Source organism: Columba livia, chromosome 1, assembly GCF_036013475.1.
Source record: "Columba livia isolate bColLiv1 breed racing homer chromosome 1, bColLiv1.pat.W.v2, whole genome shotgun sequence".
NCBI lineage: Eukaryota > Metazoa > Chordata > Aves > Columbiformes > Columbidae > Columba > Columba livia.
Window position 1 is genome coordinate 173891254 of NC_088602.1, and position 68919 is coordinate 173960172.

At 47.6% G+C, this 68919-nt stretch overlaps 4 protein-coding genes and 1 long non-coding RNA gene across 12 annotated transcripts in view; 4 read left to right on the forward strand and 1 right to left on the reverse strand.

The window, feature by feature from the left end:
- Window positions 1-398: 398 nt before the first annotated feature.
- On the forward strand, window positions 399-8737 carry EIF3D (eukaryotic translation initiation factor 3 subunit D). 2 transcript variants are annotated; one of them, XM_065047972.1, is made up of 15 exons: window positions 399-542; window positions 904-1038; window positions 1715-1760; window positions 2146-2282; window positions 2385-2470; window positions 2952-3024; window positions 3154-3269; window positions 3488-3620; window positions 4258-4405; window positions 4658-4788; window positions 5242-5327; window positions 5554-5683; window positions 6166-6308; window positions 7312-7592; window positions 8566-8737. In XM_065047972.1, exons 2-15 carry the CDS (start codon window positions 916-918, stop codon window positions 8577-8579), a joined length of 1647 nt encoding a protein of 548 aa, XP_064904044.1. In that variant the 5' UTR covers window positions 399-542; window positions 904-915; the 3' UTR covers window positions 8580-8737. The 2 variants fall into 2 exon arrangements, with proteins under 2 accessions (XP_064904044.1, XP_064904049.1); XM_065047977.1 differs by having other exon boundaries at window positions 3157-3269.
- Window positions 8738-8909: 172 nt separating this feature from the next.
- On the forward strand, window positions 8910-18036 carry FOXRED2 (FAD dependent oxidoreductase domain containing 2). 2 transcript variants are annotated; one of them, XM_065047965.1, is made up of 9 exons: window positions 8910-9097; window positions 9637-10182; window positions 11739-11990; window positions 12501-12770; window positions 13488-13654; window positions 14297-14462; window positions 14961-15202; window positions 16075-16245; window positions 16965-18036. In XM_065047965.1, the coding sequence occupies exons 2-9, from the start codon at window positions 9659-9661 to the stop codon at window positions 17228-17230; spliced, it is 2058 nt and encodes a 685-aa protein (XP_064904037.1). In that variant the 5' UTR covers window positions 8910-9097; window positions 9637-9658; the 3' UTR covers window positions 17231-18036. The 2 variants fall into 2 exon arrangements, with proteins under 2 accessions (XP_064904037.1, XP_005511324.2); XM_005511267.3 differs by lacking the exon at window positions 8910-9097 and having other exon boundaries at window positions 9237-10182.
- A 1328-nt stretch (window positions 18037-19364) lies between these two features.
- On the forward strand, window positions 19365-27602 carry TXN2 (thioredoxin 2). 3 transcript variants are annotated; one of them, XM_065048273.1, is made up of 5 exons: window positions 19365-19518; window positions 20084-20319; window positions 21833-21956; window positions 22369-22471; window positions 26855-27602. In XM_065048273.1, the coding sequence occupies exons 2-5, from the start codon at window positions 20084-20086 to the stop codon at window positions 26905-26907; spliced, it is 516 nt and encodes a 171-aa protein (XP_064904345.1). In that variant the 5' UTR covers window positions 19365-19518; the 3' UTR covers window positions 26908-27602. The 3 variants fall into 3 exon arrangements, with proteins under 3 accessions (XP_064904345.1, XP_021155094.1, XP_064904344.1); XM_021299419.2 differs by lacking the exon at window positions 22369-22471 and having other exon boundaries at window positions 19389-19518; XM_065048272.1 differs by lacking the exon at window positions 22369-22471 and having other exon boundaries at window positions 19513-19591.
- On the reverse strand, window positions 22622-39782 carry LOC135578083 (uncharacterized). Its single transcript, XR_010469444.1, has 2 exons — window positions 39563-39782; window positions 22622-23304 (listed from the first exon to the last, which is right to left on the reverse strand). It is a non-coding gene; the product is annotated as an uncharacterized LOC135578083 (long non-coding RNA).
- Window positions 39783-49791: 10009 nt separating this feature from the next.
- Window positions 49792-68919, forward strand: part of MYH9 (myosin heavy chain 9) — a 71694-nt gene continuing 52566 nt past the window's right edge. The window contains exons 1-2 of one of the 4 annotated variants that reach the window (XM_065047952.1): window positions 49792-49806; window positions 66392-66744. In XM_065047952.1, coding sequence (XP_064904024.1) covers window positions 66412-66744 — 333 coding nt within the window. In that variant the 5' untranslated portion in view covers window positions 49792-49806; window positions 66392-66411. Of the gene's footprint in view, window positions 49807-50460; window positions 50652-51004; window positions 51072-60669; window positions 60686-66391; window positions 66745-68919 lie in introns of those variants that run through there. The other 3 variants (XM_065047943.1, XM_065047948.1, XM_065047950.1) reach the window with 3 other exon arrangements.

Sequence of the window (68919 nt, forward strand, 5' to 3'; positions counted from 1 at the left end):
TGGTACTTCTGCTCTGTTACGTGTTTCTAGGAGCTCTAACCACCATTACTGCCGGAGAAGACGTTTCTGTGACCCCGCCATGGTCTGTTCAAACCGCCAGGCTCCGCTGGGCTCTCAGCACACACAGGAAACCATGTTTTCTCCCCCTTTATGACAATCGGGCACGGATCCAATGGCTTCATCACACATCACCCCGGCTTTTCTACTGCAAAGCCAAGCCCGGGCTTTTTAATCCATAAGGCAAATTTACCACCGCTAACACCACCCTCTTCCCACTCCTACGCGTTTTCGTTAACTAAGCGGTCACTAGTTAGGAGGGAGCGAGACCTCTGTGACGTGTTCCTGGAAGGGGCACTTTACGGCAGCCGCACTCCGCTCTTTTTTTTTTTTTTTTAAACTTTTACGACAGTGGCGCTGCCGTCGCGCGGCGCTGACGCAGAAGGGGCGCGCCGGGGTTGAGCGCGGCCTGTTTCCTCGCCCGCCGCCGCCGCCGCATCCGCCGCCGTATCCGCCGCCATCGGGGCCGTGACGGGGCCGCGCAGGTGAGCGGGGCGCCAGGGCCGGCCCTGGGTCCTACCGGTACCCGCCCGCTGGCATCGGGACCCCCGGCTCCGCCCCGGCGCTGCCACCGGTTCCGGTGGGGGCCGGGCCCCCGCCCCTCCCCCTGCACGCACACACGGTGGCCGGGACGCCCCGTCCCACCGCGGCCGCTCCCCTCGGTGCGGGCCCGGTTGGCGGACGTGGCCTCTCCGCCCTCCGCTCACGGTGGCTCCGCGGCCCGGCCTGTACCCGCGGTCAAGGCCGCGCTTCCCGGTGCCCACCGCAGTCACGGCGTGCCCGGGGCTCGCCGGGCGGCGGCTGAGGGTGTGTTGGTTTGTTGGTTTTGTTTTTCCTTCGTTCTAGAATTTAAAAAAAATGGCGAAGTTCGTGACACCTGTGATCCAGGACAACCCCTCTGGCTGGGGCCCCTGTGCCGTGCCCGAGCAGTTCCGGGACATGCCCTACCAGCCCTTCAGCAAAGGAGACCGTCTGGGAAAGGTACCTGGGGCTGCCACAGCGCCTCGGGATGCCGCTGAACGGGGCCTGGGCACCTTCTGGCGTCGCACCTGTGCCTGCTGCCGCCGCGTTTCGCTTCTTACTGCCGTGGTTGCTTTTCTGACCCCCGCTCTGCAGTACATCCTTACATTTTGCACAGCTGAGGAGACCTTATTGTGGCCTTTCAGCACTTAAAATGGGCCTATAAGAAAGATGGGGACAGACTTTTTAGCAGGGCCTGTTAGGACAGGACAAGGGGTCATGGTTTTAAAACAAAGGAGGGGAGATTCAGGCTGGACGCAAGGAGGAAATTTTTTACAATGGGGTTAGTGAAACACTGTCCCAGGTTGCCCAGACAGGTGGTAGATGCCCCATCCCTGGAGACATTCAAGGCCAGGCTGGACGGGGCTCTGAGCAACCTGATCTAGTTGAAGATGTCCCTGCTCATCACAGAGGGTTGGACTAGATGGGCTTTGAAGGTCCCTTCCAACCCAAACTGTTCTCTGATTCTGTGAACAATTTTCAGGCTGGCAAGTGGATGCAGAAGTTGAAAGATTAGTTCTGGAGCATACAGCCCTTTTTGCTTCTGCTGCTTGAAGTCCTGCATATATAAAGTCAGAGGTGGGGGGAAACGTCATGTTAATACTCGCTTCCTTTGACTGTTTATGCTTGTCCTTAGGTGGCTGATTGGACAGGAGCCACGTATCAGGATAAAAGATACACAAGTACGTGTTTGGTGGCTGCTCGTTTCCTATGAAGTTTTCTTCAGGCGTCATTCCTGCTTTCATGTCTCACACCCGCTCTGGTGGTTACCTGCACACCTCAGCAAGGGACGCTGCTTAAATTAAGAAGCATGCCTCACCCTGGGGAGAGCTCCGTGGGGCTCTCCCTGTCCTTAGGGCTTACTCCAGATATTTGTACTGGCTCACGACTGGGGCTTCTCAGGAAGGCTTGGAGCGGGACAGAACCATGCTGGTATAAGTGCAGGAGTCCTAATTCATGCATGAGGCTTGGGTGAAGGCAGTTGGAATTTGGGGAGAAAAAGGAGCAAAATGCCAGGCTTTTTTTTGGCTAGAAGCTTGGTGTCAAGATGAGTTGTTTTATTTCCAGACAAGTACTCATCGCAGTTCGGTGGTGGAAGCCAATATGCATATTTCCATGAGGAGGATGAGACCAGCTTCCAGCTGGTGGATACAGCACGAACACAGAAAACAGCGTACCAGAGGAATCGTATGCGATTTGCACAGGTAATGTGCGTTTTCAGAAACGGGCTCAGAGGAGAGCTTTGACGGCACAGAACTATTTTGCGACTGACATCCTTTGAATTTTCCTTTCCTTTGTTCCTGCAGAGGAACCTTCGCAGAGACAAGGACCGTCGGAACATGCTGCAGTTCAGCATGCAGACGCTGCCAAAGAGCGCCAAGCAGAAGGAGAGGTGAGGCCTCAGATACAAGCACATTGTACTTGGGTAGGAGTGTGAAAACGTATTGCTGATAAATTTGTGAAGTTACTGTAACAAAGCTCGCAAGAGCTAACAGCAGAAAAGAATTTCAAGTCCAAAGTTTTGCGGATGTCATTGGTAGTTATAAGCATGGACTTCAAAAAGCTACTGAAGAATTTAGAAGGATTTTTTAATCATGTTTAGAAAGTTAACATATTTTAAAGCAGAGCATACCGTTTCTGAAAACTGCATTGTGGTCTTTGGAGGTGAAAATATTTAAAGAGGTTCTCAGAGTAAAGAACAGAACTTTTAGTGCCTCATGCATCTGGGTCAACAGGCAGCTCAGCAAACGTTTAGTGGCTTGGTGTCTGAAGGCACTGCTCTTCTGGTGGTAATTGGGAAAGCACAGGAATGGTTGTGGCATGTCGGAATCTAGAACTTCCTTTCATGGCTTTTCTGATATTTGTCATTTTAGGGATCGTTTGCGCCTGCAAAAGAAGTTCCAGAAGCAGTTTGGAGTGAGGCAGAAATGGGACCAAAAATCACAGGTAGACTGGCAAGCTTTCTGCCCCGTGTATTGGTTTGGTTTCTCTGGCTGCACTCCCAGGGCAGCTTCTCTTGCACAAATCCTGATGTCTCTGTTTCTGTCTCTTTCCCTCCTACCTCTGGCCGCACAGCAGAAGCCTCGTGACTCCTCTGTTGAAGTTCGCAGTGATTGGGAGGTGAAAGAAGAGATGGATTTCCCTCGGCTGATGAAGATGCGCTACCTGGAGGTGTCAGAGCCGCAGGACATGTGAGTTTCTAAAGCAGCCGTGTTCTTGCTGCCTGAACTGACCGGAATTCTGGAAAGCAGGAGGGCAAAGGGTCTCCTGACCTGGTCCCAGTATTCACATTGGGATGCCCAAAGCAGGAGGGGGCAGTGGAACACCCAACAGGCCCCTCAGGCCTGTGTGGTTTGTGGGTGGTGTTATCTGCAGGGGGGTAATCCAGATGGTCCTCTTACCTCTGCAGAGAGTGCTGTGGAGCTCTGGAATACTATGACAAAGCGTTCGACCGCATTACAACAAGGAATGAGAAGCTGCTGAGGAGCATTAAGCGCATCTTCCATACCGTCACTACTACTGATGACCCTGTTATCCGAAAGGTGTGTTTACTGGTTTGTGAAACCCGGTAGTGTGTTTCTCAGCGTGTGCTCTTGTTAGAGACCTGCTGTCTTGTTCACACCAAAGTTGAAAGGTAGACGAAAAAAATCCAGATTCTTAAGCTTGCAAAGAACAGAAACAACAACAACAAAAACATTGGCTGGTATCATCATTTTTCTTAGGTCCAAGGCAGAGCTAGCTGCAAAACTAGGAATACTGGGGCCAAGGAAAAGCTGTAATTCTAGAAAGGCAAGCAGACCAGTACTTGAGCTATGTTGGGAAAGAAATTTCCATGTCAGAGAACTGGTTCTTGAGGTTTCTGCTTTCAGAGATGAGAAAGGCTTGACATTTCTCTCTCTGATCTGATCAGCAATAAAGACTCCCATCTTTTCCCAACAGAATTCTTATTTTGTAGTGGGTTTCTTATTTTTTCCTTGTTTGGGTTAGGCTGGACCTGGATTGCTGGGTAGCATCTTGTGCTTTGTCTAGCAGTTGATGATGTACCTAGCAGTCCAGCTTCGTCAGTGTGGGAGAAGAAATTCATGATGGAGTTTGGTAGCACTTCTGATCCTGGTTGGAGAAGGGAAGGGGTGTTGGTTCTTGTTTCTGAAACACAGTTCTCTTCTCCTGTACCCATAGCTGGCTAAGACCCAAGGGAATGTGTTTGCCACAGATGCCATCCTAGCCACACTGATGAGCTGCACTCGCTCTGTCTATTCCTGGGACATCATTGTCCAGAGAGTTGGATCCAAGCTTTTCTTTGACAAGAGGGACAATTCAGATTTTGGTAAGGAAAAGGCCTAAAATAAGTTTCTGTTACGGTACCTAAAGGGTCTGATTTTCTTTATGCCTTTTTTGAGTTAATTCTATGGCTCGGTGTCCAGACTGAGATGCCTGGAACAACATGATTACCACAGTACACTTGGTAGCTGTGGGGGTACCTTCGGTATTGATCTGCTCTAGTGTGGGGTGAGAGACTCACTGAAACTGATGTGGTTACTCCCCAAGTGCAACCACTTGTGTCTGGTTTTCTTTCCAGACCTCCTGACCGTGAGTGAAACAGCCAATGAACCACCACAGGAAGAGGGCAACTCCTTGAATTCTCCACGCAACCTTGCCATGGAAGCTACCTACATCAATCATAACTTCTCCCAGCAGTGCCTGAGGATGGTAAGGTTGAGTAGTGGGGTCTGTGTTTCCAAGAGCCTCAAGAAGAGACTTCATTAGGGATGGTTTAATAGAGCACAGAAGTGTTTTAACTGACAGAAGTACTTCACACTCAAGTTCTTACAGTTTTGAAAGAGATGGGTTTGCTTCTGGTGAGCAGTGTGACTTTGTTGTAGAAAGATTTTTGCCTTTTTTCCACAAAGCGGAAATCCCACTCCTACTGGTGAAGCAGGCAGGCTTCTGAGTATGCTTAGTGAAGCTGGAGTGCCACTAGAAGTAATGCTTTCAGCAGAGTGACTAATGTGAAGATGAATCTTCTCATCAGCTGTCTTAATATTCCAGTTTTTCTATATAAGGGAAATTAGCTACTGTTTCTTTGAGATAATATTTATCCAGTAGGGAAGAGATCTGTCTTTCTCTTTCTTTCCTAACATGCCCTTCTGTTTTCTTCTGTAGGGAAAGGAGAAATACAAGTTTCCCAACCCAAACCCATTTGTGGAGGATGACATGGATAAAAACGAAGTAGCCTCTGTTGCATATAGGTATGTCGATCTCTCTGATGCCTGGGTTTGGCAAGGGGGCAGGATGTCAGCACAATACGAGGCAAAACAAGTCAGGAGTGTTACTGGTAGAAGCTTTACCATGAAAGGGATTCCTGGATGTCCTTGTAGTGAAGAGGTAGAGGGGGAAAGGATTTTGCTGAGTCGTTGGTGTGGATCTGAAAGAGAACAAGGGTCAGAAATAACCTGCTGGATTCTTTTTTGTCAGGTACCGAAGGTGGAAGCTGGGAGACGATATAGATCTCATTGTCCGCTGTGAGCATGATGGCGTGATGACAGGAGCTAATGGCGAAGTGTCTTTCATCAACATCAAAACACTGAACGAGTGGGATTCCAGGGTGAGGAAGAACGAGATCCCAAAGCTAGCTCTTACTGCTTCACTGCTGCCTGACATGCCAGGTACAGCAGGCAAGATGAGACAAACATCTGATCTGTTCCCCGCGTGGTTACATCCCACTGAAGGCACGTAACTTTAGTGGACAAGCAGTGCTGGTGGGATTCTCTGCCAGATGCGAGGTAGCTGGTTTGAACCCTCTTGTCCCTAGGTGTCTGGCACAGTAGCCAGTCTGTTTCCCTGCTTCCCTCATGAGTGCTTCCCTCACAAACTTCCCTTCCTGACCAGTGCCACAAATGTTGGCCGATCCCTGCTGGTTGCTTTTCCCCTTTTCCAGTGCAAGGACTTTCCCTGTAGGTTGCTCTTCACGTTTCCTAGGTCAGTTATCCTAAGACAGAAGAAAGTTCCCTATGTATTGTCAAGGTGGCTGAAGAGCTGACTTCTGCTGGCTTGTTAGGGTGACCCTGGTTTTGATTCTCCTCTTAGTACTGCAATGGAGTGGACTGGCGCCAGAAGCTTGACTCTCAGAGAGGAGCTGTGATTGCCACAGAGCTAAAAAACAACAGCTACAAATTAGCCCGCTGGACATGTTGTGCGCTGCTGGCTGGATCAGAATATCTTAAACTCGGGTAAGATGGGGTTTTCACACCAGACATGTTTCAGGTGTGTTTCGCATGATTTAGCCCAGTTTGTGTCAAAGTGAACCATGTGTAGAATAAAAAAAACATAAAATCACCCCACATTTTGAGTGGCAAAGAGGAGAAGGCTTGTGATGAGCCCACCAGTCTTGATGTAAGGTGCTTCCCCTCAGCATCTGGATGATGTTCCCTCCAGTGTGACACCTCACAGGCAGGGGGCCCCAGCAGCTCTCAGCCTGTTTGCCAGCAAGGGAAATAAATGCAGTGACTGTGCTACCTGTCAGGGATTTGATTGAGATCCTCAGTTCTCCATTGATGAGAAATGGTGTGGAGGTGGTAGTATCACCACAGCCCATTCCAAACTGTCAGCTTAAAATCAGTTGCGTCTTTGCCCCACTGTGGATGACCCAGGTGAGCTGCCTTGTGCACTGGCTGCTGCCAGGTGTCCCATTTCCCAGGCAACCTGGGTTTCCTGTGGTTTCCTTGCACAGCACCAGCACAGAGCTGGCAGATCCCTTAGTTAAGACTCCCATTGGTAGCTCTCACAGCAGATGACATGGCTGATTATATATAATAAAAAAAACATATAATTCTATGTATATTTCTGTGCAAAATATTTATCTTTTTTTCTGTGGATGGTGAACAAGGGGCATTTGCTAACTCGGTTCTGCAATCCTAGGATCCATCCTCAGATACAGGACTGATGCATTTGCATCTGTTTAAGTCTGAACTCCCTGCTGATTGTGCTGTTGGCTAATCTGTGGGACTAATTCTTCTCCGTCTTTTGTACGACCCCATCTGCTTCCGGGTAGTGGTGTGTTACTGATTGACAGCTCATAGCCAGGAGATCCTGTTAGCGTTCAGTGTTAGAGTATTAGGATTTTTTCACCCAGAAAACAATACCAGAGTGATTGCAGTACTTTTCTTGGTGTCATTCTTCTGCTGGTTGGGCTTAATGTCCTGATACCCTTCTGGCTTCTTCCTGCCCCCCTAGGTACGTGTCCCGTTACCACGTGAAGGACTCTTCCCGCCACGTGATCCTGGGCACGCAGCAGTTCAAGCCGAATGAGTTCGCCAGTCAGATCAACCTGAGCATCGAGAATGCCTGGGGCATCCTGCGCTGTGTCATCGACATCTGCATGAAACTGGAGGAGGGGAAGTACCTCATCCTGAAGGACCCCAATAAGCAGGTGATCCGGATCTACAGCTTGCCTGACGGCACCTTCAGCTCTGATGAGGATGAGGAGGATGAGGAGGAAGAAGAGGAGGAAGAAGGTTTGTAGTGTACTCAATTTATGCTTTTAAGTGATCTGCTGGTCTGGACCTATGGTAGAAACCAGAGTGAAAGGGTGAGATCTGAGTAGCTCGGTGACGGGAGGAGTGAGGCTGGAGAATATGTGGTCCCAGGGATGGGCCTCGGCGGTGGAAAAGGTGTGTGTGAGTGACAGTGGGAGTGCTCAATTGCTACCGGAGAGTGAGAAATGGACATGTTGTGCCTCCGTATGGATACTGGGCAAGGACTGGTTTTAGCAGGGGTGAGGAAGGCAACACAGGTGCAGAGCACTGACTGGGAAAGTGGAGCTTGCCAAGGAGACTCATTCAGCAGACCCCGAATTTGGGGGGGTGGGTGCTGGTTTCAGTGAGTACTAGGATATTTTTTTACTACAGTTGTAGAAATCGGAGTGACTACAAACTGACACATTTAAAACGCGTGGTGACTGATGGAGGTGACTCAGTGGAGACTTTCAGAAAGTGAACGCTGGAGTTGTGCAGTCACTGGTGGGTCAGTCTGGGTGTTTTGGGGGATCCGTGGTGCCGCAGAGGGCGGCTGCTCCCCCGCCTAGAACAGTCTGTGATCCCCGGTGTGTGATCTGTGTGTGGCTCTGTTGACAGTGGGGAAGCATTTGACCTGGAACTCTTGTGATAGGACAGATTTCTTCCAGCTTTTTTCTTTTTAGGCTGTGAACTAAACCTGACTGCTCTAAGTTTTACTATGGGAACTGTAGGTCACTGTAATTTGCTCAAGCATGTGAAGTGTGTAATTCCAAATGACGTGTGTGTGTCTGGGCTGCGGGACGGGGGTGCAGGGGAGGTGGAGACAGGCACACGGAGGTGGGATGAATCACCCCAAGTCTCAGACTTGTTGTTCTTTGTGGCATTTGCTGGAGAGAGAGGGTTTGTTTGGGGGGTTGGGTGGTTTTCTCACCCCAGCTGCACTCATTTCATTGCTGTTTCTCTTCTCTTTCAGAGGAAGAGAGCTGAGCCCTGGTCAAGTCTGCAGGGGCTGCGGTGTCCGGGCCCCCCAGCGTGTCCCTGCCGGTGCTGGGTTGGGCGGTGGCTGCGCCGTGTGGCCCCGGCCCTTCTGTTCCGAAAGTGCATTAGGAGGGAGGAGGAAGCGGAATAAAGTTCCTGTTCAGTGACGCTGTGTTCTGCGTGCCTGGGTCCGGGGACCCGCCCTCGGCGGCGGGGGGAGGGGCGGCGGGGCGGCATCCGGGGCGGGGCCGCGGGCCCCGGCGGTGGGACGAGAGAAGCGGCGGCTGCCCATTGAAGCGCCTGGCCCCGCCCCTAGGGCACGTGGTCCGCGCGCGGCGGCGCCATGCTGCGGGCGGCGGGAAGTGGCTGTGGCGTCACGTGACGCGTGGTGGCGGCTCCGCGCGGGGCGTGCACCGCCCCCTCGCCGCGCGGCCGCGCTGTTGGCCCCGCCCCTCTCCCCGCCGGCGGGTGCGTGGGGCGCCAGGCGCGGCGCAGGAGGAGTGGAGCGGCGCGAGCTCATGGTGCAGGTGCGGCCGCTGGCGGGACGGGCCCGGCCGGGCGGCGGCGGCCCCGCGCGCCCAGTGCATCGTGCGTCACGTGCGGCGCCTCGCGGGTGTCCGCCACGCCCCGCACGCTGTTGAGCGGGGGAGGGAGGGCGCGGGGGCCGAGGCAGGTCCCTATTGGCGAGGGAGCGAGGGCAGCGTGGGGCACCCCATCTCCTATTGGCTGATGGGCTTACGCCTCTCTTTCCCATTGGCCCTTGGGGCGCGGAGGTGCTGTGAGGGCTTGTGGCCATTAGCCCACAGGTGCTGCCCCGCCTTCCCACCTGCTGGCCCCACGCTGTGTGCCCATTGGCTGGAAGACCTGGGACCCCTTTTTCTATTGGCTGGTGGGGAGCGGGGCCCCGCCCCAACACCCCCACCCCAACACCCCCCAGCATCATGGCTGCCGGGCCTGCGCAGGGTGTGAGCAGGGCTGAACCTGGCCGGGGGGCTCTTGTGACCGGGCCTCTGCCTGTCAGGGCTGCTCGCCCCAGCCGATGTGTCCCTGGTCCTCTCCTCTGCAGGGGTGGCCGCCCTGGCCCCACCATGGCCCCAGCGGTCTGTGGGACGCTCCTGGGGCTGGCCCTGTGCGCCAGCAGCCTGTGCGTGGCCAGCGGCACCGCTTCCCTCTACCACGACTACTGCATCATCGGGGCCGGGCCCGCGGGCCTGCAGGCAGCCTATTTCCTGCAGGAGGCCGGCCGGGACTACATTGTCTTCGAGCGGAGCCACGCACCTGGCACCTTCTTCGCCCTCTACCCTCGGCACCGCAAGCTCATCAGCATCAACAAGTGGCACACGGGCAAATCCAACAGCGAGTTCAACCTCCGCCACGACTGGAACTCGCTCCTCAGCCAGGACCGCCGGCTGCTTTTCCGACGCTACTCCCGCGACTTCTTCCCTGACGCTGATGCGATGGTGCGTTACCTGGAGGACTTTGCTTCCCTGCTAAAATTGCGGGTTCAGTACAACACGGCCATTGTCCATGTGACGCTGGAGAGGGATGAGCAGGCCTGGAACGGACACTATTTCCTCCTGACTGACCATGACAGACAGAACTACAAGTGCAGGTAAAGGGCAAACCCAAGGCCAGTCACACTGCTCTCCATAGGTGTCTTCAAAGCCACAAAATCGCATGATAAATTAGGTGGGAAGTGATGCACAAAGGATATTTTGCCCAAAACCTCTGCCCAAAGCAGGGCCAGCGACGTCAGGTTGCCCAGGGCCTTGCCCTGTTGAGGCATGAGCATCTCTAAGGATGGAGATTTTGTAGCCTTTTTGAGCCTTAACCACTGTCAAGTGAGGTTGGAACATTTTGCAGGGATTGAGGGGGTGGGTGGGTGGAATAGCCGCTCCTGGGAAGGCATTGTCTTTTGTGAGCAAGGCTGTGCTTCAGACAGCTGAGGAGCCGGCAGGGCAGACACAGCCTGGCTGTGATTGTTGTCATCGCAGGTTCCATCCTTGTTAAGTAAGCTTGAGATCGCTTTTGTCACTAGATTATTGCTCGCTGTGAAAAGAATAACTGAGCTATATATCTCATAGCCACTGCTGCCTTTATGACAAACTTGAGTCAGTGTGGCTACACCTCACTTCAATTAACCCACATGTGCTTAGCAGGATGCCCCAGGCAACTGGAGCCCTGGGATAGCAGAGCGCTGGCAAGGGGCAACCAGAGGAGAGTGGGGCTGTTGCAGTCCAGGGAGCTGACTGTGAGAAATAACCCTCGAGGCTGCTGGTCCCTGAATTCCTCTTTCATTGTCATACTCAGTGTGTGTATCTTACACCGCCACTGAGCTGTATTCCTAAAAAGCATCTACAAGTCACTCATGTGAACATACGGAGCGTGTTTCTCACCTCTCCTGAGAAGCTCAGCTCTACAACAGCAGGTCGTACTGACTGCCACGTGGAGGTGTACTGGCTGGCGAGCTGGGAGGGCACAGAAGGCAATCCCAGACACCCACACACCTCAAGCAAGTGGCTCTCAGGAGCTGCGTGAGCAAGGCTGGGATGGCAGAGAGTGCCGCCAGCCTCAGATGCCTGGTGTTTCTGTCTAAGTCACAAAAATTTCCCTAAGGTTCAAGTAAAAGTTCTTTAGGAGACATATAAAAAGATTACTGTACTTAATTTTAGTCTTAACAGTGTTATTGCTAACATGTTTTTATGCCTAGGAGTTACATTTTTAAAATATTGAAACATTTTTCTGTGCCTCTTAAAAATAACTTTTGTTCTGCTGTATTAAAAGATGACACAAATTTTAAATCAAAGTAATTTTTAATGCAGTATGTAATCAACCTGTAAAACACATATATCATCAATGAGGACATACGAGTAGTACTTGGACGTTCATGAACAACAGAGGGAGGTGTATAAGTACAGCATCGCACCTGCACTGACTTTTGCTGTATATAATGATGTTACTGGTCAACTTCATTGGTCTGAGGATTGGGAAGAGGGGAGCAGGTCCTTAGGTGAGGCTGCGGAGAGGTTTCTCTCTAAGCTATGATCTGTGCAGCTGATACAGTCTGGCTGGAGGGGGCATCTTCCACAGTGGGAGGAGTGATGAGATGGAGCAATGGCCCCATTCCTGTAATTCCTACATCCCCTAGTGCTATCCCTGTCTTTGCAGCTCTTTGTTGGTCGCCACTGGGACGTGGGTCCCCAACGTGGTCAACTTTCCTGGCTCAGAATACGTTGAAGGTTATGAGACTGTGTCCACCAATCCGGAGGATTTTGCTGGCCAAACCGTGTTGATCTTGGGCCGAGGCAACTCGGCTTTTGAGACAGCGGAAAACATTCTGGGCGTCACAAATTTCATTCACATGGTGAGCCGGTCCCGCGTGCGCCTCTCCTGGGCCACCCACTACGTTGGGGATCTGAGGTAGGAAACTGCTCCTTTTCCTCTTTCTAATGCAGCCAAAGTACAAACACAGGGAGCTGCTTGCCCAGGCAACGAGCTGGGCTGTCGCAGGAGGTCTGTGGTCCTGGGGTCGCAGAGGAAACATGGGGCCTTCTGTCTATGGGTCCTTGGTTTAACCTCCAGGTTGCAGTTGCTGAACATGGGAGCTTCATGAGAACTCTTCAGGGTCCATGTGAAATAAGAAAATGTCTCCTTGGAAACCATCATTAAAAAAGTGTCAGCTCCCAAGTTGTTCCCTTGCTTGCAGTCACGGAGGACAGTTGAGAAGCTGACTACATTCTGCAAGAGCAGCAAGGCTGTGTTACCTGTGCTGTTCCTGTCAGCCCTGAGGCTCTGGGGATAACCTTTACACTGAAGGGGTGTGTGGGGTGCCCGGTAAAGGTGTCCCATTTTCAGCAGCTGAGGCAGAACCGTGGATCCCACCTCTTCTCCCTTCTTTTAGCCCTTCTTACATTCTCTTTTTTTTCACAGAGCAATTAACAATGGCCTACTGGACACCTACCAGCTGAAATCTCTGGATGGACTTCTGGAGGGCGACCTGGAAGATCTAGCTATCGTCAAGGACAAGAAAGGGAAGCTGCACATCACGCTCCGGTTCTACCTGGAGAACAGGAACGCCAGCGCAGGCATTGACTCCATCACCCTCCCGCAGGATGAACTGGATAATTTTGCCACCCGTGCACCTTACGACCGTGTCATACGCTGCCTGGGCTGGAAGTTTGACTTCTCTATCTACAACAGGTGAGGGAGAACCAGGATCTATAGTGAAGCCGGTATTTAGAGCAAGAGACAATGAATGGCCTGACTAGGGAAGAAATGGAAGGGCAGGTTCTCTCCTGGCTGCATTGCCTGGACCTCCACATGCTCTGAGCTACCTGGTGCTGCACAGTCCTTTGTTTACCCTGCAGTGATGGTTGCCATGTCCCAATGGGGATGTGTGTGCCGCTGTCCTGTGACTGACAGGCTCTAGGGCTAAGCAAAGGGCAGTGTTAGAACCTGGGTGGCACAGAAAAGCTTGTGCCTTTAGAACTTAACATCCTAACCTACTGGATCACATGGAGAAGGCTAGCAATGTTTTGGATTCCTGAAATGAGAACAGCACAGGTGCAGATAGCTACAGAAAGTTTTTGTCTACTTTTTCTCCCTGAGGATGCAACCATACTCCACTTTGGTTTGTCTCCTAGTATATCCTCCAGTTGAGAATGCTAACTTCACTTTCTTCCAACATTCACTGTCAGTGGCTCAGGCTGGAATTTGATCTTGTCCAGAGCTACCTTGAGATGAGGACCCTTGTCCTCTGGAAGATCCTCATTGTAGTTGTAAATCCCACAGAAGGCAGTGGGGGCATGAAGCAGCATCTTTCAGTGGCTGCAGTATAATGTGTGCCTTATTGGAAAGCCTTTTTATTTTTCCACCCCTGCCCTTCCTGACAGCCTCCTCTTCTCTTTTGCACAACAGATCCCTTAGAATGATGCCGGGAAAAGGGAATAAAATCAAGTATCCTCAGATCAAACCCAACTATGAATCCAGAGGCACTCGGGGGCTCTTTGTTCTCGGCACTGCTAGTCACTCTGTTGATTTCAGGAAATCTGCTGGGGGCTTCATCCATGGATTCCGGTATACAAGTGAGTACTGGGGTGTATGGAAAGGGCAGAAGTAGGAATTGTTCCTCCCTTTGAAGGAATGATTCGTAGCTTACTGCTGGAAAGAGAGCACCCTTAGTCTTCCGCTGGCAGTAAGAATGACAAAATGCAGCCAAGCTGCAGCTGCATCATCTGAGAAGTGACTTGGGGTTATATCTGAAGTTCTTAGTTGTCTGTCTTTGTTTTGTCTTGTGTGTCTCTTGCTCGTTGTCTCTTATTTGTGTAACACAATAGATTTCTGCCTGCCAGATACTCTGCCTCGTGACGGTCTGTGGGTGAGAGGTCTGTGCTGTGGAGTTAAAACCCAGCAGCTCTGGGCAGTAGAGAGAATTTCCTTCTTTATGTGTGTGTGCCTGTCATTATCATTAAAGCTCGGAAGTAATGAAATATCCCTGAAGACCCCCGCCCCATCACCAGCCACTTAGCATCGCATCAGCTTTCCGAGGGCATCTCCACTGCAGTTACCAGCGGTTGGGGTGGGAGATCCTGAGCATGGATAAGCTGTGAAGGTTATTTATTGTGTCCTGCTGGTATCTGTGTGTGCTGCAGCAGAGTGATCAGATATCTTAAAAGCATGAGCTTGGATTTTTGAATAAGCTGTCTTTGTTTTTCTCCATGTCTTAGCTCGTGCAGTCCACCGCCTATTGGAAAACCGTCACCATGGTGTCCCCTGGCCATCCACAGTCTACCCTATTACACAGCTGACCAATTCCATCATTAAGCGGGTGAACGAGGCCTCAGGCCTCTACCAGATGTTCACTGTCCTGGCTGACATCATACTGCTGAGAGAGTGAGTAATTATTCCCAGCACTGCACTCCATCATTTCATTCCTTTTTCTTTAGCATTGCTTCCTGTGGTGCTGCCACACAAATTGCTCCGTTGCTGCCTGAGGACATTACCATCGCATAGGCAGCCACCTCAAAACCCATACCACTGCTGCGGTTTGTGCCACTGTGCCCAATTCTGCCAATTCCTTCTCTCTGAAAGGGCTGATATGGTCCAGACCTTCCCACTAAGCTCAGAGGTGTGGTACCCTTTCTCTGTCTGCAGGGAAAAGCTTTCCTTGAGCCATGCTAATGTAGAGAGGAATCCCATAGCCTGGGAAAATAATGGAGTCTTGTAACAGTATCTGCAGCCTTCGTAAGCTCTGTGTCAAGTCCAGCCTGGATCTGTAATGACTACAAATAATTACAATGTGATGGGCCTTTGGCGTTAGCCTCAATCAGCTGGGGGTATGTTGGCTTTTCTCTGGTGGAGAAGTCTGATGGTTGTGGTTGCAATTCTTAGGAATGCCACAGCATTTGAGTACCTGGAAGAATACCCAGTTGGAATCCTGGCTGAGCTGGAAATGCAGACGGGGAGAAAGGCTCCCAGTGGGCTGTTTGTCATTGTCATGGAGTATGGGAGGAATTTCTCTGGGGCTGACAAGGATGTCTTCTACTACAACCGAGCCGTGGGAGAGGCACAGCATGCCTGGCAGTCCAACTTTTTGCACCCTGTTATTTACTATTACAAACACCTCCCAACAGGTAAGCTTTGCTGCTTCTCCCAGATAATTATCTGATATGAGCAAAACAGAGAGGGTTGAAGATACTCAGAGCCAAAGCAGGAGGGAGGTTGTACCTGAAGGCGTTGCACACCCTTCTCCACTCCTTCACGTCTGTCTGGGGCATCTCCCACCACTGTGTGAGCTGAAGGAAATGCTGGGAGCTGGCAAGAATTTTCCATCTTTCAGACTGACACGGGTTAGGGGGGTTGTACCAGAGACCTTACATTTGAGAATAGGAACAAACAGAGAATAGGAACTCCCCCATTCCCCAAAAGAGGAACGTTGCTTCCCTTTGGCTAGCACCCTACATGTATTTTGCAGAGTCCCAGTAGATGAGGCTGGACTGATCAGTGTTACTACCAGAAGTGAACTGCTCTTTGCAGCCGGCCTGGGTCTGAGAGGCCAAGCAGCAACAGAGGCAGCCAAAGGCAACAGTTTGAAGATGAGTGTTATATCCAGCAAACAAACATGCTCAGAGTATATTTCCTTGGGAAATGAGAGTGCTGAATCTTCATCTCCAGAAGCACAGGGTCAGAGTCCAGCCTGCCTTGCAGAGAAAGAAGCGTGCTGGGTCACAGCATTAAAGCTTGAACACAGCTCAGCATGTCTGGCCGCCCCTGCCCAGGGGAACAGGAGTGAAATGACAGGGAGTACTACGGGCAGGGACAAGGGGCAGCTCTGCAGTGGCAGGGCTGTTGAGGACAGAGCTAGCAGAGGGGATTGCAAATGAAAGTAAGGTAGGGATTAAAAAGGTCAGAACAGAAGCTGGAACAGCTGTCATAGCTGCTTTCCACTCCCCAAGCTCTTTTTAATGCCATTTTGATTCTGATTCCCTTAATGTTCTCTTGGCAGAGCATGAGATGAGACTTCAGCCCCCAGACTGGCCTCTCCCCCGCCCAGATGCCATCCATCACATCGTGGAGGACTTTCTGACAGACTGGACGGCCCCGAATGCTCACATCCTGCCACTGAGGCGGTTTTTGGAGAACTGCCTCAGCACTGACCTCCGCAACTTCTTTGCAGGTAATTTGAGCATAGGGCTGAGGTGGCAGGAGGAGAAGGGATGTGAGGAACACGTGACAGGAACAATCTCTTCTGGTAATAGCTGAGATCTCCCTGTGGCGAGTTGATCTCACCATCAGTCACACCTCTTTGATGCGCTCCCCGGGCAGCAAAATGTGCCGGTGCTGTGTGTGTGTTCCTGAATAACCTTTGCTCTTGCTCACCACCAGAAAGAGACTGCCCCAGGCACACACAGCTTTAGGAAAAGATGTATTTAGAGAAAGGTTTGGTTCAGTCCCTTTTCTACCTGCAGCTTTCCTTCTCCGTTATCTGAATGTTCCTTTGTGCCATCGAGTATCAGATCTCTTTTCATGTACTGATGATGGGATTGCTTTCCCATGGGAAATGGGAGTGCTGGGATGCGAGAGCTGCTCTCCCTCCCTGGTCTGGGAATCTCCTGCAGGAAGCCCACATGCTGCACAGAGGGAAGCAATCCTGTGGTACAAAGAAGATGCTAGAGAGCTGCAAGCTGAAATCCATCTCCTTGTCCTATCCCACCTCACATCTCCTGAGCTCTGCAGAGCTGAGCTGATTGCTCTGCTGCCATGCAGGGCAAGGTGCTGAATGGGAAACTCCAGTCATCTTCTCTCATCCTCCTTGCGTTTTGTTCTGAATAATTTCTCAAGAGTTTACAGGAGTTATTCTCTGCCAAATCTGATTTTTGATCCTTTCCCCTGCAGAGTCCTGTTTCCTGTTTGCCTTCACCCATCAGAAGCTGCCTCCCTCCTGTCAGCAGGGGTATGCCAGAATGCAAGGGCTCCTGGGGGGCGAGAGGCTCCGGCGCCATGCAGTAGAAGCTGGCCTGCTGGAGGATTACACTCTTACAGACTTTTCGGGCGACAGACCCTCCGACAGCCACAAAGGGTCACAGGACCAGCTGCTGAGAGATCACGTGATATTGGTGCGTCCACTGCAGCACCTTGTTCATGCCAAGGATGAACTTTAACACTTCTCCCTCCACAATGAAACCCATAGGTGCTGTTCTGACAATATTGTAACAGAGATCCACAGTAGGATTCTGCCCTTTCCCTGCACCTTTTCCATCCCTGTGATCACGAGTTGCCAAAGACCTGCTCAGATCTTGCTGTTACGAAGAGGACCAATGGGCTCTGAAGGATAAGCAAGGGGCCAAAATCCAGTGATGCTGCGGCTCCTGCATCGTCCTTGCAGAGTTCAGAGTTGCCTGAAGATGGTGTTTGTGTTTATCTCACAGACCAGTATCTGCAGTGATGTCCAGGGGTCAAAGAAGAGAGAGTGCAGAAACACCTGGGTAACTTAAAACATCACATTCTTCTTTGGAGGTGACCTCCTTGCACCTTGCGCCAGCCCGGTGCAGGCTGTCAGGTCCCTGGGTGCCGCACACTGTGAATACTTGAAGATTTGTTCATGTACAGAATCCTGAAGTGGTGCTCCTGGCAACCTGCATGGTCTCTTTCCTGCATTTTAGGTTGGGCTGTTGTGTAGCCTGAGTGGAGAGGGATGGTCTTTTTTTAGTTAACCATGTAGGTCGGGTAATTTGTCATTTCCCTGAGAGGAGACTCTTCCCTCCACAGAGGAGGAATAGCTTGGCTGGAACATCTGGGACACAGAGACTTACACTGAGTTTGACTCTACTGTCCTCACATTTTTCTTCTCCTGCACCAAGCAGCCTGAAAGGTTAGCCCCTGTCTTTTATAAAGCATGACCAATATTTCTCCTATTTGCACTATGTCCCATCAAGAATGTTTTGGGTGGACTTTGATGTTGTTAAAATTCTTGTCCTCTATGTCTTTTTTTCCACTCCAGTCAACTCAAGATTGTACTGGGAGGCTGCCTGCACTTCCTTGCTCCCTCTGTCAGCCACCAGCATTTGCCTGTCACCTCCCTGTGGGCTCCTTGCACAGACTCAGAGTTGCAAAGCAAGAGCAGTTTTCAGCTTCACCTTATGCTGTCCCTTTGATTTCTAGGAAGTAGAGAAGGGGTGAGGGGAAATGGGGTTTTACCTCCACACACATTTTCCAACCCCTTAGTGTCTAGAACAATACGCCCCTGCCTCCCCAGACTAAGGGTGCTGTTCCTACATGTACCTAGAGCTCTCCCAATCCTTCCAGTTCAGCTGCTGTTTCTGTAGAGTCCTGGTTCCTGCCCCACCTCTGCTTCACGCTTGGAGCTGTTCGCGTACACAGGGATGCGATCACGTTTGCAGTTGTTCTTGGTCATTGTCCTTCCATGAGCTTTACATCCCATTTGCCACAGCTCAGAGGCCAGCCTGGCTACAGCTCCCAGGGTCTGGAAGTTGTCCTGGTGGTGCCACTACTTGCTATGTCCTTGGCATTGTCATTGGCACCATGGGCTTATTATTTTGGGGTTGTTCAGGGGAAGAAAAGAGCCTGTGGCAGAAGAGGATGATGTGCTGTCCTTATGAGCCTGTCAGATCATTTCCCATCTGCATCAACGTGGAGCATGGCCCTGTTGTCCCTACATGCTCACACCTGCTCCACGTGTTTCCTCTTCTCTCCTCAAAGAGATCCACTTCCTGTGCACTTGCATTATGTGTGTTGCCTTAAAGTGTGGTTGCTGGTGGAAAAGCTAAAAAAACACCAAAAAGAAAAACAACCTGAAAGAACGGGCACCTGTGGACACTGTCTCCCAGGGCTCAGTCCGGCGACTTCAACCCCGCGGGTTTGCTGCCGCTCTTTTCCAGCGGATGCCGGGGACAGTGCTCCGAGCCCCGGCCCTTCGGGTGCTGCTGCGGCCCCCAGGGCCGGATGCCGGCGGGGCGGGGAGCGCCGGTCTCGAACCCGTGGCGATGGGGTAGTGGCTGCGCCCGCGGGACGGCGGGGTGGGGTACACACAGCACACACACACACACACACACACACACACACACACACACACACACACACACACACAGACACACACACAGACACACACAGACACACACACAGACACACACACAGACACACACACAGACACACACACAGACACACACGCACACACACGCACACACACGCACACACACACACACACACACACACACACACACACCGGACCCTAGAGGGCCGTGGCAGGGGGCTTGAAGGACGGTAACGGCGGCCAGTCAGAGATCGGCCGTTGGGGCGACGGCCAATCGGCTGGGAGGAGAGCCGGCCCGTTTTTTGCAGCCTTCCTGCGGAGACGGCCAATGAGCGCTCGGATGGGCGGGGCGCTCAACGGAAGTTTGATTGGGAGTGTGTGACCTCCGGGCCCGGGAAGGTGCGGGGAGGGTCTCTCATGGGTCTGGGGCCGGTGGGACCCGTCCCATGACACTGGGCGATGGGGCCCTGTGGTCAGGGCGTCCTGCCCTACGGGGCTGGTGGGGGGAGTGGGGACCCCGTGGTTGGGGGGTGTCGTTCCCCGCCGGGCTGGGGAGACAGTCCTGTGGCCGGAGGGCTCGGCCTCGTTGCCGGGGCAGCTGGGCCCTGTGGCTGAGGGAGCTGCGGGCACGGGGATCCCTGGGCCCTGCCCTGCGGGTGGGACGGAGCGGTATCCCCTTCGGGCCGGGGGAAGCGAGGAGCCTGTGCCTGCGGTGGGGGCACTGCCCCGTGGAAACGGGGAGAAGGCCGCGGCCTGTATCTGGGGAGGATCCCGCGGCTGCGGGGCTGGAGCCGCAGAGGGCAGCAGGGGCTGGGTGTGGGGCGGTCAGTGCCCCGCGTGTTTCTGACTGGGACACCTCATGGCTTGTGGGCTGCACTGCCGAGGGGTCTCTGAGCAGGACACTGCTGCAGGGGGACCCCCGTGGGGTGCACCCACCCCACACGCCTCCTCCTCTTCCCCGCAGATGGCCCAGTGGCTGGCGCTCCGGCGGCTGCTGTCCCTCACTCCCAGGACGTTGCCTCTGCAGGGGCAGCGGGCGCTCCCTGACCCCCTGGCGCTGTGTGGTCCCTCAGCACCGCACGGCAGAGCCTTTGGCTCCTCAGCAGCCTGCGGGAACACCTTCAATGTGCAGGATGGCAGCGACTTCCAGGACCGGGTGGTGAACAACCCCAAACCCGTTGTGGTGGACTTCCACGCGCAGTAAGTCCCCCTCACAGCTCTTGTGCCCCTCTACACCATCGCACGTGCAGATGTGTCCCTGCTGCTTTCCTGAGATGCTGGCACTCTGGATGCAAGTGTGCCTGAGAGCTGCCAACTGCATTGTGGGGTGCCTGGTGTCAAAAGGTGCTTCTGCCCCTATGATGCAATCTGCAGAGGTTTCACCCATTGGGTTGCACCGCTGTGGGTGTAGCTACACCCTGCAGGAGTGTAAAACAAAAGTGCTGGGAAGGCATTCCCCGGGGCAGTGTAGCTGCACCTCCCAAGTGCTTGGGTGTCACCCTGGTGGCAGCCTTGCATCATCCTGCAAAAGGCACCTCAAGAAAAAGTTTGGATAGCTCCCTTTTTCAGCTTTGTGTATTAAATGTCCTGTTAAAAACACTAAATTATATTAGCAGCCATGGAAGAACACTGCACTTGATATGCTTCTGCACCGTCATGTTCAGTTTTCTTATACTGCACGCTCTCGAGAGCGGGCTCTTGATGGTAAATGCCTTTCTGTATTCATAATAGCCATGTGATACCAACAGCAACATTTGTCATCAATAAAAATGTTGTCATCCTCTTGCCAGTAAAAATATTCCTAGATGTTATCTGCTGGATTAACAACACTGATTATCTTTGTTTTCTCAAGTATTTTCATAGTCCCACAGTGCTGTCATGTGAGCCATTGTGGCTGATTCTGGGCAAAGAGAGTATGAAACTGCCTGGAAACTTCTGCTCTAAATAGACCAAACTGACAAACCTAAACGAGTGTTAATTGGGATCATCCAGGGAGGAGAGGACACATAATTGAAAACTGAAACTGATATAGAGGGAGGCTGAGGAGGAACAAAGTTTACAAGAGCTTCAATTTTAAAAGAAATGGGCACACAGAGCTTTAACTCCTGTTTTCCTTGAACTAAGTAAGTTCACAGCATCCTAACTGGTGCAATTAGAGGGTGTAGGGAGTGTTTTCTGTGTGTAGGGCCTGCAAACTCTGCTGTTGCTGCACCTGGGTTTGGAATTGCTGGTCTCCTTGAACGGATGAGATGCCTCTGAGTTTTGCAGATAAAGGGGAATTTATGTAAACCCCACACTGAGTGTGGAGGGGAAAACTGTGGTCTGATGATTGGCATAAGCTGATTTGAGTGTGGGCTGTGACCCCCACACCCAGCAGCAGCACTCGCTGTAGGGCAGCTCTGCAGTCAGCGGGGTCCAGCTCACCCACCAATGACGATGCAAAGCAGGGTAGGGGTGAAAGGCCTAGAGGGAGTAAAGCAGACTTCATTGTGATCCAAATAACATCAAAACCACCATGAATGCTGAATGGTGACCTCTTCTTCCACGCAGCTTCCCCCTCCTACAAAAAACCCCTTTGGTTTGGGAATGGTGTTTCCAGGCTGGCTCTTAAATGGAACAGTGGTGGTGGTAAAGGCAGTGGTGTAGCAGCAAGCCTTCTGCAGCTGCCACTCCACTTTTTGCCTCTAATGTCCCTCTCCTCTTTCTCCATCAGGTGGTGTGGCCCCTGCAAGATCCTGGGCCCCAGGTTAGAGAAGATGGTGGCCAAGCAGGAAGGGAAGGTGCTGATGGCCAAAGTGGACATTGATGATCACACAGACCTTGCTATTGAGTACGAGGTAGGAACTGGAAGAGCATGGGCTTTCCTTTGCCGGTGGCACAAAAAAGCCCATCCCTGGGGAAGGGTGTGCACGCAGGGCAAGCAGCGTTGTTGGGGAGGGGAAGCCTAGTGCCTACAGGTTCCTCATCGCTCAGGTCACTCATTAGTAAGTGGATTTCACTGCCTGGCTTTCCTCCAGCTTGTGTTCAGCACCCCCACCTCTAATTCTGCAGAAATGTGTCCTCTGAGCCTTGCAGGTGTTTGTCAATGTAAATGCTTCCCTGGCCTGGAGGAGCCCACAGCCTATGTGGCATTTTACTGGGGCTGCTCAGGTGCAGGGTGGGAAAGTGAAGTAACAAGCCCCAGTCTGTTCCGCTCTTGAATGTGGATCTTTGTGCAGCCAGCCTGTCATCTGTCCCTTCCTTGTTCAGGATGTCTTGCTGGGTGATGATGTCCCATCCTTAAGCCTCAGCACAAGGAGGCCCTGTGGGTTTTGTCTGGACAGGTGGAAGCCAGGCTGGAGAACACACACAGGTAACAGGAGCACACATCCCGCTCTTGACAAGCGCAAACCTTTGCACTTGCACTCGTGTTTCACATGCTTGTTATGCCTGTTCCCTGTTCTGCTTTGCTCCCAGGAGGAAGCAGAGTGACTGGAGAAGGCCATGGTCTTGGTTTATATAATTTGTTTTTCCTGCGTCAGTTTTTAGGTAGGAAAAATCCCTCTGACTGTGCTCTCCCCCATTGTTTCTACTTGTACACAACAACGCAGTCCACAGAGTCGGGACATCTTGCTGCTGTGTTTTACAGGGAAGAAAGTGCTTAATTTTCACTCACATATCACGCAGATGGAGCTGCTCCCCGTCTGCAGGTGAAGTCCTGCTCCTAGGGTGGAGGCCAGCACAGGAAGCTCCTCAAGTTGCCCAGCCAAGTGTGAACCATCTCCTGAGCAAACTGTCATTTTCTTGAACCCAGAGGAGACACTCTGTGCCATTCCCACACCCTGCCAAGCTGGAAGGAGAAGAAAGTTGAAACAGCTTGTTCCCTCCCACTCTTTCCCAGGGAGACCTTTCTGCCTGTGCTGTGGTGGCATATCCACCCAGCTGGCGCTCACAAACATGACGTGCGGCTTCCACAAGCTGAGGGTGGGAGCCTCCGGTGCTCTCCTCGCTGGTGGTGTGCTGGCAGAGAGCCCCAGGCCAAGGGAGACAGCTCCTGGCTCCTGAGGAGGGCTGTGTGTTGCAAGCCCGAAGGCTGCGCAGCTCGAGGGTGCTGGTGAGAAGCTGAATAGGCCGAGGTAGTCCCTGTGGTGGCCAGAAAGCGTGTAAATCCTAATAGATGCAGGCAAGTCTCTGGTAGCAACCACCCTAAGGAGAAAAGGAGAGGAGAATAGAGATTATTAGCTTAACTCTTGTATTTGTTTCAAGCCTTCCAGTAGATCGCATTAGGTGGGATTACAAGAGGGTAATCTCAGTTGACTGGAAAACGGCAAACAGAGTGTGTGCATGTGAAGAAACCTTTAAAAAGAGGCTGAAAGTTCCTGAGTCGTGCAGGTTGGATGACACGCTGTGTGTGCTCTCTCACTGGGTGGTGAGTGAGCAGCTACACAGCCTGCTGCGTACACACATTTGTCTGCAGGGTCTGCCTGCCTTGCAGCACTGGTGGCACAGGTGCAGGCAGGATTGATGCTGAAGGCAAGGGCCAGCTTCCAGCAATTTGTTCTGGAGCCTTATATACAAACATGATTAAGTTTTTGTTTTGCAGCAGGGCCTGGGGATGGTCACTGCGTCCTCCACTCAGTGATGCGTATCTGGTCTTGACCATTATCTCTGTGGCTAAAACCCTGTGCCTAGGTGCTGTCTGTGAGTAGGAAACATGCAGATGGGCAGGGGTAAAGGAGAAATTTTTACTTTTATTGTAGTTTGGGGTATCCTTTTCAAAGCAGAACTTTGGTTCATGGCCTGAGCACGTGCTTGGTTTTGCTTTGTGTTCTGGGAGGTTGCCACTTAAGGAGATGTGAGCGTAAGGGCTGATGGGAAGACACCAAGTCAAGATCAAAGAGGGACCAAAGGTAGTATTTGGGAGAGATCATGAAAACCAAAGGTGGTATTTGGGAGGGATCAGGAAAGATGTATTTGTTTTAAAGCCATTCCATTGAGGCTCATATGTCTGCAAGATAAGGAAGTTTTTGTGTTGGAGATTTTCAGTGTTCATGCCACCCCCACAACTCCTCCACTAACTGCCAGGAAGTCTCCTTCCATCCATGTTTGTTCCCCTGCCCACGCATGCAGCCCCTGGTTTGCCACCCGATTGCACAACGTCCTGTTCAGCAGCCTCCTTGGCGGGGGGAGGCAGGACAAGGGGGAGAGACCCCTGGAAAAGCCAAGGAATGTCGGCACATTCCTTCACAGGCGCTGCAGCCTGCCCTTGGCTCCCAGCCATCCCAGCTTAGCACGAAACAGGGACACGTTTCCTGTGACTAGAGATGTCCCCAGCGCCCTTCCCCGTCTGGTTCTGCCCAGCACAACAGTTCTTTCCCTGGGGATTCCTCCTTTTATCTAACACCTTTCATCTCTGGCTGTGGCTTTTCTCCACTGCTCCAGCCTGCCTCTGACCTCTCGCCCCGAGAGAAGAAAGGAAGAAGGAATACTTTTGTTTAATCTGCCATTTCGTACAATTTTTTAGATTAATCTCTTGTCTTTGCCCCTTGCCCACGTGTGGCCACTGGGAAAGGGCAGCCCCTTCTCCAGCTGCTGTGGGTGGGCACATCAGGAGAGCTGCTTGGTACAGGGGCGGTCATTCATCGGCAGAGCTCAGTCCCGTGTTATGCCTCATTCTGAAGCTTGAGTGAAATCCTTCCCCCTGCTACGTTATGTGGCATCTAAGCTCCAGTTACAGATAGGAGAGAATTCCCTCAGTAAGGGCACTGCCCAGCCTGGATACCACGTTTGTTTATTTATCTGTGTGGTCAGCGGTGATCAAAAGCAGCCTGACTTTTTCTCTAGAAATGCTCTTGAGAGAGGAGGAGGGTTTGTTTAGGTTCAGTGCAGATGGATCTCAAAAAGAAGGGAGATTAAAAAAAAAAACACAAACCCACGCCAACCTTGTGTTCTAGAAATCCCCATATTCCCATGACATTTGCTTCTCAAGCAGCAAAACAGAGTACGTGCTCTGTTAGCAGGCTGCCCTTGCTGCAGCCAGCAGGAAGGAAGCTGTCGAGTTTTCTGGGCAAAGAGCTCAGTACCCTGGTTCTCACCCAGCTCTGCAGCGCCAGCCCCCCAACCCATTTGTGGGGTTTGCTCACCACCATGAAAAGGGGAAGAGACTGAAGGACCGAGGCTGTGTGAAGCTCATGGGTGCGCTGGTCAGCACGCAGAGCCGTGTAACTCAGTGTTAGCTGCTTCTCTGTGGTGCTTCCAAGAGTCACCTGTTCTTCACGCAGGTTGTGATGCCCTGATGCTATTGCTGGTTGGGCATGCTGGTTTGTTGGATGAAGCTGGGACAACTCTGCTCATTATTCACCCATTTTGCAAACCAGAGAAAGGCTTAGTGGAGCTTTGCCCTTCTCAGGGAGGGAGAGACCAGCTGAGTGCAGTGCTGGTACCATCCTTTCTCACCCCTAAAATCACAAGGGAGTGTGTTTGTGCACCATTGCCGGTGCTGAGGTCCAAACCCTCTGGATCCGCTCCCACCAGTCGCTAGGAGGAGCTGAAGATTGCATGTTGCAGCAGCCCAGGCGCTCCCATCCCTTCAGATGAGGCTGCACAAGCCCTGGAGGACAGACAGACTGCGGGGAGCCACGCCGGACTGGCCAGCTGGGGCTGGGTGGGAAGGAAAGCACAAAATGTGCCTTTCATCTTAGGCTGCCGTTGGGAGAAAAGCCAGCCCTTTGGCAGGTTTCCCGAGGAAGGATTTGCAGATCCTCGCTGGCAAGCGCATGCGGGAGGGCCCCGCAGGCTGATGGGGAGGCAGCGGGTGAGATAAGGACAGAATGTGTTTCAGGAGTGGGGGACGCTTTGGGCACCAAAACTGTGGGGTCAGAATCATGACCAGATCTCTCTGCTGCTGCTGCAACTCTCCAAGCTCGGGTTGTTCCTTCTCCCAGTTGTGTCCCCAGAGTCTCTTCTGTTGCTGGTCAGCTGGCAAGTCCATGGGGAACGTTGTCATTTCCACTGCTTTTCATCTGAATAATTCCCAGAAAACTTTGTTCTGGGATGAAAAAGCAGTGCCCAGAGCAGCATAGCTGCCTGCTGGCTCTGGTCAGAGGGACTTTTTCACTTTTTACCTAATCACCGGGGATCCGCAGTGGACAGCCACTGGTGCGTGACCAGCTAAACCACTGAAAACAGAGCAGAAAAGGAAAGATGGTTCGGAGGGGCTTGTCATTACCATGATAGGATGGAGCAGGAAATCTGCCTGTGCAGTGATGGGTGAGGACCCTCCTCCAGCTCCAGTCCTGTCTGGAGGAGAACATGGGTCCAGACTGATACCACTCTGGTCATAAAATGTCCAAAGGTTGTCATGTCTGAGAGGTGTCCTGGTAAAAGACTGTGTTTGTTTGCTTATGATAGGACAGAAGGGAAGGAGAAGAGGAATTTGTCCTGGCAGGGGGGAAAGCTTTACCTTATTTTTGGTTTAGTTTTGGTTTTGTCTTTAAAATTTTGTGTCTTAACTCAAAAAGCTGCTCAGCCTTGACATAAGGAGTACAATATAAGTCAGCGCAGAGGTGAGGCCACAGGGAGAGGAGGAACATGGAGCTCAGCTGGCCTGTGTTTTGCGAGTGGACATGTTACCCTTGAGCAGTGTGTGCTCAGCTCCCTTGTAGCCACTTCTCTAGAGCTCCATTTGGGGCCGGGGTGCAGCTGGGCTCCGTGCAGCCTCTGCTCACCCGTGTCTCCCTGTTTCACTTGTCCCCAGGTGTCAGCAGTGCCAACTGTGCTGGCTATGAAGAACGGAGACGTCGTGGATAAGTTTGTGGGGATAAAGGACGAGGATCAGCTGGAGGCATTCCTCAAGAAACTCATCGGAGCCTGAAGTAAAAGGGTGGCTGTGCCTCTGCCTCTGGACATGTCCACGTTGTGCATTCCTTGCCTGGGAGAGCAGAGGGGCACGTGAACTGTCTGCCTCTACAACCTGGGGCTTTCTTCTGGTTTGGGGTTTTTAGGAGATGGACAGTGTTGTAACCCTTCCCTCCCCCTTCTCTTGAGCAGCAGTAGTTGTAAAGGGCGTTTAGGAGCGGGGCTGCTTATTCTCAAAATGTGGAATGTGGCTGGAATTAGGAGCCTGTGTTTATCAGCAAAGAGCTGACGTGCAGAGGAGCTGCTGCTGCTGAGTTAAGAGGAGGAGGAATGTTTTCCTCTTTGCCTAACATCTGATAGCCCAGAGCAGAGGGCAGCTGCTCCCTGCGAGATGTGGGTACATACCTGCCCTGGGTGGGTTTAAAGCTGAGAATGCCTCTGCCTTGTCTATGAAACCTGTCTCTGTCCCTCTGTCCTCGTGTCACTGGGACAGGTACGACTCCTCCATAAATCCATGGGCTCCCATAATAATTTTATAAGAGAAAATAGAGAGAAATATTTTATGGATCTCCTTTTGTGGGTCTGTAATAGGGAGAACTTTATCAGTCACTGCTGTTAACTAGAGAATAAAACTTGATTCTCAGAAATCACAGGAAAATCCCTTGTCTGTCCAGAGAGGCGAGGGAGTACTCGCCACACAGTGGCTGGTTTCTAATGATGCGTTGGGAGAGCACAGGTTACGACTTGATCCCTGCTAAAAGGTAATGTGCTGAAAAAACAAGTTGATTTCTTTCACGAGGTTTTCAGTGCTGCCTCTGGGACTCCCTTTGGGTGCTGCTGGCCCCAGGACACCAGAAGAAGGACTCGCCTCCTGTGCGCAGAGGAGCAGCATCTCATTGCACAGAAGGAACCTGAGCTTTCCTCAACCCCCTTGTGCTTTTCTCGCTCCTTTCCTGCCTGAGGAGCCCGAGCGCCTCCCTCTCCCTCATGTGAATGGCTAAATCTGCTCTCACAGGTGAGCCCTGCCAGAAGGCAGTCTTTTGACTTTAATTGCCCTGACCTTTAGACTAAGGGAGGCAGTTGTGTGCTTATATCATGAGCGGCCTTCAGCCCTTCCCATCTCTTCCTCCTCCTCCCCACATACACCTGTTTCCAGTCAGCCTGGCTTCTAAGTGCTCCCTGCTTTCTCATGCGCTTGTAGGCAGAGTACAGCAGCAGGGCTGATGCCTACTGTAATGCTTAATTCCAGTTTGCTTATCTAAATCTAAGCTGCATGAGAACATTGTAAGTGCTTAATAGCCATGTACAAGCTGCCTTTTTTTTTTTTTTTTTTTTTCTCCTCAGCTTCTGTTTCCTTCAGTCACTCTTGACTCTGCTTTGGCTTTGCTCCATTTCACCTCCCTGCTTGTTACAAGCAGTGAAGCCATTTTTTTTCTGCACCTTTGCAATAACGATTTATGACCTTTGAAGGAGCAGGGGAGTGGTGATCGAAGTCCTGCATCTCCTGCTGCAATCACAGTGCTGCTGGCATCACTGCTCCCACCCACTTCCATCACCCCCAAGGCCTGGGCAGCAGTGCAGGGCACCTCCTGGTCCGGGCTGGGCTGACCTCAGCCCTGGCGTGCTGCTAGAGGTGATGTCACTCGGATGTAATTTGGTAAAGAATTCTTGGTCAGTTATGATCAGTAGAAACCAGCATTTTGTTTTATTTGGGAGACCACAGAAGCTGTGCTGCTCGTGTCCTGCTCATGTTTCAGGCCGGGCAGTTTGCCCTGCAGTTTCAGTGTTCCTGCTCTGTAAACACTTCTAGTAAAGACCATCTCCATTTTCCTGCGTGAGCAGGAAAAGTAGGGGAACAGCGTCACGTACCCGACAATAGTCAACTTTCATGTTTCACCATCCAATAGAACAGGAAAAAACACAGTGACTTTGCATTGTGTAATTAAGGGGTAGTATAAATTAGCTATTTTATCACTTCCTTCTAAGGAAAAGTGGAGTTGAGGTGCTGTTCAGCTATTAAAAGCACCAGCATGCTTTAGGGCGCATTGTATGAAAGCCTGTTTCTGTGAGATAAATGCTGGAGACCCACATGTGTGGTGCCCTGTGGAAATCCTTCAGAAACAGCATAGCGGGTGGAGAGGAGGGGGGTGCGGGGGTAGTTTGAGACTCCCCCAGCGCTTTGCACAGTTTTCACCACAGGACAGGACTCAAAGCACAAAGATGTTTTATGTGGCAGGATCTTGATTCAGCTCCCTGCTTGCTGACTGTTGGGGGAAGCTTCAGGGATTCCCACAGCTGCCCTTAATAACAGAGGAGGTGCAAGCAGAGAAGCGCTGCCAGCACTGTATTTATGTTGTGGTTAAACGAGGGGTTGCACAGCAATTTTCATGCCACCTGAATGTGATGTTGGTCTTTCCTGAGAGAAGAGAGCTGAAGTAATAGGTAATTCCTCAGCAGTATCTGTTTTTTCCATGTCAGCTGGGAAAATGTTTCCTCTTTGCTCACTTCAGCAAGGATGCAGTGGGTTTTTCCTTTTGGAGCTAAGCACATCGAATGCTCCTCTGATCTGTTAAGCAATTGTTCTCTCCTGCACAAGCCTGCCTATTATAAAGCAGCTTTCTCAGCTTCTAATGTTCCTGATTGCTATTTTATGAGGATGTGGTGATCGTTGCCTTCCCAAGGGTAGCAAAGCTCAGCTAAACCCCTTTCTCCCCAGGTATGTTCTGAAACCAAGGCCAAGATCCTCCTCCCCAGAGGCCAGGCGCGGTGCCTTTGTCTTCACAGTCTTGTCCAAGGCACCCGATCCCAGGCAAGCGGAGGTTTTCCCTTTGTTTCTGTTGGCTTTACACTTGCATCAAGCCATAACACAGCTGTTCCTTTCCCAGAGATGTTTGTGCCAGCCCGCTAAGCTCAGTCTTAACCTCCTGCAAGGGGGGAAAGCTGCGCTACCTTCTCTGCTAAGGGTGCTATGGTGAGAGCAGCTTCAAGTGCTGGTAGAGGATGGAGAATTCAGGTTGGCTGGTTTGAAGCACACAAGGGATTGTTTATACATGGTCCCCTACAGCTCTGAAGGGCATGGTTGTGGCCACATTTGTCTCCAACCAGATCTGGCCTCAGCAGCCTGGCCACCCAGCTTTGCCAGTAAATCCTTAGCTTTATCAACGTACTATATGATTCCTCCTGTGCAAAGAGCAAAACAAAGAGCAGCTCCATGTCAACCGGGAAACAACCACCACTAATGCTGCCCTAGGCAGGGCCTTTCACCAGCCTGGCGGGGTTGTTTGCCCCAACAGTTTGCTCATCACTTTGAGTCTTCCATCTATCCCCCACACCTCATTTTTCTCAACTAACTAATTATAGGATTCAGACTGAATCAGTAATTAAAATCTCCAACCCTGTAAGGCTGTTACCAACAATGTTAAGCTCAGTATTATATAAAACTGTTGCTGAGTTGTGTTAAGTGTTCACTCAGCTTCCTACAAGTTAAAGAATAACAGTTTGCACAGCTGCGATATCCTAAGCAATAAAAAGATAAAACTACCATAGTCTTGACTCCCAGACCAAAAGAAACTAGATCCTTGTTACACAGTCCTGTTGTCATTACCTGCTCCTGCCACCCACCCAGGCCCAAGTCCACCACCATACAGGGGAGTCTTCCTGCTGCCCTTCTCAAGGACACGGGATGCGCTTGTGACCTTTGTGGTTTCTCTGCCTCTGCAGCTTTTTAAATTCAGCAACACTTTCTCTCTCAGAACCTTTCTCAGGTAAAAACCAGAGGCTGCAACTCGCTGTAAGAGTGGTAGCCGTGAGCTGGGTGTGAAGTCGGAGGAGGATGCTGTGCTGGGCCATGCCTGGTTAATTTTTTTTCTCTGAGGTGCATCCTACCATCCAGGGAAGGATGGAGGCAGGAGCAGCAGAGAAAACCCCAAATTTCTTACACCCAGAGGAGCCAAATGGGTGAAAACCAGAGACCTCAATGTAGAGCTGGAAAATGTGGCACCCCACATCCCAGTGGGGATGGAGCGAGGAGTAACCCTGTGGCTGCCTTCCTGAACTAATCCTGTGAGGAGAGACTGGAAGGGGACACCAGAGCTGCCTGTGCCGTGTGGGCAGAGGAGAGCTGGCAGCTGCGGGCAACGAGGCAGCACTCAACCTCCTGCCTGCCCACATTGACTGCCTAGGCACTCATAATCCCAAATTGCAAAAAGAAAGGCACTAAAATCGACTGTTTTTTCTCCGTGGCGTGCAGCTTCTGTGGAGTAATACTGTTCATGCACATATTAATATATGTATGTGTTTAACTACTCGTATGTTCTTGTTCTCTATTGTGGAGACTGCAAAAAGCTTCTGGGGCTCAGAGATGTCCCCAGCAGCTGTAGCTGTGGACAGAAGAGGACAGGAGCCAAGCTGCTTTCTCTCCTGCTTCAGGAAAGGCTCAGCTCCTGATACTCTTGGAACACACCACTCATCCCCCTGCTGCTGAAGGCACCACAGCTCCGTCTCTCCTGTCAGTGAAGGAGTGGTTGAGCAATACTGCAAAATAGGGAATTTTTGCAGTGAGAGTCCTCGGAAATATCCACTTCAAGTTGTCCAGAGGGTACAAAATGCAGCAGAGATTTCGGTGTTTTCTGGAGATGATGGTGATCTCCGGTCACGTGCAGCTACAGGTCCTCCATGCCAGTCCCACGCAGCCAGCAGTGAGAGGGTGTTTGTCCTGGCTGGCTCTGCATGTGTTTAGCTTCATGGCCTCAGGACAGAGAGGAGCCATATCCCCTGAGGTTGCTTTCTTGCTCCATCACGAGGCAATAATGCTTCCCCACAGGGCCTGTGGCCACAGGACTGCACAGCTCCTTTCCTTGCTGAACCACGCTGCGGCCCGCAGGTGACAAACACCCTTGGCCTGGCCAGCACAGCTGCTGTGATAGAGACAGCGCACTGTACCACATGCAAGCTCCGGCATGCCTGCTAGCATTTATATAACATCATTTTGCTTTAATCTGGCTTTTAAAGTAAATTGTCAAAGCCCTTTCTGTTCACTTGGGCCCTTTTTTTTTTTTGTTTGTTTTACTGCAAGTTTCATCTTTCAAAGGTCGGCTAGTTTTGAGTGACGCTGAAAAACCCCATTTGCAGTGGCTTTTTGTTCCATTCCTGTATTGTTCAGGCAGAAGTGGTTGTTTTCTTTTCGTCCTGGCATAGCTCAGGAGTGACTGCATGGTCTGAGCTCAAACTTTCTAAAAATACTCACCCGTGAGGAGAGATCCAGCATGGCAGTGTTCAGATCCAGAGATTAACGCCTTGGAAAGGCGCAGTCGTCTGAAAAGAAGCCGGAGGCAGCATTGTGCCAACTCTTTGGGCACCGTAAGCCCTGTAGCTGCAGCGCATGGCAGGCAGAGAGGAATCATAGAATCATAGAATATGGAATAGTTTGGGTTGGAAGGGACCTTCAAAGCTCATCTAGTCCAGCCCCCTGCAATGAGCAGGGACATCTTCAACTAGATCAGGTAGCTCAGAGCCCCATCCAGCCCGGCCTTGAATGTCTCCAGAGATGGGGCATCTACCACTGCTCTGGGCAACCTGTTCCTGTATTTTACTATCTCATAATAAAAAATTTCTTCCTACTTTCTAGCCTGAATCTCCTCTTTTAATTTAAAAGCATGACCCCTTGCCCTATCATAACAGGCCCTGCTAAACAGTCTGTCCCCACCCTTCTTATAGGCCCCTTTTAGGTGCTGAAAGGCCACAATAAGGTCTCCCTGGAGTCTTCTCCAGGCTGAACAACCGCAACCCTCTCAGCCTGCAGAGTGCTGTGGGTCTCTCTGGGCCACCCAGACCCAGGTATGGGGTAAGTCCAGGCAGCACCTGCAGAACCACCCCAGGGGAAATACTGTCTGCAGGGAGGCTATGGGATGACTCAGAAGTCATAAAGAAAAGCACTTCTTGCTGCTTGGAAAAGCAAGGCTGAACGATGAGCTTGCTCCTCATCAGAGGTTGGTCTCTGTAACCACATCCTCTTCTCTGAGCGTGAGACAGGCAGCCATGGGGGAAGGGAGGATGGCAGGGACTGAGCAGAGCAGAGATCAGGCTTATGACAAATTGCAGGAAAGCATGTGGGGGCTCCGTTTTGTCCTTCCACTGGCTGATTGCAGGAAGCTCTGCAGGTGACGGCTTTAGCAGCTGCTGGGACAGGAGACCTTATTGTTCTGTGCTTGTGTTTACAGCCATGCCAGTTTTTTGGCAGGAAGCTACAAGACAAACCCTTCATGTTCTTCTTTCTCGCTTGCCCAGTTTGCTCTCAAGGGACTGATCTTCAGCTTGGCTCTTTCAGCTTAGCTCACCACCTGGAGAGGTCCAGCTTCCCCTTCCCAGCCAGGCTGCGTCCCATGGGTTTTGCCCTAAGATCCTGGCAGGAGCGTGGAGACTTTTAATAAAGCTTGGGCAATATTAAAGGCTGCTGCTGTCATGCCTGACACTGCATTTCTAGCACTAAACAATGGGATCACCCAGTACACCAACCCCCTTCTACATGTCTGGGCCCTATTTAGTTCCTGTTCCCCTTTCCCTGGCCTTGGGCTCAAGTTCTGTTCTCGGTTTGGGTTTTCTTGGTGACACTCAGAGGAAGCATATTTGGGTTTTTTTTAATCTGTCTGGCAGATCCGTAAGGCAGAAGCTGGCAGCACCCTTGAGATGAATGGATATGGGAACGAGGGTCCCATCCCTGCCAGTCTCACTGGAGCCTGCAGCACGGAAACTGGCAGCATGTGTCTGTGCCTGCAAGCAAAGTCCTTAGGTCACTGTCATCTCCCTGTTCTGCTGCTCCGTCATGATGCTGTGCCTCCCTGTGACACTGTGCCTAGCCAGTGGTGGCCAGCAGCACATGGGTGACCCAAGGGCATGGTTTCCAGCCTGCAGCTGGGGGCACAGCAGCTGAGCTCCATTGGTGTTAAATCCCAAGATTTTTCCCCCTGCCTTCTTTTTTCTTCCCTGCGTGGGGTTTTATTCCAAGGCTGGGAACAAAGGTCATATCCCCTCTGAGGAATCAACAGGCTGTGACATTTCCGGCAAGGATGGCTGTGTGCTGGGGGCAGCCAGCAGCAAATCTCCCTGCCACAGGGCTGGTGAGACACACAGGCTGGTGTGTCACCAGCTCTGCCAAGGGGTGTCAGCAGGGGGTTTGCATAGAGTGGATGTGCCAGGTGGTGTAATCTCACCTGGAGAGCACCTGGCTGCAGTTCAGGCTCCACCACGCTCGCCTGTGCCTGTGATCTCATGGGGTTTTGCAAGCACTGGCTGGGCACAGCCAGCCCACGATGGGGGAGCTGCAGAGAAGGCACAGAGCCGGGGTGATTCAGCCAGGCAGCCTCTTTCCCAGCTCCGTCAGGGTTTACCCCAGTGTCTCCATGCCCTGCTGGGGGTGGATATAAATTGACAGAGCCCCCGCAGACTGTGTCTCCCCAGCACTGCTGTCACTCTGCCGCCCCCAGCCCAGCATCCCGGCCAAAGCCAGCTCCTGCCGCGGCTGCTTCCTCTTCATGGTGCTGCTGTGCACAAACAGCTGCATCGTGTCGGCCCGGCGGGCTGCGCCGCCCTGATAAATGACCCGATTTCCGAGAGTGGGGATGGAGCTGCCACTGTACAGCTCTCAAGAGAGACAGGAGGGCAGCGAATGGCCCAGCCATGCCAGAGAGACCTCACTACACATCTCATCTGTGTCTCCCACCAACACCATGTCTCCCAGTGTCTTATCTTGCCACACATACAGCAGCACGGGTAGCAACCAGGGCATTTAAATCTGTAACCTCTGCTTTGCAGAAAGGACAGACAGGCTGCCTCCCCAGGCAATGGGCTTGGGGAATGACTGGCAGCACCACTGGCACTTCAGAAAGCCATAGCCAAACACTTGGAAAAAGGGGACGCAGAGGATGTGCATCTGCAATCAGTGCCACAGCTGTCACCTGTGGGCACCTCTTGGCAGCCCCACAAACTTGGTCCAGGGGCACTGGGAAACAGAAAGCCACCTAGAAAAGGGGCTGTTCTCCTGCCCCATCTCTTCCCTGGCCTCCACTGGCTCTGCTCTCCCCAAGTGCTGGAGCAGGGGGATGGGACAGGAAGGTCTTCGTTATTCAGGGCTGGCTAATTAGATGGGAATGTTATCTCCAGCCCAGATGTCAGCTCTGACCTCCCTCTAACCTTCTTCTGGAAATCAAAACAGGCACAATTCTGTTTGTTTTAAAATAATAAAAATAAGCATTTGGGGTGAAGCAGGAAAACCTGGCCCTGGGGGTACAGCTGGAGAGGGAGGAGGGCACGCGACCAGATAAGCCTGGTGAGACACCAGGCTGCAGAGCTGGGAGGGACGGACACCCTGGGCAGAGAACAAAGTCCCATGACTTCTGGTGGCTGTGCACGTAGTTTGGGCACTCTAACCTACATCCAAGCAGTGGTGGTGGCACAGACACAGCCTCTTATTCCAGCTGGGCCCAGTGTGTCCAGAGGTGGAACTGTTGGTGAAGGTCAGCTGAGTTTGCATTTTGCCACCCTGCCTTGCTTTGGGATTGACCAAAGGGTCTTAAAAGGAGATGCTGATCTCAGGAACAAGCTCTGCATTTCAAACCCGACCTGACTGCTTTTTGCTTATGTCACCTAAGGCTGTCCCTAAACTGTTTCAGACTAAAGGTAGCTGGGTGACATGAACAGCTGGTGGTTCCTGTCCTTGGTTTATAGTAAAAGCTTGTTTTATTGCATGTCTGTAATAATTTTCTATAGCTGGGGAGCAAACTTTGCCCAGCTCTGAACTAGGCCAGACATTTGAGTGCCTCACCCCACGTTAACCCAGGTTCATGTCTCTGTTCCCCACAGCAGGCTACATTGCTTCACTTCCTCTTCTTTGTAAGCCCAGAGCTCTAGCCTGGAGCTGAACACTGAGGAGGTCTCACCTGGAACCCCTTCTCCTTCCATGTCAGACATCCAGGCACCTTGGACTCTTTACCAGGCACCAAATCTCCTTACAACAGAGGCTTGATGGCAGTGCTTGCTGCAAAACGAGGTGTGGATGTGACCGACTGATAACCAGCACTCTCGGGCTTTCTCATTCTGCTACAGCCTCTGTGGCTCAAGGCAGCCGCTGGTGCAGCCTTGGCTCTACCCTGCCCAGTCCATCTACAACGCAGGCGCACGAGCATGGCCTACACCAAACTGTCCCAAGGCCCTTCTCCAAGGATTCTTCCTGATGGGACTCCCAGCTGTTTAAGGTGGCCTGGAGGGAGCCAAAGTGCACACTCAGCCAGCAGCACAGAGATGCCCTGTCCCTGCCTCCCTCCTCCCTCCCTGCCTGCAGATCATGTTTCATAGCTAACATCTCATATCCTTGCAGTGCATCTCTCCCATCCACAGCCTGGAGCTCATCTTCGCTTTCTCCATTTCCCATGTTTTGTGAAGACTTCAGAGGGATCGCTCATCATGCTGCAATCCTGTTGTTGCAAAAGGCATTGCTGATTCGCAGTTACACGTCATTTTGTCTACCATTATTCCCAAGACAGCAAGCAGGTAAAAGTGTTGAGGTGTCCCTTCTCACTTGCCTCCTTTGAAATCAGCTGCTGGCCCACTGAGCAACGGGTGTTCCTTTTTATGCTCTGAAGGTCTTGCCTCAGAGTTATGACATCACAGCAGTGATGCATTGCCCTCCGGCAATATCACCAGAGCAGAACATGATTTCTGTTGTCTTCCAGTCCTAGCTACCACCTGGTACACCCTGTCTCCCCAAGGTTTGGGGTTACTGAAGGAGAGTAATAGCTGAGAGGTGAGTAATCGAGAAGCTACCTGACTAGATTTATACCTGACTGTAAACATCCCCTCTGATAACAATGGGAAGGAGGATCTGTGCCTGCTAAGGAGAGCCACCAAAGGAGGAGAGTGGACAGACATCCCTGGGTATGCATCCAGATGGCATTCACACAGTGTACATGCGGTACAGCTCTGTTCACAGAAGCCACCACAGCTCCCCAGACTTGAGTGAGTTTGTACCCATTTTTATGACCTAAACTTCTACACCAATATTTTCATGACAGGTGGATGCACCAACTCCCTGTGTGACGACGTGTACATGCACTAACACAGGCTGGTACTGTGCATGCAAACCCCAACAAACACACTCGCAAAGATTTGTTATTTTACAAGTAGGCAGAGAGACCTGCTCTCCTCCAAGATGTGATATGGATGTGAGATGTTCCTCAGGATGCTTCACAATGGTCCTTGGCATTTGCAAGAGGGACATGAACAAATAGGAGTGACTCCAGCAGAGAAGCACAAAGGCGGATAGGGGCTGGAGCATCTGACACATGAGCACAGGCTGAGGGAGCTGGGTTGGCTGGGTCATCTATCTGCTCTCTTCTACTACCCAAATGGAGGTTATGCAGAAGGTTAGGGTCAGATTGTCAGAAGTGCTCAGTGAAAGGACAAGAGGCAAGAACAGAGATTGTGGATTTGACATTCTTGGAGGTTTTCAAAACCCAGCTGGATATGGCCCTGAGAACCCTGATCTAATCTTAAGGATGGTCCTACTCCAAGCAGGTAAATGGACTTGAGATCTCCAAGGTGACCTCCTATACTACATGATGCTGTGATTTTGGTAATCCTACACGTTTGACAATAGACCCTCCTTAATTCAGATACTGATTGCAACCACTTTGCATGTGGGATGCTATCACAACCCCTGTGACCAGCCATGCACCTAGAGTAAACTAATTCTTAGTATAACTGGAAAGGAGGCTTTTTGGCCTCTTCTGGGCAGTGATTCCCTCATAGTTTCTGACCAGCTTATGTCTGGCTGCTCATGACTGTGCAGTTCCAGCACCTTTCTAGCACCCAAGTAGTCAAATGGACCAGGAAAATGATCAAGCTGGAAACATCTCCTTTTCTTTTGGTTCAAGTTTGCTTCCAACTGGTTCAGCTGACTGTGTCATCTGGGACTGGCAGTGGGAGTGTGAAAATCAGAGGGAGTGGAACAGCACTTGTTCCTTCAGGGTCTGCTCATACTTGGGTTGGATTCACACAGTTGTCAAGCCCCGACTCTGACCCTTGTGAGGCTGAGGAGGAACATGGTGTTCCACCCTTGCACGTTAACCTAACCCACGTCACTCATCCCATGGGAAAGGGTGCACAGCTGCTCTTTCGTGAGCCACAGATGGCCTGCAAACAGTTAAAGCGTGGCTGTTGTGGTAAGCTCAGGAGAGGTGAGGAATCACCCGAGATCACTGCGACCTGTGAACCGCTCCCACAGCTCCTGCACTCCCTGGCTCTTAAAATATGTGGCTTGAGAACTATAAAAACTCAGTATATGGTAGGGAAGGTCATTATCTCTGGCAGCTCATGTGCAAACCTGGGTGTCCAAGAACTGCAAAACCCATGTGGTAGCATCCAGCCCACTCAGCCCTGCACTTCTGCAACCTGAACATCACCACAAATACATGAAGTATATTATAGAGGAAGCTCTGGGCGCCTGTTTCCCCTCTTATAAAACAGAGATAACTGCCTCCTGGAGTGCTGTATATGACTGTTTTTGGTAAAGATTGCCAAGGTCTGGCAGCCAGCATGTACTTTGTCCTCTGGAAGGCCAGTCTTCCGCAGCTCGCAAGCGGCATGGCTAATCCCTGCCTGCTGCTCCTTCCCAAAGACTGCCAGTGTTCACAGAGGGACGTGCATGCTGTGACATCTTTCTTTCTTTCCCCCAATTGGGAGAAATTGAGTCACACTGGGGTGATGTCCTAAGAGCTGGCAGCAGGCCCAAAAGCAAAGTTACAGCCTGAATCATCACCCATCATACCCCTATCCTAGCCACTGTACGCATGTGGCTTAAATTTTCATGCCCTTGGTTTAATGAACTTATGTCAGGAATTTTATGTGCATAGCAACCTTATCTGATGACAGTGACATTTTTAGCATGTTTATGTTCGGTTTTATTTGTAACCAGTTTCAGCATAGTTCAGCTGGGTGGATCAGATGGGGCTGACATGTGTAAGAACCCAATGCACGGATGGGTAGCTCAGCTACAGATACTGCAGGGCTCCAAAGCACATCCAGAGGCAAAAAGATCTGCAACGGAGTTTGTGTACCACATTTGCCAGCTGCAGCCTTTCACACACTTACTAGTGTCCAACAAGCAACACTGGCGGGGCTGGAGAGTGAGTTGTTTGTTTTTCCTTTCTTTTTTTTTATTTCCGGTTCTCAGTACTATCACAACCAGATGGGAATAGGTTTCCCACGTTGGATGTGGGGGACTCTCCAACACAGCACTCCCAGATACCCACAACACTGCAAATGCAGATATTTCTGCTTCACCACAGCTCCAGCTAGTAGGAGGTATGGGGGAGAAGGGGAGGGGAGCCAGGTCATTTTGTCGTTTGAAATTTAAACAGCTGGATTCAGTGAGGGTTCCCAGGGTTTTTCCCGGGAAGGAGGTCAGCTTGTGCGGGCAGATCGCCTGGGAGCAAGCATCAGGAGTGCCCCTGGAGGCTCCACCTCCGCAGCTCTGCCTGGAGCACAGCACTCTTGACCATATAAGGCTGTTGTTGTCGCAACGAAAAAGAGCCATAAATAGTTGTATGATCGTTACCTGACTCTCTCTGTGCAAGATCGGGCACCTTCCCAAGCGACTCTTCCTGCTTCTCCACTCCATCTCCGGGAAGGCAGCGTGTCCCGTGTCTCTGCTCATGGATGTGCAAGCCCAGGCCACGAGGTCCCATATCTGCAGGTGCTCCACCCTGCATGACTCCTTGCCTTGGACTGTTCAAAGTGCAGACAGCCTCCTGCCTGAGACTACTTGCTTGCTTTACAAAGTTCTCCAGGAGGGTGGCTGCGGCTCACATGCCTATTTGCCTTTCTTCATCTGCTCATGGGCCAAAAGTTTCTTTAGTTTGAAGGGCGGCACTTTCATTCTTCAACTGAGAGTGTATGTACAGTGGAAGGTGTGGGAGGAGAAAGAAAAACAGTACAGCACGGCAAAACAAGACACTAGCAGAGATGGTAAGCAGCCCTATGCAAGCTATACCTGCTTGCTTCTTTTCCAAGGTGCAAGATCCTGCAGGAAAGGATTCACCCAGGCAGGGGACACATGGCAGGGAAGGAGCTGTGCTCACCAGCATCTAGGCAGGGATCGCACCACCTGGCTGAGCTTGGCCCTAATCCCATAGCATGGCTGTGGCACTTTTCTTGCAGGGTCCCCTGCACCCTACAGAGCCCCTGGGGACCTGGGCACATGGGGGCACACAGCGAGGGAGACTTAACTGTGCAGTGCAGCCCCTGCTGTCGGTGTTGAGGGAGGAGGCTGTCCTCTGGGCCTTATCCTTACTATGTGAGCCTTCAAATGGCCATCTTGCCCCATCTTTTCTCTCTGGGAAGGTGATCTTCCAAGGGCATATTGCCCTTTCTTAGATTAAGTGCATTCCAGAGGGGGAATACCTAAATGAAAAGGAGAACTTGCTGCCTCCTAGGAGAAGCTTAACATGATGAGGAAGACACCAAGGGCTGAGCAGCAGCAAAGCCCTAGACCAGCAGTCAAGAGACCTGGTGTATCTGTCAGACAATTATTTGCCTGTTTCCTGATGTGGCTGAGTTTTATTCCTCCCCCCTTCTCATTTTTTCTCTAAGTAATGAAGCAATTCATTGTCAGTGCATATTTTAAACACTGACTCTCTTGGTTCCTGTCTTAGACCCAGCACACACTTCCCAAAAGTTTCCTGTGGGCCCCAGCTACAGCAGTTTAAACATTTTCCATCGTACGTGAAGCAGCTCTGTGCTGCCATGGGGTCCTTGGTTCCCTCACTTGGCTGGTCAGTCAGGGTAGAGTCCTGTACCCAGCCCCTGCCTGGGACCTACTGCAGGCATTGGGGCCATTCTCAGCCGTTCTTCACCTCTGATTGACGTCTGACACTGTGTTAGTTTTGTCAGTTTGAGTTTGAAAGCTCTTTGGGAAAAGCAACAGGAGCTGATCTTGGCTTGAGAATCAGTCTGTGCCACTGAAACACAGTGAGAAAGGAGGACCATGGTTGGATGTGCAGCAATAAAGGGGGGAATGCCTATCTTCACTAGATATCTATCTTCACTAGACTATCCTCAGTCTCTTCCAGAGAGGAGAGGCAAGGTTGCTGCCAATGAGAACTGCTATGCTTGGGAAGCTGCCACTGAGAATTATGAGTTTTCCCCTAGACAGTCTTTTCCAGGTCTGCTGGCAGGCCAGGAGACACAGACCCTTTGGGGAGTGTAGGTTGAGCTGGTCTTTCCCCAGTCTCACATAACCGCGGGTCCACTGCTTTCTGGGCAGCTCCTTGGACGCAAGAGAAACCTTCAGGGAACACAGATCTAGAACTTCAGGTATGCTTGAATATCTGGGTGCCTTCTACCTTGTAAAGGTCTTGGACAAATAGCACTATCACAGGCGGCAAGCGAAGTGTGACACTGCCTGGAGACTGAATCATAACGTGCTTTTCCCAATACAGTGGGTTAAAGTGCCTCACTCCACCTTTCTCAAAAAATTCAACAGAGTACATGATTAGACAGCAGCAGTGTGAAAGGTTTCATTCCAATACAGGGTGTAAAACATTTAGCATTAAGATGGCAGCTGTCTTTATAGTACAGTTCTCCATCATTGGGATTGCCTCTTTTTGAGGCAGAAGGACTGCTCCAAGCCCCTGGGTTTCTTCCTTCCCTTGCTGGGAGGGAGAGGGAAGAGGAGGGGTACCCATGCCAGCATGGCTGGCACTTCCCTGTGGGACATCTTGGTGCCAAGAGGTGAGGTCATTGCTATCAGGAGGAGGCGTAGTGTTGGCAGGAAGGAGGGCAGAGGCCTCTCCCTTCCCAGCTGTTGTGTGTCTCTGGGTCTAAGCACACACTGAGTGGCCAGCCAGGCCGCTGGCAGGCAAAAAGATGTCCTGTGGGCCAAGCAGGGCCCTCTTTTTAAAGCAAATTTTGCTTTGCAAATGGAATGGATGGAGAGGGTCTGGAGTAATTACAGCTTGCAGCTCCTCTCACTTTCTTCTGCTTCCTCCTGCTGTGGGGGTGAGGGTAGCTCTCATTTCAGGGCAGGCAAACCGAGAGCAGATTCTTTCCCATCCCAAGGCATTACACCCAGAGTCACTTCCAGGGGACCATAATCTAGATTTTCAGTTTAAAAGGAGACTTTACACTGATTTGAAAAGACCTTGGGCTCTGGCATCCCGAAGACGCACAACAACCAGCATCTTTAAGTGCTTCTAATTATACCTTTCTTTTTTTCCTCCTGGTTTACATATTTTTCTCCTTTTTTTTTTTTTTTTCCCTTTACTTTGCTAATTAGAAGGCTAATTTTAGAAATTAGACTTGTCCACTCTGGAAAACTAATAGAAAATTATTAAAAACCTGGTAGCATGAAAATGGAAGTAAGCCTGGGGAAAGGTAATTGTTTATAACTGAGGGGTTTTGTTACTCCTGTGCCTAATTAACACACTACAAAGGGGAGCCTTTGTTCAAATTTCCACACCCTACTTTCTCAATTAAGGTACAAGAGAAATCATAATAAAAAGAGCTTGAAGACAGTTGGTATGTCCCATAGCAAAGCCGAACCTGATTTAGCATTCCTTAAGTTAAAAAAAAATACACATACCTTCTTTTCCTGCATATGATTCTTTTTTTCTCCACATAGTGCAACGCTCTTTCCCATGTATTCCTAGTGGGAACAAAAACCTTAAATTATGATATTCATTGCTGATGTGTTTTTAGCCCACAGGAAAAATGGTCTGGGATTATTATTTTCAGGGTTATGATGGCTGCTAGAAGAAACTTCGCAGGAAAGCTGAATCATCGGGTGAGCATCTTGTTTTCATCTTTTTGTGCTTAGCTATCCCACATCTAAGCGGCGGCTTATGAAAATTCAAAGGCTTTTATACATGTACATTCTTCTATAAAGAGTCAAAGAATTATAGGCCTCTGTGCTGTCTCGCAATTAGCCACAAACTTATGTACAGGTGTGTGTTTCAAGTTCAGCATTAGATGCAGTTGTAATCGGGAGCATGGTAGAGTAGCAAGTGGTTTAAGGGTGCTTTTATGCCACGTGTAGACAGAAATGACAAGGAAGGAATGGACAGGATTTACCACAAGTTGAATGCCTTGACCCACTAGGCAGAAGAGAGCAGAGCTATCTTCTCATTTTGTGCTTTAGATTTGTATCATATTTGGGTCTGTAACTCAAAGCCCAAATATTTTCTTCCACAAAAAATCTTCTTTTTTTTTTTTTTTAAATTTTTCTCTAAGCCGGTGCAGAAAGCAGCAGTGCCTGCAGGACTCTTTCTATCCCAGCCCAATAAGCTGCTACCTCACATAGAGGAATTTCACAAGAAGCCCCTAAGCACCTCTGTCCTGCAGATTTGGTTCCTCTAACACCTGTTTCTTGGTAGCTGAGATATTGCAGAGCAGGTGCTAGCCTGCAACTGGGCAGCTCAGCAGCCTGCTATTTCTCAGACGGTGTTGTTTTTTAACAGAAGTTTTGTGTTATGCAAACACATAGGATGCCCAGTGAGTTACTTTATTTGTTCCAGAATAATCCCAGGAAAGTGATAAATGGGAAAGAAGGTGACTGTGTTAAATGGAGCTCATCTGCACCTTGGCTAAAAGGTGGTTTCCCACGGTAATGGCACCTCATGTATCTCTGCTGGTATTTTCTCACATCCAGATAGTGAGTCCCAGCTCAGTATCTGCCTTTTGTGCCAGTGCTGTCAGTTCAGTCTTCTGGTCCATCCACCTGCCTCAAGCACAGGGCTCAGAATAAGGGCAATGCATGAATCTTCTTTGTGCCCAGCATCCTGCACTGGCCCGTATGTTCCCAAAGGCAGAGCAGACTGCCAAATCTGTACAGAACAGTCCATCCTGACAGTGGGAGGCCAAAGGAGCTGGGAGAACTGAGGAGGCTCTCAAGGGAGCCGGAAAAAGAGTCCCAAATGTGGGAGGGAATCTTGGCAGAAATTAAAGGGGGGTTGTTGAGCAAAGCATGCACTGGCTCCAGACGCACAGAGCTTGCAATATGTTATGCTGAGAATCTGTGGATGTGTTTATAAGACCTTCCGCTGACTTGCAAGCATAAGGGATGTAGCCTCTTCTTATCAGAAAACTGTGGTCTTGAGTCTTGCAGAAGAGGGAGAATGAATGCTTGTGTAACTTCACATCAAGTCTTTTTTCTGGTTGTAACCCAAAAGAATGGTCCCAAAGTTTGGGTTTGACAAAAACCAACTTTGATTTCTGGCAGATAAAAGTGGTGTCTTTAATTGTGGCAGGCTAGAAACGAGTTAGTTCCCCTGCAGTTCCCACAACAAAGCTACAATGAGAATCTGGATGACTTTCTACAGCACTGGAAAAATCCCTTGTTCCTAGCATCTCTTGGGCATACTAGAATATTTCAAGCTAGTTTCACTTTGTCCTCAGCCAGCTCCCTGGAATGAGAACCACAGAGCCACTTCATTTGAACAAATATTTGGCCTTGATTACTATTGCAGGCTGAGCCCAAAACAAACAGCAAACATGAGGTAAGCTGAGAGGCACCATCACCGGAGCAAAAGCTCACGCAGTAACCTCAGGAAAGGCAGCAAGCTGAAAGCAGGGATACTCTCATTTTTTTGTAAGGGGGAGGTAAAAAAAAGGGAGACTAAATTTCTGCTGGGAGAGGAAGAAGGAAGTGAACATCAGTTTGATGCCTTTTGTTTGGAGGTCTGTTAAAGATGACGGATGCTGAAAAGCAACTAAAACAATGAAAAAAAATGTGAAGTAGCTAAACACTATCACCTTTATGTATTCTCTGAACTTGGTCTTGTTTTCCAAATAGTCTACTCACCCTGCCACTGAATTCTTGGTTCTGTGAAAACATGGCCCAGTTTGAGACCTAGGGAAGGAAAAGAGAAGCAAAGATGGCATAAGCCTTACCTTATCACAATTAATTAATAAGCATTTGGATGGATTTGCTAATCTCTTAAAAGTATTTTTTCTTATAGTACCTGACCCAAGCCTGTCAATTATGTTTTGCTACCTGAGTGTCACAAGCATGACAACTGTAGGGTGACAGAGGGGCTGGGGAGGGATGTTATTCTCCTTTCAGCCTATCCTATGCTAAGTAAGAAGAATGCCCCCAAGCCCTTCTAAACTCTGGAATCCAAGGCATTTCTTACCCCCTCTGAGAAAGGGAGAAAGAAAAGGAGGTATTTGAGATGTTAATAAGGGATCCTTAGCAATTGTTGAACAAAGGAGCTGTGAGGCCAGGACAGACAAGCCTAAAAGTACATGCATGATACTGGCTGAATTATCACTGAAAGAACCACAACAGATTTTGTGAAATGCTCAGTTTGTTTTCTGCAGCAAAGAGTTGCTGAGCTTATTTAAGGCAGGTACCAGGATGTGTTCTGCCGGCATTTTGGACAAGTCTGGCTAGGTCCAATGCAGAAAACTCAGATTCCAAATCTCAATTTTTGGGCAAAGATACTTCTGCTGGCCCTGTTGGCCCTTTTGTGAAATGGTGTTGGATGCCAGCTTTCTCTGAATTTAAAGCTGAATAGAAAACAGTAAACAGCAAGAGAACAGGGCTAGAGGAAACAGGGTTGGGAAGGGGATATGCTGAACTAGGAGTGTCTGTTGCTTAGCACTGTGCTTGCATTTACATGACGGTGATTATTATATTAGAATTCCTTGGAGGTAGAGCTCTGGGCCATTATTCCTAATATGTCAGGTCAGGAATGTGGTGTCTCTAACCATGTGTAATGGAGTTATAGTACCATCTTAGGGTCTGGAGGAACTCACAAGCTCCAAGAAGAGCCTCAGACAAAAGTTTTCATTTAGGTGTGTTTCTGAGGATAATTCTATGGCTTCAGTCAGAGTACAGCTGGTTGATAACCTGCTTCCCCAATAAAGATCCTTTCTACAACCTGGTGTCACTCCCACTTTATTGAAAGGAGGGACTCAAGATAAATATACTTACTGCGCTACAGAACCTATGGGTAGAGATTTATGCCTCTGCATTGTATTCCAACTGAGGAGAGATGCTGTATGTAAATGCTTTGTTTTCCAGCTGCAGGTCTTGTCATTAATGTGTTCAGAAAGTAAAAACATGCTCCCCTTTTTCTAAAGCTGAAGCAAGAACCACAATGAGGGAGCAGGAGTTCAGCAGGTTGTTCACACAGGACTACGTGGGTGGAAGGCTGGGTAGAGGTGAAAAGTAGAGTAACTGTTTCAAATGCTAGAGTATGCCAGGTACAGCTGCTCCCTTCCTCCCCAGTCTTGGGGTGCAGGTATAGATCCCTCTTAAATTTTCTCCATCAGTAAGGTCCATTTGAAAGCTTCCTGTCACAGAGCCTCAGTTTAATCAGTTTAATCATGCTGATGCATCTCTCTCTGGGCCTATAAACTAGATCAGTGAACTGATCTTTTTTCTTAACCTTCTTTTTTTACTCTGCTTCAGTGACCCAGTTTACAATACGGCTTTTGAAATGTCTGCATTAGCACTGCTGGGGCAGTGGCAAACTATGACACAGCCCTAGGAACGAATGGACAGTGGGAGAACAGACACCATCTTTGACCAGCTTCACTCATGAAGAGGGCATGATGGAATAGCACCTCAACATATGAAAATGAGCCAGTTAAATTGTACCATTCCATAGCCATGCCAGAAGTTGGGTAAGCATACTAAGGGTAACATCATTCTATAAGAGAAGGGCTACTCTCCTCCTAACATCTGCTACTGGCTGCTTCTGAGGCAGGTTCCTAGGCCATGTTTTCCCTAATGTGGTTCAGAGCAGCTCCTTTGTGCCAGCTGCTCCTGATAGAATTTGGATGAACAGAGCTAGAACTTGGGCTTAAATAGTTGGTCGCTAAATTTGTAAGCTCTGACCTCTCAGTGGGAATATCACTTGCTTTCACTCCTCCCACACCTCAAGTTCATGTCTTTCTACCTTCTGCACTCTCACAATTTAGATTTGGCATTTGTTACAGGAGCAGAAAAATAAATAATTGGTATAAGGGGTAACGGAAGTTATGTGCTAAGAAGTGGTGCCTAAATTGCAGACAAATTTCACATTGTTCAGAGAATATAGGCATGAAGTCCACTGACACACGTGGCTTTCTTCTACAGAACCACCTCCAAAGAACCATTTCCTTTTGTTACAGTACATGAAAACCCTTCAAGTTCTCATCTGCATTTATAGCTTTGTATCAGTGTACATATTAAAGCCACTCTAGAGCTACTTGTTTCTGAGAAATTCTCATTATGAATCTGCACTGAAACTACTGATGTTTCAAGCTTTTGCAAAAGCAGAGCTCAGGCTTCTTAGCAATACCAGATTGTGACATTCTCCAGATCTGTACTCATGTGGCATCTGTCTAAAGCCGCTGTGGTTAGCGTTTAGCAATGTGACTTCTCCAATGAAGTAAACACCTTTTGCCTCTATCACTCTTCTTGTTTCACTCTTCTCAGGCTTGTCAATAAGAAACCAGTTTTGAAAGAGACTTCTTCTGCCTCACAAAACATTGGAAATTATTCACCAAAATGCATTTAGCCACTTTGCCTGTCAGTCAGATATAGCAATGAAGTATCATGGCATTTAGTTTTGATGACAGAAGTGCAGGCTTCTCTCAGGACTGTTTGCCAACAAACTTAAGCTCAATTGTCTTGGATTAGATCAATGTAGGCTGAAACACTGTAGTTCAGCAAAGTGGGCATTTGCTTGTCCTACAGATAAGGCTGCCAAATTGGAGTGAGCATGTCTGAGTGCTCACTGTTTAGCAGATTTTTTTCCCCTCTAGGAATATGACAATATCATTAATTTAGTCCCACGAAACTGGTAAATCTGTCTGCTGTTGAGATGATGTTTTTCAGAATTCAATGACCATTACAGGTTTATTCTTCCAAAGGATGCTGGCTTGCAAACATTGATGGAAAATACGAGTGAGGTTGATCAGAAGGATCCAAATAAACATTCTGTGAATTTGCAGAAAGTAACAGATGTCTAAAATATGGTATTTTTTTTAGTCATACTTGTTTCTCTCTGAGGTGTGTCTCCTTTCCTGGGTAACTTCCTGCCACCAGATCAACACAAAAACCTGTTGCACTTATTTTCAAAGTAACCAAGATACGGAAAACAGACATTTGAAATCTGATATGCCTCAACTACCACTCATGTACAAATCTGACCATGACGGTAATAACAGTTTTCAAAAGAGGCGGGATATACTTTCTATTAAGGGAAAGGATGGTGTAAACCTGCAGCAGTCCTTGTTCTGAGCTCAGTTTTGATGCTTTATTGCTGAGGTGTTCAAGGAAGTTTTTATATTGATTAAACAGGAGTGGGACCAACTGCTCAAATGAAAAAAAAAAAAAAGCCCAGGAAGATAGTCCAGCCTGACCTTAGACTTAAATCTTACCATCAGGAAGAGCAGAGTACATATGAAAGTATGAGAGTCAGAAAGGAGTCAGAAAATAATATTAATATTTTTTTTAATAATGCCCAGTATATATGCTCTTCAAAAATGACTTTATGGCATCTTTTTTATAACCTGCATTTCATAGTTGCATTCATTACCTTTTATTTCCCATATTACTACTGCTGTCAGTTCACTCTGCCTTTTGCATTTGTTTTCCCAACTGAGATCTGCTACTTTTCTCCATTAAAAGCTTTATTTAGACTTGATATTGCTTTCCTTCGCTTACCTTTCCTTTTTCAGCCACTTGGCTGAAGAGGCAGTATCTCCTGTTCTTAAATTTTTTTGAGATACATAATTATGTCCACTATTTTCATCCTGCTTCATTTGTGGGAGAATTTTAAAGCCCTGTTGTTCAACAAGTAAACATCCTTCCTGTATGTTGGTCATGTTTTTCATGGATCAAAAAGCATCACTGGATACTGCAGATCATTTTACCATCTAAGGTAAACCCTATCTGGTTATGCATGTATCTCTGGTTGTCACAATTCCACCTTCCTTTCGTTTTCTGCCTTGATGTACTATCAAAGACCTATCCTGTATGTTCCCTTCTCACTGCCAAATTAAATTCTCATCTCTATTTGGTACCTGTGTTTACATTTCTCATCTCCGCCTTTAACAATTATGCCTCTGTATCCCTGGTAGTCAGCTGTACAAACCTTTCAGCAATTTCTCCCACCGCCTTTTGTGCCTTGAGATACAAAGGTCTATCATTGTTTCCAAACTGCTGCAGTGAATCTTCCTAAGCCTGAAGTGTTTCGCTTGGACAAGAGATGCTTACCAAAGACACTTCTCTGCTAACTTCTCTCTTTATTCAAGCCTCTTTAACTTCATCTGCCTCTTCCACTTTAACTTTGATATTGCCACCAGTCAACTTCACCTTGCACTTTCTGTCATTGGCACCTACACCTGCAAATTTGCCCTCCTCAGTGAAAGTAGGAAGCCCCAAAGGGAGGGAGCCTTGTATTTCTGCATGCTTGTAGAGTGTGTAATAAAACTCTTCTGCATAGCAGGATTTAACACCTGGATGCATATACGTTGTGATCTTTTTAGAAGGACTTTTGTCTTGCACCTTGGCTACCACTTCCTCCTTTTTACTGTGTACTCAGCTTGAGGAGCGCTGTACTAAATGCAAAGAGGCAGCATTACATCACCTCTCTCTTTTCACACCTGTTACTGGCATGCCTTTTCTAAATCAATTTCGAGCATTTTTTAACATACAGCTCCGGCCACCCAAGCACCTCCGCAGCATCACAGGCTGCTTATGCCGATGCTGCTGCTTGCCTCAGTTCCGTCCGCTTATGGGATGAAACCGAATTTTTGACTTGCATCTTCCTACCGCGGTTACTTTGCGCTACAAGGCCACACGGTTGGGTGAGGACTTCTTGACCGGGCGGCGCTTCCCCCCTCCGCCTCCCCATTTCCGAGGGCTTCTGGCACGGCCCCGGGAGGCCGGGGCTGCAGCCCATCGCCCTGCTCCCGGGGGCTGACCCCGAGTTCCCTTCCCCCGGCCCTGGGGGCACGCTGGGGCCAGCGGAGCCGAGGCGCTGCGGAGTGCCAGCGAGGCAGCGCTTCCGCAGGGGCAGAGGCCGACGCCAGCCTCGGGTGCCCGCCCGGCGCGGGGCATTGTGGGGCTGGCCTGGCACAGCCTGGCGCGGGGCATTGTGGGGGCGGCTTGGCACGACTCGAGGCTGGGGAAGGGGAGCGGGGAGCTCGGCCAGGCCCCGTGGCCGGCGGGGGGAGGCCGGGGCGCACCGCTCGCCCCTCCCGAGCCCCTCGGCGGCAGCGCTGCCGGCCTGCGCCGCGCCGCGCCCCGCCAGCCGCGGGGCGGGGCGGGGCTGGGCTGGGCTGCTGAGGGGCAGGGCTCCGCGCGCGCCCGGGCGTTGCTAACCGCCCCCTTCCTCAACGGCTCGCCGCTTCCTCAACGGCTCGCCTCCACCCTGCGACCGGCTCCTATTGGCAGCGGCGGCCGTCAGCTCTCTGCGGCCGGCTCAGCCATTGGCTGGAAGTGGCGCGGGGAGGCGGTGGGGGCGGGCCGGCGGCGTTGCTGGGCCGCGGCGGCTCCTCCCGCCCGGGCGCCTCGCAGTGCCGGTGAACGCGAGGCGGTTCGCGGAACCTGCGGGAGGAGCCGGCAGTGTGAGGACGCCACTCTCTCGCTTCGTGGAGCGCAGCCGCCGCCGCGGCGTTTCCCTCCCTCCCTCCGCCGTAGCCGGGCTCAGGTGAAGCCGGTCGGGTGGGGTGGTGGGCGCGGGTGGCCCTGGTTTGTCCCCCTCTGGCGCCGCGCTTCTCCCCTGCCGGGTTTCGCGCCTCTTTGTCCGGCTAGGGGGAAAGGGTGCCGCTCTCCTACTGCGCCGGTCCGCTTTCCCCGCGGAGCCGGGCGGGAGGCAGCCCGGCCGGGCGCCGACCTGCCGTGCCTGAGGTGCTCCCCGTGCCCCTCGCCCTCCCACTCTGCTCCCTCCGGGCCGTGTGTGCCGCCGCGCCGTGCGCCGCACGGGTGCGTTGTGCCCGGGGAGTTGCCTCTGCTCCCTCCCCGCCCAGCTAACTGGCCTGCTCGGAGGTGAGGAGGCGTTATTCGCGCTCTTTTTCACACCGGACCGTCCTCTCTCCCTTCCCTCTTCGCGTTTAAGTGTCCGTCCTTTGTAAGTAACGGGTAGGGGAAAGTGGGACTGTTTGGCAGCTGTCAGGACTGCAGCCTGAGTCACAGGCTGACAATCCTCCTGCAGACATTGCGATGGGCTTGGCTTCCGCTCGCAGATCTCGACTTCCTCGTTCGGTTTGGTCTGTACGGTGAAGCCAGGAGAGAGGGAGGAGGGAGTGACAGGGCAAGATGAAGCTTGCACTGAAAAACTCTTGCAGATAGCTTGTGCTTTCAGGCATCACCTCCAACTGAGTAGGAAAAGTTCTCCGGCTTTTAGTGATATCGTTACCAACTTCTCTGCAGTAGGTGTGGAAAATAACAAGTTTCGTAGCCCCCGAGGGTGGTGTGTACCTAGTGGGTTTAATAAGGGTTGCTCCCAATTTGCCTGAACTCAAGGCAAAATGAGTTTTAAAGCAATATTATGCTTCTGGTAACAAACCGGAATTTTTCAGAATTTAACTGCATTGGTTGGGAAGCTCTTCATGCAGTGGCTGTTATTTTTTTTTTTTTTTTTTTTTCCGCCTTACAGTTCTGTTCCTTCTCTTTTTTTTTCCCTCTTCCCCCCCCCCCCCCCTCCCGCCTTGAAACACGGTTGTGCTCTTCTTCTTCCATAGATATTTCTTTTCTATACTATGTCATGATGTCCGGAGCTGCACTCTGTCAGAGTGGACTGAGAACCTAAGCTTTTTTTCTAAGTGAACAGGTCTGTCCTAAACAGGGTAACCTCTCATTTACTGCACAAGAAATTTGTGCTTCAAACTTGAAGAGATATTGTAGTAGATGGACTTTGACCTGCAGACTGTGATTCCTGTGCCCTACACTATAAAGAAATATAAATTAATTTTCATGGAGGCTGTTGAACCATGGCTTGAAGGATTAAATGACACATGCCCTTAACTCATATACATCTTCTGTCTGTAAGTCTAGATATGGTAAAGTTTTAACTCCAAAGTAACAGCGCTCTAATCAGTTACTGCTTGTGTAAAGATCCTTTTGAAATTAGTCACCAGGTAACAATGTGACTAAGTTCACTTATCCGTAGCATTCCAGTAAAAATGGCAAATCATTGTGCAGATACGCATTGACTCATAGGCGCACTGTCTGCAACTGTAGCGCTCTCTCCCAAAGTTTGAATGAGATAAGCAAATATTTTTGTTAACTAGAAAGTTGTAATGAGGGGGAAGCAATTGATAAATATAAGTGGAGCTGCCATTAGCACAAAAGAATTTTGAAGTTGTTAATCACGATTGCCAAAACTGTATAAACACAAGATTGTGCTGCTAATCTGACCTTGTAAAAATAACTGCAGTGAAATCACCCAACAATTCTGTGAAGCTCCACGTCAGGTGGAACTGTTTAAATTGATGTGTTCTCCTTGATGGCTTTATTTGTTGCATTTACTTATAGTCTGTGCACTGTCTTTCTGGAGGTGGACAGGCAAAAGTTTCAGTAGTTGTAAGGGAGCTGCAAAATTACTAGTAGTGGATAGAGCCTGGTGTCTGAACTTCCTGTATTTACTGACCTGGAACCTCAAAGTGAGTGTGACCAGCAGTAAGCTGGTGGAAAATGTGGTTCTTTTTGTAATACGGTATCATCCCTTGGATACTTGAATTGTATAGCCAAGATCTGATTTTGGAAGTTCTCTGGAGAAGAAACTTTGACCTCAACATTTGCTCTGCGTGGGTAGCATATGACTGTTTCTGTATAAACAGGAAGACTAAAGAGTCAGGTTCTGTCTGTCCCAGAAGAATGGGTGTAGAAACTGAAAGTGTTTTATTGGACTTTGGCTGCATAGATTGTTAGGATATACCTACCATGGTTCTGGGTTTTTTTTTTTTTTTTTTTCTTTTAGGTTATTCCTGTGAGAAAGAAATAGCCAGGGTGATATTTTCGTCTGAAGAGAAAATGAAAGAATTAAGCTTTTTTCATTATTTCTTCTAGGTGGATTTTGATATGCTTCAGAATGTTTTAAGAAGACAAATACATTGGGAGAGCCACACCATGAGCTTTTAAGTGAATCAGTAATGAATGAATAATAATAATATTAAAAGAATAAAATTACTTGTCCATTAAAGTTATAGGAAAGAGATTAGAAGAATTTCTCACTTAAGAGGCTGAAATAATCTGTGTTGTCCAGTGCATTATTTTGGTGTTATGAAAAATGTTGGAGAGTGTTCAAACTGTGTAATCGGTGGTAGCTCTAATACTCGTGTTTGAATTGAAAGCTGTCTGGTGGAGTCAGATGCTACAGGTGGTTAAATCTCTTTGCAACACTACTTGGCACTGCAAATATTTCTGCTCCAAATGCTGAGGCTTATATTTACCGCTGCAACAAAGTATCTTGAAAACTCTTAACGGTTATTACCTTGACAGGTCTTATAAAATAATGTAGTAAATGTTTATAATAACTAATAATACACAGGTTAGTCCTCTGTCAGACTATTCACACACAGGTACAAGGTATGTATATTGGTGTGGCTGTGTATATTGGTGTGGCTACTGACTACAGGATAATATACTTCAGTTGTATTGGGAGATTAAAAGTAGTCTGTCTATACCCCAAAATTCAGGTTTTGTTCTGTTAATCTCCAGGATACTGAACAGATGGGATGGGGTATGTCATAGGTATTATGATTTCTGAGCTGATTCTGCTGAATCTTCTGCTTCTGTCCCCATCCCTAGGCCTGTGTCTTGCCCAGACTTGTGTCACATGAATTGGTGTGACTGTAATAGGGTGAGATTATAAGTGGACCCACTGGAGGTGCAGGATGCCATCTAGTTAATGCAAGGTTTACTGAAAGGGGAAGTCAAAGTTAAGGTTGTCTTATCCCCCACCCCTGTATACTATGTTGGCTTTCTTGCCCGCTAGCTTCAGGTGATCAGGTAATGTGCTGAAGCTGACTGATGATTAAAGTGTGTTTTAGAGGCCTGGAGTTAGTGTGCATGTCTACTAAAAGGTATCCAAATCTTTAATCTTGAGTGTTTGATTTAATACAGTTTTGTTTGTTTGACTCCATAATGCACTTGGTGCCCTCTAACATCCATTTTTGTCTTTGATTTCTTGTATAAATATCTTATTAGTCTTTGTTTTCTTGGTTTATAATTGAGGCATAGCTGTTTGCATGTTAAGTAGAGAAACTGTGTGCCTGATGTTAAAACTTCTGTGGGTTAGAAGAAAACTATAATAGCATGGGATTGCCTACAGCGACATTGTTTTTGCTGGCAATTGCTCTAGCTTAATGGTAGCTTGGTGACCTTGTACCCTAAATTTATTTTCAGTTTAAGTACACCAGGGTTCTAATTGAGTTTCCTAGTGTGCAAAGAGATGGAAACTAACAACCTGATTTAAATAAAATATAATGAGACAAAAGCTTCCAGGGCAGAAGTTGCATTTGTGCTAATGCAAATGGGTGTTGTCCAACTAAATGAAATGCATCAGTTTACAAGTTCATCTTAATTATGGTTTATCCGCTTCACTTTTTCCTTTAGCGGCTGTGGGAACTTGTTCTGAGTGCTTGAAGTAATAATCTCAACGCTGATTTGTCTCGCAGTCCTGGGCTACTGTAGTGGTTTAACATCTTCTGACCTCATTCCATCCCAGTCATATTCAGTATAATGGACGAGTCCCTGTTTTCAGTTAATGGCCATTTGGCCTGTTCAGCACAATATATTGCCTGAGAATCCTAAAAAATCTAAATAAATAGTAGTGTTTACAGTTTTTTAGTGATGGAACTGAGATGGGTTTCATTGTACGATGTGTGGGAGGTAGTACTGCTAAATTATCCTTTTTAAACATGGCAAAGTGGAAACTGTAAAACTGATCTAGCATACTTGTCTACTGCAAATTATTTCTTGTAGAAGTATTACAATTGTATTGCTGTTGGATGCAGAGAGTTCTAATGAAATATAACTCTGCATACTGTGGTTTGACTCCATGACCCCTTAATGAAATTTATGCCTCTAGAGTTTTGTACATTGAGTTTAGATTCTGCTTGTCTTCATGACTAGAAGTCTAACTTCCCTTTCTCCTAACGCTGATTCTGCTGAGAGTAGTAAATAAAACCACATGGATGAGTGATTTCAGTAAACTCAAGCTAATAATTAATATATGTTGAGGGAAACTTAACTTGGAAATCTGTATCATAAAGTCTTCTTAACTGATGAATACTTCTATTCATCAAGAACTACCATTTTAATGAGTCTCTGCAGGAAATCCATTGTGATATATGCCTCAACACAGAACTGGAGTTCTTATTTGAATGGAAGCAAAGTTGGCGTTCGAACTTGTAAGAAAAGAGGTTTAGAGAAATTTTACAACTCAACTTTCACAGTCCTGTGCAGCCAGATTTTTTTTTTTTTTTCCTGTTGAGCAGCTTCCTGTTTAAAATCTAAGATTTCAGGCATGCTCTTGTAATAGTTTACTTCCCCTTTTATTGAATACATTCATCTGTGTTTTCATTTTAAGGTCAAGACTTCACCAGTTCACTTGAATTTAGGCCTTTCTAATCAACCTTGGAGGTGGTGTAGATTTGGCTATGGTTAAAGTCAGTTGTGGCCAACACTCAGTCCAGCAAGTTTTACTGATGTACTTAGAGTTGATTTAAATACCCGAGAAAAAAAAATGGAAATACTGAATTGAACCTACAGCAAAATTTCAATTAAAAAATATAATTTCTGTTGCTTCTGCCTTTTTCTCCAAATGTGACTTAAAACAACTGTTCTGTCCGTTTCTAGGTAAATTTTTAGCTCTTTTTGACAGCGACTGTTACACTGTAGGTCTACTTGCCATTTAGTGCAGGAGATTCCAGTCTTGCTGTGCTCTGAATTGTTAAAATCAATTATTTTGAGAAAAGTGTGAGTATTAATTGATAGTCTATTTTAGGACTTACAGATATTTTAACAAATGTAAGATGCTTCAATGTAAGAAGTTGGCAACAAATTCTGAACGTAAATCTGAAGTAAAAACAATGAACTGGATGAGGAAGTTCCTGGGTAAGCACTTGGAACTAGTTGGTTGATGAAGTAAATAGACTTTTGACAGTTTTTTAATGTAGATAAAGAAAACCACTTGCTGGCTTCCATTTTGGCCATGTCATTCATAGTTTAAAATGTAGAGGAAGGTATTTACATTTTTCTTTTGTCTTCTGTTTTTTTTTGGGGGAGTGGGTGGCTGTCTGTGTCTTTTCACTGGGTTCAATTAGTGGAACTGGTCAGGAGGGATGGATATGAGATTAAGGTGTCCAGAAGCAGGCAATTAATAAATTGCTGACTGCACATAACTATCTGGAAAACAATTTTAGTTACTTGTAAATGTGTCTGAAGTAGTCCAAGAAAAACATTTTTTTTTTTTATTAATGGAATTTTATTTTTTTAGTGGAATACCACTCAACATATTGTGTTCTTCATAGATGATGTTCAGATGTCTTTATTGCTGTTGTTTAGAGATAGAGGTGTTTTTATCTCTTTTTCACATCAAGTAAAATGTATTCAGACTTCAAAGAATTGTTTAAATAAATGGGTATGGGAGTATGGATACAGATATATGGTAGACTACAATAACTAAGTAATTGCATACTTGAAACTGTCGTGTTTCGATTGGATGTGTTTGCTTACTGACAAAGGGAATTTTCTTCTGTAAAAAAGCATAAGTACTAAATAAGATTTCTCCATGGGGCACAAAAGCTCTTTAAACTGTGACTTAGAATTTGTGACTTAAACCAGTTCGCTTAGCTTTTATTGTCTAGGTTATATTGCAGTATGAATGTTTATAGCACATACTAAAGTCTTTGACCTTTCATTACACAGTAAATTATCCTGAATTGTTTTAATGACCGTTTGAAGTCAAAGTTTTGCGTAGATGAACTTGAGCTTGGAGTTTAATGCAGTATGTGATGGGAAATATAAAGTAAGAACACACTAATGTGATGAAGATGATGTATTAGTCATAATTTTTCTTTTTTTAAAGGGGATTGCAAATTTATTAGACCAACTGGTGTAACTTCTGAAAATTATATATCTGTATATTGTTTGCATAGGACTGGCATATACATGTGCACAGTCAGTTTATCATCTTCCCCCACATAGGTGGAGTTAATCTTTTTACAGGGCAAATTTTAAGTATTTTCCTAATGGGCAGTGCTATTATTTTTTAGCAGATTTTATTTCTTTAAATGTTCTAAAAACTTGATGTAGATTTAACGGATAAATTTGCCGCCTTGTATTATACCAATTCTTTCAGGGAAAAGTACAACTGCAGTAATGGTTCAGCTCTTGGCTCATGCAGATAAGGAGAAGAGTATCATAGAATAGTTTGGGTTGGAAGGGACCTTAGAGATTGTTTTGTGCAATCCCCCTGCCATGGGCAGGGGCACCGTCCGCTAGACCAGGTTGCTCAAAGCCCCGTTCTGCCTTGAACACTTTCCGGGATGAGGCACCCACAGCTTGTCTAGGTAACCTTTTCCAGTCTCTCACCACCACAGTACTATAGTGTATGTAGCTGTGGAGAATGTTGTTAATTACAGTGGAAACACATGAAACAGTTCTGCTACTCTATGGTCAGTATTTCCTCATGTTGTTTTTTATTCCGTTATGCCAGAAAGCAAAACTTTGTTGGAAACTTCCAAGTATTATTTGCCTCCTTTTATTGGGACTGTGGAATGCCCAAGTATGTCAGTCCCCTATCAGAAGGGGATGATTTTTTTTTCCCAAAAAAAAGTATTTTCCTGTAATACCAGACTACAGAAAAATTTACATGTTGTAGAGCCATGATTGTAACAGTTCAGACTAGGTTCCTACGTCAGGTGCCTTTGCCTTGACTCATTTCACATTGAAAGACGAGTCCTTTCTTCTCCTTTAGTACAAAAATCAGTGCTTCAGGAGATCCAGACAGGAGGGCATGGCTGGGTGAATTCTAAAATAAGAGATGTCTAATGCTATTTCTTTTTAGAGACTGATATATCTGACATTCGGGAAAGACAGCATAGGTCAGGAAGGGAATAAGCCAACCTTAAAATGAGTGTGAGGCTGAGGTGTACAGAGCAGGCGCATGTTCCTTGTACGCTCTGCTGCACAGGGGGTTTTCTCCAGAACATTGGTTGTAATGGATAGCTAAGTAAGGAGCCACGAAGCTGTGCAAGACTTTGAGCACAACAGGGAAATGTCACAGTCAGAATGTTTCAAAGTTTTTCAGACCATCTTGAACTTCATACTTATGCTCTGCAAAGTTGTTTTCAATCTGGCCTTCTAATACATCCTGGAGCGTAAGGCTGTGGAGCTTTTCTTTCAGTTCAGGCATTGCTGTTGTTTTCACGTCCAGGAAGAGTCATGCTTCTCCTGTCCCCGACCTCCAAAGTCACCTTCATAAACGGAGGTAGGTCCTCTTAACGCGTTGCTATGCAAAGCTAGAAGAGTTGACAATCAAACTTGCACCCTGCAAAGGTGTCAGACTTCTGTGCCAGGGTTTTTGCCTGCCATCCCCATAGCTGGTGTTAATGGTAGAGCAGAACTATTTGAAACACTGATAAAAATATGAGATATAGCAGAAGACTGTACATGGTCATAATTTGGCACAGTAGGTTGAGCTCTGTCAGGAGAAACTTGATTCCCTGTTGCAGTGTAAAAATAATCTTTGTTTAAAATGGCTTGCCAAATGTATTTGCAGTGATTCTTGGTTCTTTCCAACATGAACTGGAAGAAAATAAGCATTATTGATGCAGAGATCAAAGCAAATTCTTAGTTAACGTAAGCAAGAATAATTGCTCCTGTAAAATGACTTTATCTTAGCCACATACATACGAAATATTTCTTTCTAAAAGAGGGAGTGAGAACCATATTTCACTTCTCTCTATTTAGCTATAATTGTTTTACTCCTTGTTCACTCTTGTGTTGAAATAAAACCTGCACTTGACAAAAGATGATAGGGAGTGCTAATTGATACAGAGCTGTGTATTGGAAGAGCTGTCTTACACTTCAGTGCCTCAGAGAGTTCTTGGCAGATATCTTTTTAGCTTTAAATCAGAGTATTAGGGAAGGGATGAAAAGTGACCCTGAGATAACAAGGACAGGCTGAAACTTTCCAAGCTCTTCCTCCCTCTCTCATGCGATGTCCCTAGGGAATTCTGCATGCCTGATCAAAACTTTTGCAGTCCATTATGCCCCTAAAAACAAGTCTTCCAGCAAAACAGCTTGAACAGCAGGGATGGGCTGCAGTTTTCTGAACTACAGCTGTCTCCTTAAGTGGGATTACTTTGCTGAGTGGTCACAAAGAATGTGTTCTCCCCCTGGAATGTTTTCCTTGTGGGCACACTGTCTCTGGAAGAGGAATTCTCTTCTCTGCTGAGAAGGCATGTACTGTACGTGCACTAATGAGAAACAACAGTTGCAGAAAGTGTATTATGCAGGATTGTAAACTTTGAATATTTATTCAAAGTGAATGGGGTTGGGTGGCAGCCAGCCTAGCTTTGTCATGCTAAAGACTGGACTTGGAATCAACAGAAGGCTACCCTCCCCCTCCCTAAACCAGCCTTTGGTGTGTTTAAACAATGTGCACAGGCTTCATAGAACTGATTAACTTTATTGGTGCCATGTACATGGTAATGTGTCTTTGTGTCTTGCTGGACTGAGAAACTGCAATTAAAATAGGGGTAAGCACACCCTTTCTGGCATTAACTTAGGAAAGCTATGCCTGGCCCTCTTTGCCCATAACGTACAGTGGTTAGTTTCTTTACAGCATGCAGTGGCCCAAGATCATTTCTGTGCTTGTATAGCACATGGTGAAGCCTGTACTATCCTGTTTTCAGTCTTTGATACCCAAAACTAGCCTGTTCAGATTGGCATTAATTTTTGTTAAATCTGCTTGTGCTGTGCTTGTAGCTTCTGTTCTCCCAATCTTGCCATTCACTTGAACCCAGTGGAGAGAAAAGGTGACTATGAAGTGGCATGTAGGGACAGTGTCTTACTTGTGTGTGGCTTTGTGGCCTTTGCAATTTGCCGTGGAAAGTCCCGGCTTCACAGAGCAAACATCCTGTGTCAGCTGTTGCAGTAGAGTATGCACGTGCTGCTTCACACATAGGAGAATGTGGTGCTTGACAGCTGATGAAGAGAGCTGGACACGCAGAAACTGAGAAACCTTTATTCCACATTCATTGTTCTGAGGACACATGCCAGATACCTTTAGACCACCTGAGAGATGCAGAATTCCCTTCAACTTCTTTCTTCTGTCTTAATGTGTAGTCTGGTCAATAGATCACTTCTGTGTAATAGAGATCTAATTTATACGTTAGATAATTAGATTCCTCCTCTTTGATTCTTGGAGCCTTGTGCGTACAAAGAAGCGATTTTAGTGCCCTACCTTGAGTTTAACTTACAGTAATAAACATGGTAGTTGGCAAGTCTGGGCAGCACTACAGTCAAACTGAATATGCAACAATAATTGCCAGCAATCTGCATTCCAATTGTGAAATAAATCTTTCAACAATGCATTGTGTGCGTCAGACTGTGACTAGAGAGGAAAGCAGTGAACTACAGTAAGCCTAATAGCAATCATTATGAATCCCAAATAAAGCTGAACTAGAAGAAATGAGCCTGCATGGCAGCACAGCCTTCTGAACAAAAAGGGTAAGTGTAGCTGAATGCCTTCAGCTCAGGGCACAGTCTGTGAGGGAGTATTAATTGCAAACTTGTGTACTTGACTGATGATGTATTCTCGATAACTGAAATCCATTATTATTGAGTTCAGTCTGAAGCATCAGGCACTGGTGTGTCACAGTATACTGAACTTGAGAAACAAGGAGATGTAACCAGTCCATCAGCTCAGCTTCCTGCCAGCTTTTCCTCTTTCCTTCCTCTCCCCCACCCCCCTTGCGATTAATTTCTCACCCTTAGTAGTTCAGACTTCAGCTTTTATATAGGTGTTACTTACAAATTGGAACAGTTTGTGCTAACAGAACTGTGGTGTTCTCCATAAACATCCTGGCCTGTGGAGCTGTGAAGTGTCAGCATAGTAGGTCCTAAACAGATGAGATCTGAACATTTTTCTAGTGATTACAAGGGAATTATAGGGAGGTTTTTTTGGTGGGTTAGGTTTTGGTTTTTAAAGTCAGTTCATGGTCACTGTAGGCAGTGTTTTGGCCACTAAAGTCTACTTACTGTGCTTTGCTAGCTGCACCAAATGCAACTGTTTCTGTTGTTTTGATGAACTGTGTTCAGCTCGCTGGGGAAAGTGAAATAGTTGAGTTTGCAAACGTAATGCAAGTATTAGCTGTTCAGATTGTACTCTTAACAAGGATTCCCATCAAATGAATGTTACTGACCAAATTTAATTTGAATCATTCATTTATTCTTGAAGTCAGATTATTTTTTAAATGCTGTGTATTAACAAAGAATTAGGTCTCTTCATCTAAGACAATTTAGTTGTTACTGAAATGGGACTGTAAGTGACCAGGAGTGCTGTAATTTTCTGGTGCAGAAGTCTTGTCTTGCCTGTAGAAATGGTATACATTCCTTTTGCTCTGTGAAAGGGCTTTTTGTCTTATATGCCATTCTCTCACAACCTGCTAAAGGTAAGCCTGTTTGGAAAATGTCATGAGAACTGTGTTCCTGAAATATTATACTTTTAAAATGTGACCTATATAAACAAAGGTAATTGAATTGTTTTAGTCTAAATGTGTTTGCTACTTACTCTTCATTCTTTTTGGCACCCTGAACTTTAGGATAGTTCCTCTTGCACTGTTAGTATAAATGCCACTAGACAAACCATGTGGGGGAATCATTTCATGTGAAATCACACAAAGTTTTTATAACAGTGCCTTACTGGTGGATATGAAGCAGAAGAAAACTTCTCGTAATTACCCACATATGTCCCTTTTGATGCAGGCTTAGCCTTATAGCGAAGCTCTGAAATGGTTATCTGAATCGGTAAGTATACAGTACATGTATCTGGCGATGTTATGTTCTCTGTAGCCCATTATTTCACAAACTTTTCATAATTTATTGAAGTAGGGAAATGATTTGTGATTAAAGCTGTCTATTCCAACGTAATAATGCATCTTTGCTAATAATGAGGCTGAAGCCTAAAAAAACCTGTGTGGCAATCCCTACTTTAATGGTGGTTTGGATAACTCAAATTAGAAGTGCTTTCCTTGCCTAGCTAGTGCTCTGATACTTGTTAGTAAGTGTGATGCTCTAACTGTTGTCGTCAATGATTCTCTGAATATATTAATTCTATTTCTACTTTAGCCATTACCTCGATAATTTAGCATTGCCCAAGCTCATCTCATTGAGCAGTGGCTCAGTCCCAGAAACAATTCTGTGGCTGCTGACAGAATAAACATTGAGGGGGGATAATACAAATAGTCCTGGAAAATTAAATTGCAAACAGATAATGTTCTGTGCTTTTAGCAGTTGCAAAACACTGTAATCCAAAGGAAGGGACCTTATAGCAGAGACAGATTTTAGACCTTTCCAAGCCAGACAAGGTGTTTGTTTCCAGGTTTTTGGGAGTGCTTGATACTTTAGGTGGGGAGAGGAGTGTGTGAAGTGTCTTGTAATACAAGCCTTAAGGCTATGGTATTGTAGGAGGCTAAAGGCAAACTTTTGTCCATGTGATTGTATTCAAATGGGTGTTTTGGATAATTCTGCTTAGTTCAAAGGGAACGCATGGCATCTTAACTTAAACCCAGTGTTTAATTTGTTCATCTCAAAAAAATCTGCGGGGAAATACGTATGTGAAGGGTTCTTGACTTTTTTGTTTTTTTAAGGTTGGACTACATATTAGTGTCTTGGTCCCATTCTATTCAGGACTGTAGAGGTTCCTTTGTAACTGTATGGCATCTTTGTGGCAACTATGTGGTTAGTTAAATAGCAAAAGAATGTCCTCGGGCACCTGAAGTAATGGAAAAACAAGCAATATTTGACCAGCGTGTTTGTCAGACTGCGATGAACCACAATAAGGGAGCATACTAGGTTAACAGGGAAGTGACTGTAGTAGTTCATTTTTTGAAACAATACTAGGAAGGAGGCATTTATACTCAAAACAAGGATGGTCTGTCTTCCTTATTTTTTGGTCTTCATACCTATAGACTGGTGTTGCATCAAAAAGGACATTGTTAATGGTATTCTCATCTGACAGTTGCATAATAGCAATGTAAAGATAAATGTCCTTGCCCCACGTAATTATTTAGACGCAAAATGCAAACTACTAGGCAAAACAAATTGCTTCCTAATTTGTTATTAAAATGGTAGTGACTTGTGTTAGTTATGATTTGCTGTAAGACTCCAAGAGTTTACCAGGCTTGCGTCCTTGACCAATTGAGGGGTTTTTAGAAATGCCCAGTGAAATGCAGCATAAGCTAAGTTTTGGAGCCTAGGAGATGGAACTTGCTGAATCTGATTCCTCCGGTGATGTTCTTGTGGAGAAAGCAAATTGATGGTTGGTTTGCGGTATTGCTAGTTTAGAAGCCCTGTGGGTTACAAGTCAGCCTCGAGAATAGCACTAGTACCATGTTATCTCAGCATGATCTGTCAGTTTTTTTAGATCTAGTACCTGGTGATTCTGTTCTGGAGTATATGAAAACTAGTTTGAGATGGTGATAATAAGACTGTTTGCTGCTGCCATGCAGTAGGGCAATTTGCAACTCTGTTTAAAGTTTGAGGTGCAGACCATCTTTTAATCTCCTCAGTGTTCGGTAGTACTGGCATAAAAAACAAAGTTTGGTGAGATTTTAGAATAGCCTTGTTAGGCTAGTTCTCTTTTTACTGTGAAAGTTGTTTTCAGTCCTGGGAATAAAAAGGGATAGATGCTATAGAATGATCCCTTACTGGCTGAAGAATGCAGCCTTTGCTGTATGTGAGATTAGTTGGCATTCTCCTCCTGTGAGGAATTTCATTAACCTCTCTGTAGCTGTCTTCTTTCATTAATTCTCTTCAGATCCAGAACTGACTGGGGATACCCCTTGAAAGATTTCTTGTGGCCTTATGTGTTTCTTATCCCAAAAGAATTAGTCTTTATCCCAGAATAAGTCTCCAAGGTGTATTGAATGCATGTACTCTAACAGTAAGGGAGGAGTATGTTTCAGTGTAATGTAGGACACTTCAGATGGCTGGGTACTTAGGATTCCTCAGGAAATGATGAAACAGAATTTAGCTGAAGCACATGGCCTCTGTCTCCTGCCTGATTATGGCCAAAAAAGGCAACTGGTTAGATTCTGGGAGCTGGAGTTGCACAGACAGGAAACTGTGTAATGGTGGGTAGAGCACAGCTGTTGCCTTGCCAAACCTGATACAACTCTGAACACAATTGAATTTTTTTTCTTCCGCACTCCCTCCACTCCCTTTTCTTAACCCTTTGACCACAACCTGCAGATGATACTCTGCAATGTCATGGAGTCTCAATATCTTTTGGTTTAGTTTTCTCTGTTCCCTCCATACTCTGTCAGGCTAGGTGTTGAAGTGTGGTCTTGGAGTTCTCCTGACAGCTCAGATTTTCATGGCAGCCTCCTTATTGCTGCATCTTATCTCTGCAACAAATTTCTTCATTGTGTGCTCATTAAAATCTGGATTTTCAGTAAAAATATGAAAACCCAGGGAGGAGGAGTTGCTCTGAGAATCACCATCGTGGTGATCAGAGTGGAAGTGTCAGTCCCTGTGGGGAAGGAAAGATGAGGTAAAGTGTGGGAGAGCTACTTGGCATATCCTGTAAGGCTTAAGACAAAGGTTTTTAAACTCTAGCAAAAGGAAATGATTATTTATAGAGTAATTTTCTCTTTGTTTGCTAAAGAATTTTTGACTGTGAATATACAGCTATCCATACAGTTTCTGACACAAAGTTGCATACCACCTACAGTGAAACATTTGTTGAAAGGAATTTCCGTACATGCTTACAAATGACTGGTGTGGGCATTTGTGCCCATCATTATTATAGCTGATGTTTTTCTGGCTTCATTCACTGCTTGCTAATGCTGGGACTCAACATCTATTGTTGTTCTCATACATATTTCGGGGATTGAATTGCTTCTGTCCTGCTCTCAATACCTTTTTGTCTGCAGTATCTATAGTCAGAGTTCACCTATTGGATTTGCAGGCTGGCTCGTAAATATGGGTATGTTTGTTGGAGAAGTTAGCCTTGTAGATCCTGACATCCTTCCATGACATTAATATTGATATTTTCATTTCCTGTTCTTTTGGTGGTAAAGAGCTCTAACTTCTATCCAAGTTATGAAAAATCTATACTGAGTACACTGGTATCTTTGTGAGGAAGGCTACAAGAAGTAATGTTTATAGGACCTTGCAAAGAGGCTGCTGTTACATGGTTAATGAGCCTTGACGCATGCAGTCCTTTCTTCTGATTGAAAGGGTTTCTGAACAGCACCAATAAAATTGCTGCTTTATAAACTGGAAAATCCCTGGTGGTAGAGTTCAGGTTTTGATGAAGCACAATCTAGGGTGTCATTTTCTGATCATGCTGCCTACATCCGCCTATTGTGGGGTAGTACTCTCTCTTCTACCTGACCACAGCTTCATAGAAGGATCCCAGTAGAGGATTTTTGGCTGTAAATCTTCCTGACCACAAGTTTGTTCTGTTACTGTCTTGGAGGTATTTTGCTACTAAGTGTTATCTAGAAAAAAGTTACAAACTGGTGGAGTGGGTGTTGCTACTAAGCTGGTGGTGGATAGTGTTGTATTTAATGTTGGTCTTAACTGGTGTCCTTAAATTATTGATGATGTATTCTAGAAGCAAAATGTGTTTCATGTATAGCCTAGACTGGTATGTGACATTGCTAAGAAGCCATGGTATTTGATTTGTAGCTTGTCAGAACAAGGAGCGAGGAACTAAAAGTGTTGATTAAACATTTCTGGTTATATTTCTTGTTGTTTGTCTGTCTCAACCACGACAATTTCTGAGCTAATATCTCTACCAGATAGCAGTGAAGGGCTAATCTTGACCCGAACGTTACTGGCATAGCATCTAATGCTATGAGTATTGGCGCATCATACAAATTGTTTGATGCTTACCACTTTAACATGCTCTCTCTTTTCTGCCAAATAGTGGCTTCCAAATGCTTAACGGTCAGTGTTTTGTTGTAGGGTTTTTTTTAACTGCTTGCTGTTTTGTTTTTTTTTCATCTTCTTGGCAAACAAAACCTTGACCTTATTGGAAGTTTGACAGCTTACCAGTGCTTACTAACATGAAACTAAAGGAGGAGAAGGCATGTTCTGATGACCAGGGACTCAGAGTCCTTAGCATGCACCTGTCTACCTCTAGGAATCTGCAAGGCAACTTGGGGCTCTAAATTTTTTTTTTTCTCCCTTTCTCTCTTTTCACAGGCCCCCAATTCTAAAACACGATGTCGACAAGAGATGCAGATAAGTACCTCTATGTGGACAAAAACATCATTAATAACCCCCTAACTCAGGCTGACTGGGCAGCTAAGAAGCTGGTATGGGTTCCCTCAGAGAAGAATGGGTTTGAGGCAGCTAGCCTGAAGGAAGAAGTAGGAGATGAGGCCATCGTGGAGCTGGCAGAGAATGGGAAGAAAGTGAAAGTTAATAAGGATGACATCCAGAAGATGAACCCCCCCAAATTCTCCAAAGTGGAAGATATGGCAGAGCTGACATGCCTGAATGAGGCTTCTGTGCTTCACAACTTGAAGGAGAGATACTACTCAGGACTGATCTATGTAAGTAATCTTGGCTATTAGGGTAAGAAGAGATCTTGGTTACCTAGTATGCGAACTCACCGTAATCACTTTGCTTCTAAAATGTGTATGTTAACCTTTCATTGCTCCTATATGCAACTTTCATGTGACTTAGCTTCTTCCCTCTACTTAAAATTTTTTCACTAAACCGTGTCAATCCCCCTCTAGTTAATGTTGAAGCTTTCAAAGAATGCTGTGGTAAATCTGACTTTAACATTTTAATGTCTTCATTTGCAGGATGTTTTGAATGCCATTTAACTTCTTTTAGCAAGAAGTGAGAGCAGTTGGAAAGTGGTAAAAAGGGAGTCTGAACTGAACCAAATAATAGTAAAAACAAAGTCCTAATATACCTAACATCTGAATTACATTTTCCCATGTCTGGAGCTTCAGTGGGAAAGCATGCTAATGCCAAGCTTTTTGTGTTACAAAAATTCTGGATCTTGGAGTGCCTTACAGATAGGAAATATTTCATTTTCTTTTCAATGCACATTGGACAAAAGCAGAGATTCCTGCTTCTTATTGCTGTGGAAATGACAAAGATACCGTTTATGGGACCAATGGTTATACCCAAGGAAGAATGCAGCAGCTACTTCACTGAATACCAGAACCAATAAATAGGGAAAGGTGGGGAAGGAGAATTTGGAACCTTAACTTGGTTCTTCAGTTCCATTCTGACTTTTCATGTGGCCTCTTTTTAGCTAGCATGGTAGCTTCTGTTAGTACTCTGCAGGCATAGAATGAATGCTTAAACTCAGCAGTACTGTAACATTCGGGTGCAGTGACTGGTTAAAACAGGATCTAGTGTTTCTTGAGTTATTTATTCTCAGACTGGCCTCTGCTTACAGAATTAAAATAGGACTGCCTGAGATGGAATCCCAAGGGATGTAGAAATGCCGGATGTTCAGTATTTTTAGGCACTATGAAATCTTCACAGTAAATTAGAAAATCTATTAAAATAAAACATATTAAACAATAAATGTCATTTGTAAACTTGTATATTAATACAATCCTTGAAGAAAGTCTGTCTAGATTTCCCCTCTCCCCAGTTTTTGTGCTGTCAAAACCCAAAATCTGCCTCTTTTGTCATACAGAGAAGACAATATAAGTTAAAATGCACTGCAGTATCTATTTTCCCCCCCCTTTTTATTGATGCTTATTACTTCATTACACCCAAAGTGATATAGGATTTTATGTAGTCATCATAGGTGCAAGCTATAGTTGGTCTCTACTGCCCAAACAGGGACTGGTGGTATCCAAGACACCACATAGCAGGAATTCACCCTAGCTATCCCTCTTGGGTAGAAAACGTTGTGAACTGTTGCCCTCTAAGTTAAGGAGCACGAACACAAGCTGGAAACTCTGGCTAGTGCTGTGACCATTGCTCTTCTGGAGTGGCATGAAGGCATATATGCAACTGTTGCAGAAATTATCAGAGAACATCTGAAGGATGCAAAGCTGATATAAATTTAATCTGACTCCTGCTGTCTGATCTCAAAATTTTGAGACCTAATGTGGTTGGAGGTTGATGCAGTTAATTATTCTGTGTAATCAATAACTCCTTTAACTATTTGTCAAAAACTATTCTCAGAGGGAAGAATCTTGGTATTGAGGTGAAAAAGGATGTGCAATATCATGTGCAACGTTTTCAGAACAGGAAACATTGCTAGGTTATGTAATAAGTTGTTGAAAATAATTCAACAGCATCTCAAAGTCTGTTGCACTGTATGCAATGGGCTGTTTCATGTGTCTTGCAAGATATCTTCTGAAATTACAGACATAGTCTGTGACTGTAATAAATTGAGTTTTTCTAATTGGACTGTAAGAAGTATTAGAAAATCCCCACACCCTTCACCCAAGTAAACCTGCCATAGTGATGCTCTATTGCCGAATCTTTGTCTTGCCAAAACCGTGTTTCTGTGCACTTGTGAAATGCACTGATCTCACCTGTCAGCAGTTCTTGGCAAGTCAGGAGATTAATGCGAAGGCTTAAAATACTTTCTTTGGAGTGGCTGTTAGTTGAGCATTAATCCTCTTGAAGAAAGAGGATACATGCAATGTATGTATAGCATAAATGTCTCTGGAAAGATCATAATTTAGTTCTGCTTTTGTCTTTTCTTCTTTGCCAGCAGGGCTCTGTGTTTTGGTTGCTTTTTAAAA

Coding starts and splice junctions, on each gene's coding strand:
- EIF3D (XM_065047972.1), top strand. CDS start 916: ATGGCGAAGTTCGTGACACCTGTGATCCAGGACAACCCCTCTGGCTGG. Junction 1,039..1,714: donor AAGGAGACCGTCTGGGAAAG/GTACCTGGGGCT, acceptor GCTTGTCCTTAG/GTGGCTGATTGGACAGGAGC. Junction 6,309..7,311: donor TCAGAATATCTTAAACTCGG/GTAAGATGGGGT, acceptor CTGCCCCCCTAG/GTACGTGTCCCGTTACCACG.
- FOXRED2 (XM_005511267.3), top strand. CDS start 9,512: ATGGCTGCCGGGCCTGCGCAGGGTGTGAGCAGGGCTGAACCTGGCCGG. Junction 13,655..14,296: donor CCATGGATTCCGGTATACAA/GTGAGTACTGGG, acceptor TCCATGTCTTAG/CTCGTGCAGTCCACCGCCTA. Junction 15,203..16,074: donor TTACAAACACCTCCCAACAG/GTAAGCTTTGCT, acceptor TTCTCTTGGCAG/AGCATGAGATGAGACTTCAG.
- TXN2 (XM_065048273.1), top strand. CDS start 20,084: ATGGCCCAGTGGCTGGCGCTCCGGCGGCTGCTGTCCCTCACTCCCAGG. Junction 20,320..21,832: donor GTGGTGGACTTCCACGCGCA/GTAAGTCCCCCT, acceptor TTTCTCCATCAG/GTGGTGTGGCCCCTGCAAGA. Junction 22,472..26,854: donor AGGCTGGAGAACACACACAG/GTAACAGGAGCA, acceptor ACTTGTCCCCAG/GTGTCAGCAGTGCCAACTGT.